This window comes from Bufo gargarizans, chromosome 2 (genome assembly GCF_014858855.1).
Source record: "Bufo gargarizans isolate SCDJY-AF-19 chromosome 2, ASM1485885v1, whole genome shotgun sequence".
NCBI classification, from domain to species: Eukaryota; Metazoa; Chordata; class Amphibia; order Anura; family Bufonidae; genus Bufo; species Bufo gargarizans.
The window spans coordinates 21834994-21907082 of record NC_058081.1 but is presented as its reverse complement, the minus strand read 5'-3'; positions in this window follow the sequence as shown (position 1 = coordinate 21907082).

Below are 72089 nucleotides of genomic sequence, written 5' to 3'. Positions count from 1 at the left end.
CCCTGACTCTGCCGCTGGCCCTTTAACTCCTTTATGACCCTTATGCAGAGCGGCATAATACGGAAGCGCGCTGAGCAAGGACACCGCTCCCCTGACCCAGCCGCCTGTGCCTGCGTGGGCGGAACATGCTGGGGGAGAGCGGCATCCCCACCGGGCAACCCCCCAAAGCCAGGGACCAGGCCGAACGTGAAACTAGACTGGAGCGGGGACGCTACACCCCGATTACCTGGCAGGCTGGCGGCGGAGCTGGCGATAGAGGCACGTGACCGCGATAACCCGGAAGTGACGACACTGAAGGAGGGAGCGTGAAGCCGCAGTGATGCGTGAAGCTCGGGCGCCTGGCTGGACGGAAGCGAGAGGTATATATGGCCAGACGCCCCTCCCACAAATACAGGCTGGTACCAGCCTTACCTATTTGTATTTCACCCCTCAATAAAATAGCAAGCACAGCCAAGCCCCTGATGTAGGATATAGCAAAAAAATAACCACACTATTGAGGGTTAAATGCACTTGGTGGCAGCTTGTGCTGGCGCACCACAAGACACAAAATGGTCGCCGATCACCCCAGAAAAAAGTGACTAAACGCTCTGGGCAGCCTAAAAACAGTGAGCAATTGAATAGCAGTTCAATGATCCACAGCTGCAGATCGATCACTGAATGAAGTCTTTTGGAGGAGTTAATCACTGCCTAATCTCGCCCTAACAGCAGCAGCTGCAACCTCTCCCTATACTGATCAGAGCAGAGTGACGGGCGGCGCTATGTGACTCCAGCTTAAATAGAGGCTGGGTCACATGCTGCACTGGCCAATCACAGCCACGCCAATAGTAGGCATGGCTGTGACGGCCTCTTGGGGCAAGTAGTATGACGCTTGTTGATTGGCTGCTTTGCAGCCTTTCAAAAAGCGCCAAGAAAGCGACGAACACCGAACCCGGACTTTTACGTAAATGTTCGGGTCCGTGTCACGGACACCCCAAAATTCGGTACTATACAGTTCGGGTTCGCTCATCCCTATCTAGGAACCATTTTTGAGCAGCAATAGCTGACTGATGTGGTATATTCGTATATAATGCAGTAATATCTGCTGTTACCCAGGTAAAATTCCTATGCCAATCAAAAGAAAAGAAATTTTCTAATACTGTGCCAGTATCCCTCAAATGTCCTGGTATTAACAGCACAAGTGGCTGTGGCAGGGAATCTGCCCACTCCGATAAGTTTTCGGAGTAAGAGCCGATGCCTGCCACAATCGGACGTAATGGAGGAGGAAAACCTGGTTTATGGATTTTAGGAAGCGCATGGAATACAAGTGTAATTGCATGCTCTACATATATGAATTCAGTTTCCTTTTTCGATAAGATGCCCAGGGACTGGCCTTTTTCCAAAATTTCACAAAGCATTTTCAAGGGAGGAGAGGGTTGCAATCCAATGCAAGATAGGTACTGTGATCATTCAGCATATCCAAAATCTGGTTTTTATATAACTCTATCTAGGATCACTACCGCTCCTCCCTTGTCAGCTCTGCGTATTACAGCATCCTGCATATTTTGTAACCCCTCAAACGCTTTATATTCATCTTTTGTGAGATTATTTTTAAACATTTTTTCATCTGTGTTGGTTTTTAAAGCGCAGAGGTCCCTCTGAACCAGGTCCTGGAATCTGTCCAGGACCTCGGATCGGGATTGTATGGGATAGAAACTCTTCTTAGGTTTTATATGTAACGGATCTATTACATACAAAATCCCTGTCCGAGTCTCTGCATGCCTCCTGGAGTGAGGAGATCTGTGCTAAATCAGCAAAAGCAAAGCAAGGATATAAATTTTCTGCCATATTATGAGGTGTATTACATTCGTATGATTCTGATACATCACTTGCCTCAGTATTAGTATCCTCATTAATGGATGATAAATGTTTTTTTTTAGTCATTTTCCTGGCATGTCTATTCACATCTATGATCGTGTGGTATAGATCAAAATTCCGGGACTGGGAGAAGGAAAAACCCTTCCTCAAAACCCTCTCCTGTATAGGGGAGCTAGGCTTTGAGGAGAGGTTAATCACCTGTATGTCCTCGGCTATTTCCTGCGACTCGGATACCGCCTGCTTTTTGCGATGTTTTCTCCCCGCCCTGCGTTTTTTGCTTGATTTCTATGACTAGTGCCGCCTGGTGTTAGTCCTTCCAATTGAATGGTAGCACCTTCCGCATTGTCTGAATTAGATTGAACAGAGTCCATGTCCGTGGAGCTAAACGACACACCTGTGTTCCGCTTAGCTCTAGATTTGGAGCGTTTAATTTTTTTAAGTATGGAGCGGGGAGTTCCTGTTCTGCTGTTTGACCAGGTCTATTAACTATGTAACTCCATAATCAGGCCCCTGGGTTTGAGGGTCTGTAATCGGTGGATCCATTGGAGCACTTTGTTTGAGAATTAATTCCCTATACCTGCCTTTTCTTAAAGGTGGAACATGATCAAGGATTCTAAATTTGAGATCCTTTTTCTTTGTGTCCAAATTCAACAAAATGTTTAGTACCCGGTAAATCTTTTCTCTATGGACGAAAAGTCTATTTATCTCGTCTTAAAGTCCCTGGTGGGTCTTCCAACATACAGTAGATCACAAGGGCTTTAAAGGAGAGAAACCACAAATGTACTGTCACAGGTTGGTGTGTCCCCAAAGTGGGGTGAGTAAAGCTATCGCCCTTGAGCATGTACGAACAATTGACACATCTCAGACAGTGATAACATCCCAATCTTTTAGAGCCAAAATATGTCTGAACCTTCTTCACAAGTATATCAGCATTAACAAGTTTATCACGTAAATTAGGGGGACATCGATATGACATAAGTGGAGGGACAATAAGTTCCTGGTTAGAACGGGCCAGTGTTTCCTAATGTTACTAATATGATAACTGTTCCCAAAAGGTGGAAATAAAAGGAATACGTGAAAAGAGTCTTATTCCTTGTAGTAACAGAACTTTGCTGTTTTAATGTCTATCTAGAAATTTAGAGGGTTAACTTTTGTTAAAATTTGTGTGCCCTTTGCTGGTATGTAAAGGGTCGTTGTGTAGGGTCCAGTACTATGCGTTTTAATTCTCAAAAATTGACTATGGTAAAGCATTAATTGTTGATCTCTGATGACCACTCTCGTACCGCAATAGATTATTGCAATCAGTCGGTTTGATGTATAAATCGGTACCTCTTTTCTTCCACCACATGTACTGTGGTATCAAGGAATTGAACCTGCTCTGTTGAAAATGTTAGAGGAAATGTAATATCGGGGTCAATCTGGTTCAAATACTTGTGAAAATCATGTAAAGCGTATTCACTCCCTGTCCAAATCAAGACAATATCATCAATGTTATCGCCACCACCCCAACACCTGGTTGAAGTGGTGGGATACATAGACATGCTCCTTGTCCATGGCTGCCATGAATATATTTGCATACGTGGGTGCCACATTAGAACCCATGGCGGTCCCATGCAACTGCTAAAAAAAAATGGTCCATAAACGCAAAATGTTTATAACGCAAAACTAGATTAAGCAAATTAACAATGACATTTTCACTATCCAAGCATTTCTGAACTGCAGCAATACACCTATTGTGATCAATTGAGGTATATAAACTAGTAACATCAAGAGACTACTATATAGTCTTGGCCAAAAGTTTTGAGTGACACAAAAATATATTAGTTTTCACAAAGTTTGCTGCTAAACTGCTTTTAGATCTTTGTTTCAGTTGTTTCTGTGATGTAGTGAAATATAATTACACGCACTTCATACGTTTCAAAGGCTTTTATCGACAATTACAGGACATTTATGCAAAGAGTCAGTATTTGCAGTGTTGGCCCTTCTTTTTCAGGACCTCTGCAATTCGACTGGGCATGCTCTCGATCAACTTCTGGGCCAATTCCTGACTGATAGCAACCCATTCTTTCATCATCACTTCCTGGAGTTTGTCAGAATTAGTGGGTTTTTGTTTGTCCACCCGCCTCTTGAGGATTGCCCACAAGTTCTCAATGGGATTAAGATCTGGGGAGTTTCCAGGCCATGGACCCAAAATGTCAACGTTTTGGTCCCTGAGCCACTTGGTTATCACTTTTGCCTTATCCATTGTGATCCATTGTGCTGGAAAATGCATTGTTCTTCATCAAACTGTTGTTGGAAGAAGTTGCTGTTGGAGGGTGTTTTGGTACCATTCTTTTTTCATGGCTGTGTTTTTGGCCAAAATTGTGAGTGAGCCCACTCCCTTGGAGGAGACGCAAACCCCACACATGAATGGTCTCAGGATGCTTTACTGTTGGCATGACACAGGACTGATGGTAGCGCTCACCTTTTCTTCTCCGGACAAGCCTTTTTCCTGATGCCCCAAACAATCGGAAAGAGGTTTCATCAGAGAATGACTTTGCCCCAGTCCTCAGCAGTCCATTCACCATATTTTCTGCAGAAGATCAATCTGTCCCTGATGTTTTTTTTTTGAGAGAAGTGGCTTCTTTGCTGACCTTCTTGACACCAGGCCATCTTCCAAAAGTCTTCGCCTCACTGTGCGTGCAGATGCGCTCACACCTGCCTGCTGCCATTCCTGAGCAAGCTCTGCACTGGTGGCACTCCGTTCCCGCAGCTGAATCCTCTTTAGGAGACGATCCTGGCGCTTTCTGGACTTTCTTGGATGCCCTGAAGCCTTCTTAACAAGAATTGAATCTCTTTCCTTGAAGTTCTTGATGATCCTATAAATTGTTGATTGAGGTGCAATCTTAGTAGCTACAATATCCTTGCCTGTGAAGCCATTTTTATGCAACGCAATGATGGCTGCATGCGTTTCTTTGCAGGTCACCATGGTTAACAATGGAAGAACAATGATTTCAAGCATCACCCTCCTTTCAACAGGTCAAGTCTGCCATTTTAACCCAATCAGCCTGACATAATCTCCAGCCTTGTGCTCGTCAACATTCTCACCTGAGTTAACAAGACTATTACTGAAATGATCTCAGCAGGTCCTTTAATGACAGCAATGAAATGCAGTGGAAATTTTTTTGGGGGGATTAAGTTAATTTTCATGGCAAAGAAGGACTATGCAATTCATTTGATCACTCTTCATAACATTCTGGAGTATATGCAAATTGCTATTATAAAAACTTAAGCAGCAACTTTTCCAATTTTTATGTAATTCTCAAAACTTTTGGCCACGACTGTAGTTTCCTAGCGCTCTCATTTTCAGTGCTCAGCCCTGAAAGTCCAGAAAGTCTCTGTTTGGACATAGTACTCCAGTCGTTTTCTATTAATTTCAGCTTTGAAAAGGATCTTTCAGCACTTGCTACTGTCACAGGTAGCGTTAAGAATAGTAGCAAGGCTACACACACATCTGGAGGTGTGCTCTGTTGTTGACTAACAGGAGAAGAGCAAGGTCACTGACAGAGGATGCCTCAAGGATCTCTTCTTTTAATGCAGATCGAAAACTCAGGAGCTGGCCAGGAAAAGTGCTTGTTAAATCTTCCTGGTAGATTTTTATTTTTTTTAAGATTTGATGCAGCATTAGAGAGCTCCTCATCAGATGCAGATGAAAGCATTGTAGGCTGAATAATGTTGAAACTGTGAAGAACCTGATCTATTCCCTAAACCTGTTTAGACATCTAAACATGGGCAAAAAACTGTCACTTTAAAAATGTTTTTCTGCATTGTTTAATCGCTTGTCTACTGGCAATTCATCAAAATGACACTTGACTTTGGGGATTCATTTCTTTTGAAATTCAGGTGAAATGCCTCACTGTTGTCTAAGTGATGCTGCAGTTTGTTTTGCTTCCTGAAACTGATTCTGGAATTGGACCAGAGAGTCTGCAGCATTTTTGATTTAAAGTGGATGTTTTAGACAAGTCCATGTTTTTTGCTTGCAGAACTTTCGAAACTGCGTTAACATTTTCCAGAATTTTTGTCTGGACAACTACCAAATATGAAATCGTATGACTCATATTTATTTTACAGTGCTGCCTCTTCTCTTTTTTTTGTTTGAAGTAAGAATGATTTTTGACAGTGCTTGCGTCACATTCCGAAAATGGAAATGTAAGGCAAGCAGGGATTCATGGCGTGATGACCAGCGAGTAGGGCACAGCTTCTTCAATGTCACGCTGGATTCAGTTATGAATGAGCTAAGTACATCCCACCGTCTAATACTGTCTGGAAAAAATGTATGTGTGATCTGCACAACATCAAAGAAATTTGCAATTTCTTTGTTTGCCATTGCAACTTGTAATACAAGATTAAGGTTGTGTGCTGCACAGTGCACATAAAGAGCATTTGTACTCCTGAGTATGTCACTCATTGTTGCTGCTCCATCGTACCCCTGGCCACGACACTTGTGTAACGTTAAACCTTTGCTCTCTATGCAGGCTATGATATCATTTTCTATGCCTGCGGCACTCTGATCTTTCACAGCATAAAATCCCCCAAAAACGTCATGAATTTTTACACTGGTTGCTCTGGAGTTCTCATCTCTAGCAACAAACATACCGGAAAACCTGGCTTAGTTGATCAACTTTTGCGATGTCTTGTCCATGATGACAGAGTAGAATTGTACCTGCTGAATTTCTGACACTATTTCCTTTTGTACTTGTTGCAAAATAATTAGTATTATCTCATTTTGGATTTGGGAGCTGAGATATTTTATTAGCAAAATGGAGAAAACAAAACAAAAATGGCGGCACTCACCACTGCTGAAGTGAAATCCTTTATATAAAAGCGATAGGCAGGCGCATATCTGCAAAGTGCACTGAAATGAAAGCGGCGACTGACGTTTCGTGCGAGTTTGCGATTTGTCTGACCTCACTACGCTGGTGTGCGTCAGTGCCTTTTTTAACACTGCGTCTAGTTGCCAAGACGACACTGACGCTATAAGTTAAACACTCATTACTAAAATTGCTACTTTCAAACATGGAGCATACGTTAAAGCTGAGCAATGGCAGTGTAGCTGAATCAAATAAATACTCCAAGTCATTCTTATCATGAAGTCCAAGGGGACCGAGTGAGGCTGCTTTTTTCATGATCCATCTAGCCTCTCTCTTCAGGAGGGCCTGGTGTCTATCACCCCCGTAGGGAATGCTGGGCTCCAGTTCTATACCCGAGAAGGTTGGGCAGCGCGGATTGCCTCCATGTGAATCGCGGATGTGCTCAATGAGCCTAGTGCAGCCTGTCCTCAAGGAGTTAAGATGTTCCCTAAATCTTTCAAAGAGAGGGCGTATCGCCTTTCCGATATAAAAAGCTTCACATTTACACTTGATTAAATAGACGACATAAGTGCTTCTACAGGTCATAAATTGTGTAGCGGTATGTAAGACCCCCCCTCCAAACGTCAAGTGCTTCAGCTGGCTATTGAAACCACAAAAGGAGCAGAATCCACACTTGAAGTTGCCAATAGGCTTACTGTTGGTTAACCAATTGCTGGCTTTGCCCGTATTCTGCTTCTAACTAGCTTATCTTTAATGGTGTGGCATCTTCTAAAAGCTATTATGGGTCTGCTCTCGGTGAGGTTCGATAGACCAGTCTCATTCTTCAATATGTCCCAATTTTCATTGATAATGTGTTTAATTCTGCCGCAGGACTATATTTAAATGTAAACACAAACTTGCTTTCATTTTTATGTGTATTGCGATTTCCTCTGTTTAGAAGCTCCTCCTGTGAAAATGACCCTGCTTTTATCCTGGCATTATCTATCTACTTCTCAACATAACCTTGACATAGCAAGCTATTTTTAAGTTCCTGAGATTGTCTAGTGTAATCTTCTTGCGCGCTATTGGTTCATCTGAAGCGGACAAATTGACCATATGGGACGACTTCTTAACGTTTTTCAAACAAAACAATAGCTGATCTCTAGACCTCATTTAAGAGTCTCGACAGAGCAATCCAAAGTGCAAAGCTCCCTGGGAAACAGTGATATGCAAAATAACCGTGGAGCCCCAGTTATGGGTCTTCAACACAGTGAAAGCCAGATATCCCTCAAAGGAAGGAAAACCGAGCAAAGCGTTGTCCCCATTACAGGGATCACCAGATCCACCATATTAAGTGGCCCCTATGTCAAGATCCCACTCTTGTACAAGCTTTAAGGATGTGACAGGGGAAGACCTAAGCCAGTTATCCATCCACAGACAGCTGTTTCTGGGTGTTGCCCCTCATCAGTATGGAAGCTATTAAAATGTAAGAAAATTGGTGGCTGACTGTTTGCGATAGCAAGCTGTATGTAAATTACCCCCTTGAACGGATACCAAAACATCTAGAAATTCCAGGGAAGTATTCCCGAAATTTAAAGAGAACTTCATATTCGTACTGTTGCGATCTAGGTAAGTCACAAAGTCCCTACATTGGTTTTCTGTACCAGACCAAATGATGAAAATGTAATCTACGTATCTAAGAAAGAGCTGAATGTATTGTGCAAATCGATTGAGGATAAATGTGTTCTCCCTGGACAAACACCGCTAGAAATAAATTGGCATACATGCATGATACAGGGGTACCCATCGCCGTACCTACTTTCTGCCTGTACCATTGCTCGCCAAACTTGAAGGTGTTATTATTGAGGATAAACATAAGTGGCTCCCTGACAAATTCTGTATATAAAGCAAATATAAGGCTGGCACTCAAATGTGTGGGATCAATCAGGAAATTGATTTATTCACGTATCAAATTCAGACATAAAATTAAGACCATTTAATAATTATAATAAAAGGTGATAAAACCTGTGGAAATATAACACAATGTATATATGACAATATATAAGAGAATAAAACCGCAAATCAATTGACACTGGGGACGACAATCTGTAGGTGATTGTCAGTATCTCTTGAAGGTGCGTCCTAGTGTAGAATAATGTCCTTCCTAATAGGATCCTCTGATTAAATAAACACTTGTCCAGCAGTGGCCTATGGCCAGATAAGAATAATCCAAAAAGGAAAGTGTGTAGATTTACCCGATACGTGAGTATCGCAGGGTGAGTCACAAAGTGGATACACAGCTGCAAATCGAGGGGTTACAGCGGGGCCAAATCTTTCTTACCCTCCAGTCTGGATCCGATCGCTGAAAAGTCTGTCCCTCTCGCTGGTATTCACCACGCCGTATCAGCTTCTGTGTACGCTGTTTGGCGTCCTCGCTCGAGACAATAGTCACGTGATGCTAGTCTCGCGGGATTTGCCTGTCCGGTCGGTTTCTTCTCGGAATGATTGTAAGTCAGATTTCTATGGAGCGCTCCAATATCTGAAAGACTTTCTCAATGTCTTTGGATCCTTCTTTATGGGGGTGAACTCGCCAGACGCGTTTCGGGGACGTCTCTCCCCTTCCTCAGTGGCTCAATTCAAATTCTGTATATATTCAGAGTCCCTTCCGCCACTCAAAACCTTTGATGGCTCGGAGGAAATCACTGGTGTCCCCCAGGCATGTGGGAGCACTGGGAAGTAGGGGTCTAAGCAGCCAGTCCAGATATTTGAAGAGGGGCTCAGTGGCTGACCCAATGCCCGCCACAATCGGGCGGCCGGATGGTGTGAGGGATTTATGTACTTTAGGACCAAAGTACCAGGTGGGTTTCCTGGGATATTGGGGTATAAGCTTATCTAACATGGCTTCAGAAATAAAATCAGCCACGACGTACCTATGCAGGAATATTTTCAGTTCAGACAATATAGCAGCTAAGGGGTCCTGACCTAACTTTTCATATACAATGCTGTCCCCCAATTGTGTATTTTCTTCCAGCATGTGGTATGTTCGGGTTAGTAACACTACGTTGCCCTCCTTGTCTTCCGGCTTGAGAACATCACCATTCTGCCAATCCACTTTAAGGCAGCTCTCTCATCAAAAGGAAGATTGTCTCGCGCTTGAGGGTATACAAGGGCTTTAATGTCCCTTAGGACCCATTTATGGAAGTTGTCTATGCCACCACCGGCGGGCAAAGGGGGACAAAAAGTAGATCTAATACCCCCTCGGAATCTATCACCTCAAGTATAACTACCTGTCTCACCTAGAAGGTCAGTATTAGTGAGTAGCTCCAAACAAGAAACTTCTGTGTAATCGAACTGGTTATCTAAACTAAACCTCATAGTATTAGTTACCGCTGGTATTTCCCCTGGTTTAGTAGCAGCAGGCATAGCGGTGTATCTTTATACATTTCGTGAAGGTGCATTTTGTGAATAGCCTTGTACAGGTCTATCTCAAAATCAACCGTATTGAACCGTTCAACAAGACTGTATCCCAGCCCTTTGTTAAGGACTGAGATACAGTCCGGCGACAGCTCAAGGTCTGTAAGATTAATTACTGCATCAGGTGTGAAGATCGCATAGTCCTGAAACAAAGAAGAATTTGTGTCCAAGTGACTTGTCTCCTCCTGCTGGTGGATTTCCTTATGTATTTGGTTTCTTTTTTTGTTCCTCCCTCTTGTTCTCCTTCTTATAAAGGGTCTACTCTGGTGGTATCATTGCCATGACTTCCTTCTGAAACGCTAGAATCGGAATCTGTGGTCCGATAATCATTTCTGGTCTTGCGTTGGGGACGACTTTTCTTTTGTTTTTACGCTTGTTCCATTAAAAATATTCCCATTGTCATAATCGCACTTATCTCTGAGGAATTTTTCTGTCTTCCTTTCTTTTATTTCCGCTTGTATGAGGATCAATTTGCTATTTAATCTCTCTTATCAAAGTTGGAGAACTGCGCCTCTGTCAGCCTTGCTTTTAACTCATCTTTAGCTTTTTGCAACTCTTCACTCACAGCTGTGTATTCCGTCTCGTTTCTTTTGAGAATCAACTGGAGGATTTGCATCGAAAAACCGGTGTGTAACTCTTTCCATTCCTTTGCGAATGTTGCGTCTTCCTTCCGCATTAACTTTTTGTAGATTCTAAGCCCTCTAGGAACTCTCTGGCTCTCTTCATATGACTTGAGTGAGTTAATAGTCCAAAAGAGGCGGACCTCCTTGTCTGCCAATGATGCAACTTTGTATTCCAGAATTTTGATACTCATGGACTGCAATTCGTCTTGATGGTTAGTCCATACAAAATGCCCTAGCTCCTTCTCTGCCTGAATTCAGACAGGGTGCGCCTTCCTCGGTCGCCATAGTAGCACTATGAAATCCCACAAAAGTGCAACAAAACACAAGTATAGCGTGCTCTGCCCGGTCAATAAGTCCAAAGTTTATATAACGAAAAATAGAAAAGAGCTGGGCGGCACTGCTGTGGATAGCTTGGGAGTGCACGGGATCCAAGGCGACCCTGTCAGTGTAATCAGTCAGTGTGCGTGGTGCTCTGCCCTATAGTGAAAAGTCCCATGATATGAGCAAAATGGAGAAGAAAAAGCAAAAAGGGCGGCGGCATTTACCACTGCTAACGTAAAATCCTTTATTCTTCATATAAAAGCAATAGGCAGGTGCATATCTGCAAAGTGCACGGACATGAAAGCTGCGACTGCTGTTTCGTGCGAGTTTGCGCTTCGTCTGGCTTCTGACCTCACTGTGCTAGTGTGCGTCAGTGCCTTTTTAAGAATGCGTCTAGTTGTCAAGACGACACTGACGCTATAAGTTAAACACCCATTACTAAAATTGCTACTTGCAGACATACAGAGCATACATTAAAGCTGAGCAATGGCAGTGTAGCTGAATCCAATAAATACACTCAAGTCATTATTATCATGAAGTCCAAGGGGACAGAGTGCGGCTGTTTTCATGATCCATCTAGCCTCTCTCCTCAGGAGGGCCCAGTGTCTATCACCCCCGCAGGGCATGCTAGGCTCCAGTTCTATACCCGAGAAGGTTGCCTTGCATCCCGTACACTCCCACACTATACACAGCAGTGTCACCCTGCTCTTTTCTATTTTTCGTTATGAGATATTTTATTGTTCTTTGTGGCATTTGAATTAGTTCTTTTAGAATGGGATCGTACTCTGCTAAAAGTTTAACTATGCACAGAAAATTCCCCCTATTAAGCTCACCTAACTGCTCTCGAAGCCCACGGAATGGTAGATTAGCCATTGACATGGTTAACGTCACGTTTACAATTCTTTGTAGAACTTGCGTCCAAAAGTTGTTGTTTTTTGGCTGAATTATTTGCCTTTCGTGTTCCTCGTCAACAGTGCCTTTTTTTTCTCTCCACTGGTCATATACCATACAGGCTTCAATGTGGGAATTGGAGATCTCAAGAGATGTTTTTTCACTTGGCCCATGCTGATTCAAAACCCTGCTTTTTCCAATCGCCAAACAACCAGCGTGGCTCACAATACACAGCATTGAGCTTCGGGGAATAACATAACCATGTGACAGGTAGTTTAAGTCCTGTTTGGATAATCCTGTTATATTTGACAGAAAAACATCTTCGGTCATTGTCGTTATCTCTAGGAAAAGGACCAGAAGGTCTGCAAGGGCCATGTGAAATAATGAATCTCTTGACTTTAGGGTCAGAAATGGTCACAGGATAATTAGCCCCATCAGGGACCTACTTCTCAAAAACAGCTTAATCTAAAATGTTGTTGGCAGAAGAACTTGCAGCTTCACTGGTAACAGTATGAACTGGCTGATCTTCGGTAGGGTCTTGTACTAAGGTGATATCCCTAGCACATTCCATGTCTTCACCTTCAATTCAATAAAGCTTTATTGGCACGTCCAAGTAAAATATTTCGCATTGCCAAACCAAAAGAAATGATGGGTATTTTGGAGGGGAGTTTGATGTGGGAATTAAAGGGGGTGGATGTTGGGTTAAAGGGGCAATATGGGGGTATAATAGTCCATGGTGTCTCATCTTCCTCTCAGTTGGTGACAGGTAGAGACATATTGGGCAGCAATCTCCACAGTGGACTCCTCTTCCCCCAGTAGGATGTGGAGTTTCCTCTGCTAATCTATGGAGGTGAAATCCGGGATGTGAGCGGAGTCTCTCTAGAAGTAAGTAGTCCTCACAGATGAGTATTTGCTGCAGTGTAGCAGGAAGTGTGCCTCATCCTCCAGGGCCCCCTGCACACAGTGCTGGCAGTCTGCTCTCCCACAGCTTGCATGTCTGCCTATGCCGCCCTGTCTCAATCTCCAGGCTGTGGGCGCTCAGTCTGTACAGGCTCAGAGTCTGTCTGTGTTTGGGGTTGGGTATCATTTCCAGGTAGGGCGCCATGGTGTAGTCCCTTTGCAGTGATTTGTATACGGCAAGCTTCTGGGAGGTATTTATTTCGCTTCTCCCATTTCTCGATGTATCGCTCTTTGCAGCGCTCTATGACCCCCTTTATTTGTGCTTTGTTCAGGGCATGTTGGGGGTTTTGGCTGGGCAGAGAGCTGACACTCAGTTGGAGGGTGCAGGGTTTGCTCTGGGCCCTGTGGCTCAGCCAGGCTTGGTGGTGGTAAGAGCCGGGGCTGCTGTCCTGTAAGTGCGCCGAGAATGATATTGCCCTCTTCTGCACAGTGAGCCATAGTGAAATCTGCCAGGCACGCCATGTTGGAGGTGCTGCGATGGACTTGGAAGAGGTATTTGCAGAACTCTAGATGGAAGGTCTCTGTTTGGCTGGAATCCCACTTTGACTGGTCTGGGTAGGTGGCCGGGCCCCATACCTCACTGCCATAGAGCAGGATAGGGGTGATGACACCATCAAATATTTTCAGCCAGACACTCACTGGAGGTTTGAGGTGGTACAGTTGCCTTCTGATGGCATAGAAGGTTCTGCAGGCTTTTCTTTTCAGTGTTTCTATTGCTGCTTTGAAGCTCCCTGATTGGTTAAGCTCCAGCACCAGGTAGGTGTAGCTGTTGCTTTTCTCCAGTGTGGAGTCATTTAATGTGAACGAAGGAATGGGGGCTTTATTCTGGTCCTTCCTCTGGAACACCATGACTTTGGTCGTCTTAGGATTAATGAGTAGTGATTAGTGGGAGGTGCCATATTCGATTTCGCGATATTTCGCGAATATTCGATTGAATATTCGTGTTATATTCGTCGAAATCGAATATTTGTAATTATTCCAATTATTGCGAATAATATGCAATTTAATTTTTATTTTTTTATTTTGATAGTATAAGGCAACGTTCCGATGATTAATTGACTATGGTTAGGCTAATATGTGTATTTTACGAATATTCTTAATATTGCTCTAACTTAGTCTTTTAGAATATTCGTAATAGTCTAAAAGACGAAGTTAGAGCAATATTACGAATTTTCGTAAATACACATATAGATTGTAATTTAGATAATATAGTGCTATAATCCTTTTTCTTTTTTTTTTTTTTTGCCTCTTCTGAACTTAAGTTTTGTAAAATATGTACACTATTAAAAAAATTACTATAGCAGTATATTAGCTAAATTACAATCTATGTGTTTATTTAACGAATATTCTTAATATTGCTCAACTTCGTCTTTTAGACTATTCGTTATATTGCTCTAACTTCGTCTTTTAGAATATTACGAATATTCTAAAAGATGAAGTTAGAGCAATATTAAGAATATACGTAAAAAGTTGAAATCGCAATGCGATTAATAGAACTCGCAGTAATCGCATGGCGATTTCAACTTAGCACTGCTATATTCCATATTCGTTAATTCTAGCCTAATATGGAATATAGCAGTGCTAAGTTGATATTCACAATTTGATTAATTCAAGTTATAATAATCGAATTGCGATTTCAACTTGGACCTGGTTTACTATGGTTGGCTTGGTAGAATTAGCGAATATGACGAATGTATTCGTCATATTCCACAAAACGAAGATAACGAAGTGTTCTCCATCTTCGTTTTAGCTTCATATTCATCAACTTCGCTAATTCTAGCAATCCTATAGGAAAGTTTACTATAGACAGCTAAGTTTTATTCGCTATGCGATTATAATACTTTGCTTTTTGTATTATAAATAGAATAATTATAATAATTATCAGGTATTATAATTCTTTATTTAAAAAAAATTATAATACCTGATAATTATTATAATTATTCTATTTATAATACAAAAAGCAAAGTAATATAATCGCATAGCGAATTAAACTTAGCTGTCTCTATAGTAAACTTTCCTATATGATTGCTAGAATTAGCGAAGTTGATGAATAGGTAGCTAAAACGAAGATGGAGAATACTTCGTTATCTTCTTTTTCTGGAATATGACGAATACATTCGTCATATTCGCTAATTCTACCAAGCCAACCATAGTAAACCAGGTCCAAGTTGAAATCGCAATTTGATTTATTATAACTTGAATTAATCGAATTGCGATTTCAACGTAATTCTCAAATCCGACAGTACATTCTAGTATGGAGACGTTCCTATGGTGATGGGGACGCTCCATGAGCACGGAAGTCGGCAGAAGCGGCAACGGGCACTGACTGGAGCAGCCAGGAATCCTAAGAACAGGTAAGAACAACTTTAGGGAAGTGGGAAAGAAAAAAATATAACAATAAAAAAAATAAAAAAAGATTTCGCGAATATATAGAACTATATTCTAAATATTCGCGAAGTTACGATATTCGAGAAAAAAATTAGCAATTCGAATATTCGCGCTCAGCACTATTAATGGGTAGTGCCCATTTGGTGCTGAATTTTTGCATGCCTCTCTGTTGGGGACAGAAGCAGGAGGTCATCGGTGTACAGCAGGAACTTCAACTTGTGGTTATGCAGGGGGATGCCTGGTGCTGGGGAGGCCTCCCAGAGTGTCACGGACGGTGTACAGGGAACAAGGCAAAGCAACAAGCATAAATGACTCGCTGGATCCAAAAGCTAAGGAACAAAAGGGAGACCCCTGCAGAAGACCTGGCACTTTCCCTCGCTGCTCAGCCTATGCAAAGATCCGAATGGTGGAAGTTTGCATATCCACGTACCTTGACTATATAATCCCTGAGCACCCTACAATAGTGAGGGGACACGACCACCGGCTCCCTACACAAGATACGGAGGGAGTAAGGGTCACCTGGGATCCAGCAAACAGAAAATAACAGATAAATGTTCAAACACTTAGCTTTGTAGCAGACAGGAGAACAAGACCAGCATGCACACACACTCCAGGAAGAAGTATAAGCCGCCCAGAAAAGCATTCTGGGGAGGAATTTAAAGGGAAGCAATTAGTCCAACACATGACAGCTGAGAGAGGCTAACGAGATGAGCAACTGAACAGCACAACAAGAGAACTCAAGGAGGAGGTTCTGAAAGGCCTCTGTCAGAGCTTCTCAGCTGTCTGGTTGTGACACAGAGCTGCAGTCAGTTCATTGATTTAGATATTAAAGGGATTCTGTCATCAGAAATGAGCCCTATAAGCTAAACATATGGCGATGTCCCTTTAAAACACTGAATCCTAAAGAGAGTTTATCTAATGCCCCTGTGGCTCTATATTCATAAAAAAAAAGCGATTTATATCACCTGTCAATCACTTCAAAATGTGTCCAAGGGGACGTATCGTGGTGAAAGGTGCCCGGCTGCATCCATCTCGATCTCGTTTAGGTGCCCAACGCCGCCTTCTGAGCCCTCCCTTTCATGCGATCCGCCTAACTCACGTCATCACTGCTTCTCTAACCACCGCTCGCTTCATCAAGATCCCGCGCTTCATAAAGATCCAGTGTGTAGATATGGTCAGTGGTGCGGTGGTTTGGCATGAACCCGGCTTGGCTTTTGCTGAGGACCTCATGCTGTGAGAGGAAGGTGAGTATTATTTTATTGTTGATGCTGTTGAACAGTTTCCCCAGAGTGCTGCTGATGCAGATCCCTCTGTAATTGGCTGGATCATATTGGTCCCCATTCTTGTAGATGGGTGTTATGAGGCCTTGGTTCCAGTCTTGGGGGGGGGGGGGGGGGGGGAGAGATAGAGGAGGAAGAAGAAGAAAGTGTCCCGCACTGAGGATGAGGGTGAATAATTTTGCCAGCGCTATGTGTATGCCTGGGGGGTACTGCTGGCCTTTTTGCCTTTCAGCTAGGCGTTTCTTTCCTGTATTTCTTGCATGGCGATTGAGTCCAGAAGGTTCTAGAAGTTCTTGATGGCATCCATGTCCTTCAGTTTTGTGGTTATCTGTTGCTGTTCCGGGGTTTGGTCTTCAGGGATGTGTTTGTAGAGGTTCCTGAAGTAGCTGAACCAGATGCTGCCATGCAGTCATTGAATGAGGTCTTGAGTTTGTTTACGTCCGGCTCGGAGTAATTTTTATTTATTTTTTTGCTTTTTGTAGTATGACAACTTTGTGTGTTGACTTGTGCACTCCTACCAGGTATAAATTTGTCATTTGAATCCTAAGAGTTGCTGGTGACTTGGGACCCTTCTTGGTCAGAGGAGAAGCTAACATTGCTTGTGGAATTAAATTTAGCATGGGGCTTTTTCTTATAGGGGTTTTTTTATTCCCATGGACCTTGAGAATTGATTTAGGAGTGTGGTTTGCATTCTCTTGTTTGCCCCATTCGTACATTTGATTATTGGTATAAGCATATACATCCCTGAGAAACTTATTTTGTTTGGTATTCATTATAGATTCTTCCAGTTCTTTAACAGTAGTTGCCATTTTTTTCTTCCATAGCTTTATAATTAGGTAAGGAGATATTTTTTCAGTGAGTTCATACTACTTTCTTGTAAAATTCTTTTTGTATTTGTGTTAATTTCTCAGTTTCGTGTTCTATAAGTGACATGCGACTCACGGAGCAATTTGAGAGAATGTCATTCGATTTTTCCACACAATTTTCTGAAAAAACTGTTGTGGGGATTTTTTTTTCATCCGTAGACCCCGAGCGATCATAGATTTTTCCACATATTTTTAAAGTGTTGTATGATCCCACCAGAGTCTCATCTCATGCAGCATAAGCTTTAAAGGGCTTCTGTCACCCCACTAAACCGTTTTTTTTTTTTTTTTTTTTGTTTACTAATAATCCCTATACTGGGAGCTCCCTATACATAAGTTAAATAATCATTTTGGTTCAGTAGAATTTGATAAAAAGCTATTTTTAAAATATGTAAATTACCTTGCCACCAGCAAGTAGGGCGGCTGCGCCTGCGCACATTGAAGATAGGCACGGCCGCGGCGCAGGCGCCGGATTTTGATTACAAACAGGCAGGGCCAGCAGAGAACGATTCCGTTCCCTGGCCCTGTCAATCACAATGCGGAGGGGGCGGCATTAGGATCGGAGGATGCGGCTGCTACCAGCAAGTAGCCGCCCTACTTGCTGGTAGCAAGGTAATTTACATATTTTAAAAATAGCTTTTTATCAAATTCTACTGAACCAAAATGATTATTTAACTAAGCTCGCAGTATAGGGATTATTAGTAAACAAAAAAAAAAACAGTTTAGTGGGCTGACAGAAGCCCTTTAAGTTCCTGCATCTCAGATTTTAAGTCCATTTGATCAAACACATGTTGGTCCTGGGTTGAATACACACGGTCTGCTTTTGACCTGCGGTCCACGGCCACTGAGAGCCATTGTATCGGGCTATCAGGAGGGAGGGATTCCACTACACACAGAGTTGTATACTGCCTGCTTGGCATTAAATCATTACTGCGACAGACACTGAGGAGACTCTGAAATGTCTAAACCAGTCCGGAGGTGATATCCACGTTTGGAGTTGTTGATTTATGGCTGCTCAATAAAGACAGACTGCGCAAGATTATCCAGTGCTGGAGTGCTTTACTTTTTGCATTTACTACAGGAGTCGACCTTGACTGACTTTGTGCACGAAGTTCAACTGGGTGAGCTGGATTCATCTCTTCTCTGGGGTCTGTCTAGTACCAGGTCCTTAAGTTCTTTAGCAAGATGGCTTACTCCTTGTTTATCAAGGTGTTCGTCATCGTACAGCTGACTGAGTGTAATTTCTGGGTGTTGTGCACGTTTTATGTTTGGTATTTGTGTAATATTGCCGACCAGCTTGGTGTTGATCTGTTGGGTTATACGGGGCATATGTCTTTCCTTGGGAGCAGGGCAGACGTGATTATTTTTGTGCTGGGGAATTTTTCTTGGATAGCCTTTGCTAGTTGTAACGGTTTGTTGGCAGTGCCCTCTTGCTTCATATCACTTATGCCGGTGTGTAGGATGAGCTGCTTGGGGTTGGTGAAGTACAGATTATTAATCACCTCCACGGCTTGTGTAATGGTTGAGCAGCAGATTTTTGTGACCTGTCTCTCTGTGTTGCGGTACTTTCCATTGGAGTCTATAATAAGGACTATGTCCGGACTGGGTGATTTATTACAGCCATTTGTTCTCGGTTTAGGGGTGGTTTCTGGGGTGTTGGTCGATTTTTGTTTGGGGTTCCTGTGACTCTGGCTGTCACTGATTTCTGGTAAGTTCATTTTGGGGTGTGCTTTGTGTGTTATGGCATGTGCCTGCACAGGACTAGTGATGGCGCCTCCATTTTGTGGGGCCTCCTCCAGCTTTTGGGGTCGATTGAATCTTTTCAGGTGGGTTACCTCCTCTCTGAGCTGGGCATTCTCTTGTTTGAGTGTGAAGGGATATCTGGATGTCACGCAAGGCTGCACTGTGCTCAGACTTCAGCCTGGCCATCTCTTCTCTTAGCTGGTCGCGGCCATTTATTACTTTTTCAAAGGTGGTGGACGTGCCTAGGGTTTAATATAGATGGCGCACAATAGGGTAGTATGTTCACACTGGTTAACCAATAGAGCAAGTGAAAGGCTCACCTTGTATGGTTACGCTAGAATAGGTGTAACACTATTGAGGACTTAAATAAATATATAAACCAGCACTCACCATCCAAAACACATCTAAAACCAAAGGACTTGGGTAGGTAAAAATCGTATTTATTTGAACAAATGACTAAATATATTGCTAGTCAAATAGAATCACAATATAATTGCTAAAATCAAAACGAAAAATAAAAAATGGTAAAATTGTACAATCAACACCCACTTAAAACTTGATTTTGCTAAAATGTATAAAACAGCCAGAAATTCGAGCTAATAGATACGCGATGACATTCGTGGACACATGAGAGGTTCAAATCCGATCTTTACTTTTTATGGTATAGTAGTTCAAAAAACGAGTGCGAATGATCTTGGTACCAAATATATTCATCATAGGAAATAGAAGCACTAAATATTCGATCTGTCCATCCATATGATCACATATAGGAAAACGACAATCCTTTAAATAATCGTATATAGGGAAAAGCAATCCTTTAAGTTCTAAGTTGTCACGACCACCCCCGTTTAAATCAGACTTCTGACCGCCAGGACGCCCCAGCATGGAGAAAAGCCAAACCGAGGGTGGACCGTGACAGTGGGGAGATTCAGAATTACCCAAACAGTCAATCCTGGACCCCCCCTTATTTTCTGCTGCCACCACATTCGTGAGTGAACGACTCTATAATTGTAGGTCTAAGGGTTCGGACCACTCACAGATCAGCCCCACTATCACACTACAAGCTAACACCAATCGAATCATAAAACAGTTATGTCTCTAATATCAGTCGATAAGACTGGTAGGTCTCTTCAGGGCGTATGAGTACTTTGTTGCAGTGGGGCTTAGAGCAATAAGAGACAATTTAAAAGATATGAAAATATCTTTTACTATAAGTAACACAGAAGTGAAACAAACAATGCATACAAAAATTTACAGAAAAGATTACAATAGCGAGCTGGGAAGCGTGTGGAAAACAAACAGGGATAAAAAGAGAAATACTATCTTGGATTTTGCCTATGCAAAATCCAGGCACAAACTTGCGTTCCAACAGACAGCCTATCGGCGATGTGACCACAGGGCAAAAAGCTCCCCTCTCCCATTGTGCACGGACTTTTATGCCCCATTCTGTGGAAGGGAAAGGGGGGTTGGCCCAGCCAATCGCTGGCCAAGGGCTGCACAGTGGGTGTTCCTGAAGGAGGGTTTGGGAGGGCTTGTTCGCCCCTCCCTGCTGCTGGCCAGGCCAGTTTTCCCTAATTTTGCAAAAATGGCCCATAACTTTGCCGGCGTAATATGAAAAACCGGGCACTTGTGCTGGGTCCCCCATGAATTTATGGACGATTCTATGGGTGACACCCCACCTCTCTCCCCTCCAGGTGACTAGTAACCCGTTTCCCAGTCTGGGAAGACCCCAGAGCTGTCAAGTTTGGACTCTCCTGATTCCTCTGGGTGAGAGGTGCATTTTGAGGGTACCTACATTTTTGGGTCATAATTCCATATAGCCCCAATATGCTTTTTTTTGGGGTTCTCAGAGCACGGTTCACATGTCTATCCTATGCGCTCCCCCCTCCCAGCTATCTCTGCTTCAGATGTGTAAATTGAGCAGGCTGCAAGGAAGGGCCAACTAGCATGTGTTTAATTTTCATGGTTCCAAGGTGGGCAGGAGACGCATGGGCTGGGGTTTGTCCTTTAGAAGCTGTCCGAGGTATGAAGTGATCGCAGCAGGGGGTGATTAGAGTCTGTGGTCTCCAAATGGCTACAGGAATGACCATATAGGGACGTCCTGTTCCCAGATTAGACGTGGTTCATTTTTCTAAACTGGCAGTCATTTTTAATAAGATCTGGACGGCGACGTGACATCGCGTCACACCTCCCCCCTTAGATGGCAGCAAGGGCGGGATCAATCGATCCTGCCCATCGCGGCCACGTACACCTCCTCTAAGGTGAGTGGTTCACCTCCTTGCCGAGACAGCCCATCCGCGTTCGCGTGCAAGGAGCCTTTCCGATGTTGTATGGTGAAATCGAATTGCTGGAGAGCTAGACTTCAACGCAGCAGTTTGCCATTCTCCCCAGAGACACGATTCCACCAGTGCAAGGGATTGTGATCTGTGATCAGTGTGAACTTCCGGCCGTACAGGTATGGCTGGAGTTTCCCCAAGGCCCAAACTATGGCTAGGCACTCTTTCTCGATGGTGGCGTAGGCCACCTCCCGGGGTAGTAACTTCCTGCTCAGGTATAGGACAGGATGCTCCTCCCCGGCCTGATCTACTTGGCTCAGAACGGCACCTAGGCCAAAGTCTGAGGCGTCGGTCTGGACCACGAAACTGCGCTTGAAGTCGGGGGCCTGCAATACAGGGGCACTACTTAGGGCATTTTTCAGACCCTGGAAGGCCTGCTCAGTCTGGTGTCCAAGCCACCAACTTCGGCAATTTCTTTTTGGCAAGGTCAGTCAGAGGTTTGGCGAGGGAGCTGTAACCCTGGAAAACTTCCGGTAATAACCTGCCGTGCCCAGAAAAGATTGCATCTGCTTCTTGGTTTGGGGGGTGGGCCAGTGGGTGATGGCTTCTATCTTACCCGTGTCAGGACTCAACTTCCCGTATCCCACCCTATGTCCCAGGTACTGGACTTCTGTCATTCCCAGCTGACACTTGCTTGGTTTAACAGTGAGCCCAGCCCTCCGCAGGCTATCCAGCACACATGACAGGTGCACTAGGTGCTCCTTCCAGGTGTTGCTGAATACCGCTATGCCGTCTAAATAGGCAACAGCAAACTCCTCCTGTCCCTCCAGGAGTCCGTTCACCAGCCTCTGAAATGTGGCAGGCGCGTTCTTCATCCCAAATGGCATCACGGTGGATTCATACAGGCCAAACGGGGTGATGAAGGCCGCACGTTCCCGAGCCTCCGGCGTCAGGGGAATCTGCCAGTACCCTCGGCTAAGATCCAGAATTGTCAGACTGGCCAGCACCAGCTATCTAGCAAGTCATCGATCCTGGGCATGGGGTACGAGTCAGACTGTGATGGCATTGAGTTTCCTGCAGTCCACACAGAATCGGGTAGTCTTATCTTTCTTAGGGACCAGAACCACTGGTGAGGCCCAGGCACTGCAGGATTTCTGGATAACTCCCAATCCCAGCATCTCCTCAATTTCCCTTTTCATGTCAGTTCTTACCTGGTCCGAGACCCGATAAGACCACTGTTTGATTGGGGGATGTGTGCCTGTGTCCACGTGGTGGGTCGTGAGGTGGGTCTTCCCTGGCCTGCCAGAGAAGGTGCTGGCGTATTCAGCCAGTACCTCCCAGAGCTGGCTGCTCTGAGTAGGTGAAATATCATGATTGATACTCCACCCAGCCCCGGCCTCCATAGTGTCCTCAAGCAGGTCCCTTAGAGGGTCCACCTCCTCTCCCTCAGGCATGCTACATACTGCCAGGACATGTGCTGGCCGCTCATGGTGTCTTTTTAGCATGTTTACATGGAAGGTTCTGTGTCCCCTCTCCCTCATGTCAACCACATAGTGGATCCTGTCCTTACACTGAACTATGGGGTAGGGGCCCTCCCATGCAGCCTGAAGTTTGTTTTGTCTCAGGGGAAGCAGCACGTACACCTGGTCCCCCTCCTGGTAGGTCCTTACCCTGGCATGGCGATCGTATCAGTGTTTTTGGGTACTTTGCGCCTGTGCCATGTTCTCTGCCACCTGTTTGACCAGGGACTCCATCTTGGCCCTGAATAGCACATAGTCAACCATGGATTGGTCAAGGCTGACACTTGGGCCTTCCCAGGACTCACTAATGAGGTCCAGGGGGCCTCTTACACATCTCCCGTACAGGAGTTCAAAAGGAGAGAAACCAGTGGACTCCTGTGGCACTTCCCTGTAGGCAAAAAGCAGGTGGGGCAGATATCGTTCCCAGTCCCTACCCTGGGACTCCACAAATGTGCGCAGCATTTGCTTCAGGGTCCCGTTGAATCGCTCACACAGGCCATTGGTCTGCAGATGGTATGGACTGGACACAATATGCTCCACCTGTATTTTTCTACAAAGGCCTTGGTCGGTCAGCATTTCGGCTGGGAAGCTGACTCGTGCGAATATCCCCAGCAGGGCATCTGCAACTTTGTCTGCCCGGGTGGAGGACAATGCTACAGCCTCGGGGTATCGAGTGGCATAATCAACCACTGTCAGTATAAATCATTTGCCCGTATTGCTCGGGATAGCAAGGGGACCAATGATGTCCACAGCCACTCTCCGGAAAGGTTCCTCAATTATGGGCAAAGGATTTAGCGGGGCACGGGACACATGGCCCGTCTTGCTGACACGCTGACAGGTGTCACAAGACCGACAGTACCGCGCTACGTCTCAGCCTTTACCAGGCCAATAGAAGTTGTACAACAAACGGGACCTGGTCCTTTTAACCCCCAGGTGACCAGCCAAAGGGATCTCGTGCGCCACATGCAGCAATTGTCCTCGGTATTGGGTAGGGACAATCATCCGCCTGTAGGCCGGATCACTTACACCCCCACCCGGGAGTACTGCTTCCTGGTACAACCTACCATTCTCCCAGAAGCCCCTGTGCGTAGCCCACTCCGCAGGGTGGCTCTCGGCGGCACTTCTGAGTTGTACCAGGCTGGGGTCGCTCCGCAATGCATGCTCAAAAGCGGTTCCCCAGGAGTCAGACAACTCTCCTGTCGCAAACGTGGACAGAGGTCTGGGGCCTGCAGCTGCGAGGTCCGTGGGGTCAGAACAGGCCGGAGCTATGGCTCCTACCTGCTCCGACCCGGACAGCTGTCGTTTTCGAAGCGCTGCGGGTGACCGCCAGAACAGACCCATCATTACACATGACATTTGCATTAGTTTCACCAACAACATTACCCACAGATATATTGCAAGTATTACCACATTCAGTGTCCTGGTTCCCTGAGTCAATACATACTTTCCCAATTACCTATGGGCCCTCTGCCATAAATGTCTCCGAATCTCCCTCCTCCAGAGATTCCCTCCCACACAAGTCAGCCTCCCCCGCCCGTACATTTCCCCAGGATACCTGACGCCCACTCACATTTCAGGTAGGTACCCTGGAATGTCCCAGAAGTCCAGAGGAGTCCTGTGTGGTACCAGGCAGCACATGGCATGCCTGCATCCTGCCCAGATCCATTCCGAGCAGGACATTCGTGGGTATGTCGGCCATGACACCCACCTCCCTCATTCCACTCCCGACACCCCAGTCCAAATAAACACGAGCCAGGGGTACCTTGGTGAGCAGCCCTCCAACGCCAGTGAGCGAGAGGGTTCTTCCTGGAATGAGGTCCTTTTCGTTCACCATCTCTAGACGAACTAAGGTTACATGGGCTCCCGAGTCCAACAGTCCAGTGGTGCATCGGTTACCCACGGTAACGACTTGCATATTGTCCGCTGGGCGCTGGATCTCCTTCTCAACGAGGAAAACTCCGGACGGCTTGCGGACAGGTGTGCTGGTTGGGTTGCTGGTGGGCCTGCCAGTTGATGATTGTGGACTTCCCTTTTGCTCTGGGCACTCGCGGCTGAGGTGACTCGGCTTGTGACACCGATAGCAGGTCCGGATCTCCGCTGAGGCTGGCTTGGCTCCGTCAGGTCGCTGGGCAGGCCTCTGGAAGGGTCGCTGGAAAGGCCGTGAGGAGGAAACAGGGGAAGGGTTTCCTCCCAGATGTGACAAAGCGTCCTTGGAGGCCCGAGTGCTGGGCATAGCGAGGAATTCATCAGCTAACTCTGCCGCCTCCCACGCACTCTTTGGCTTGTGCTCACAGACCTACTTTTGCACATCAGGGGGGCAATTGGCGACAAACTGTTCCCGGACCATCAGATCAGCCAGGGACTGCTTGGTGTCCTGGGTGAGGGCATCAGACCACTGTTTGAAGATGGTCTGCAAGTTACCAAGATAGTCCATAAATGTGTCCTCGGGCCCTCTCCTCAGGGACCGGAATTTCAAACGGTAAGTCTCTGGGGTAAGAATGTACTTGGCTAGGATAGCATTTTTGATGGCCTTGTAACTGGCCCGCTCTGCAAAGGGTAGTCCAACAAGGGTCTCTATGGCTTTTCCCTTCAGCGCAGACATAAGGTGTCCCGCCCACTGTGGCTCTGGCACTTGGTACTGATGGCATGAGGTCTCAAAAGCATGCAGGAAGATGTCAATGTCACAGTTCTCTGACTCCATCACAGGCAGTTTTGGCTTGACCACCAGGGATGGTCCTGTGGAAGCAGTAGCCCGGTCCGGCCTTTGAAGCTGTAATTGGGCCATTGCCAGTTCATGACGTTGGTCAGCCTCACGTTCCGCCCGACGCGCCTCCAGCAGCCGAAAATACAAGTCCGGGTTAGTGTGGAGTAGCTGGTCCATAACACTTAGGGATGGCATAGAAACAGAGCTATGCTCAGCTGGAGAACTGCAAGGCTCAGCAGGATGTCCGTTTCCCAGTTCGTCAGCCTCAGCCTGGGAGGGGTTATCCAACTCAGTGGCATCTGAGTTTCCTCCATTCAATAACTCCTGGGCCTTAAGCATACCTCGGGTTTGAGGGCCCTGTGGTGCACTCATTGTTGCCAAATAAAAGAAAGGAAAGAAAAACAAAGAGAGGGGTTGGGGTACACTTCCAGCTGCTATATATGTATAAACAAAAAATGCACTGTCTTTTTCTTAAAAAAACTGATCGTTTTTTTCAGTTTGAGGCTAATCGCTTAACCCACACACTGACGCTCTAAGCAAGCTGCTATCCCACTTAGCTGCCACCAATTCTGTCACGACCACCCCCGTTTAAATCAGACTTCTGACCGCCAGAACACCCCAGCGGAGAGAGAAGCCCAACCGAGGGTGGACCGAGACAGGGGGAGATTCAGAATTACCCAAACAGTCAATCCTGGACCCCCCCTTATTTTCTGCTGCCACCACATTCGTGAGTGAACGACTCTATAATTGTAGGTATAGGGGTTCGGACCACTAACAGATCAGCCTCACTATCACGCTACAAGCTAACACCAATCGAATCATAAAACAGTTATGTTTCTAATATCAGTCTACTATAAGACAGGTAGGTCTCTTCAGGGCGTATGAGTACTTTGTTGCAGTGGGGCTTAGAGCAATAAGAGACAATTTAAAAGATATGAAAATATCTTTTACCATAAGTAACACAGAAGTGAAACAAACAATGCATACAAAAATTTACAGAAAAGATTACAATAGCGAGCTGGGAAGCATGTGGAAAACAAACAGGGATAAAAAGAGAAATACCATCTTGGATTTCGCCTATGCAAAATCCAGGCACAAACTTGCATTCCAACGGACAGCCTATCGGCGATGTGACCACAGGGCAAAAAGCTCACATCTCCCATTGTGCACGGACTTTTATGCCCCATTTTGTGGGAGGGAAAGGGGGGTTGGCCCAGCCAATCGCTGGCCAAGGGCTGCACGGTGGGTGTTCCTGAAGGAGGGTTTGGGAGGGCTTGTTTGCCCCTCCTTGCTGCTGGCCAGGCCAGTTTTCCCTAATTTTACAAAAATGGCCCATAACTTTGCCGGCGTAATATGAAAAACCGGGCACTTGTGCTGGGTCCCCCATGAATTTATGGACGATTCTATGGGTGACACCCCACCTCTCTCCCCTTCAGTTGACTAGTAGACCATTTCCCAGTCTGGGAAGACCCCAGAGCTGTCAAGTTTGGACTCTCCTGGTTCCTCTGTGTGAGAGGTGCATTTTGAGGGTACCTACATTTTTGTGTTATCATTCCATATAGCCCCAATATGCTTTTTGGGGTTCTCAGAGCACGGTTCACATGTCTCTCCTATGCGCTCCCCCCTCCCAGCTATCTCTGCTTCAGATGTGTAAATTGAGCAGGCTGCAAGGAAGGGCCAACTAGCATGTGTTTAATTTTCATGGTTCCAAGGTGGGCAGGAGACGCATGGGCTGGGGTTTGTCCTTAGAAGCTGTCCGAAGTGTGAAGTGATCTCAGCAGGGGGTGATTAGAGTCTGTGGTCTCCAAAGGGCTACAGGAACGACCATATATGGACGTCCTGTTCCCAGATTAGACGTGGTTCATTTCTCTAAACTGGCAGTCATTTTTTAATAAGATCCGGACGGCGACGTGACATCGCATCACATAAGTGTCTTAGTTTACTTGCAAGTATTGATGAATAACTCTACTCACTTTATGGTTGCTTCAGCGTCTCCACCAGAGGCGTCCCTCGTGGTGTATAAAGACTAACGCACCATCGTATTGCTGTATATTCTATGTATCTCGATTGTTTGCGCAGCGGCCGTGTGCAATGAGCAGGACACTGGTACAATGCAGTGGGTCAGGATATATGTACAGTATATAAGTCTATAGTTTGTTCGTGACGCCAATTGCAGCTTGCGCAGGTACTGTAGCAGGGCCCTTTAAGGTGTTATAACTCACGTACCAGGTGAGGAATGCCAGAGGGGGATAATGTCTCTGTGTAGTGTCAACGGTATCTCCTACCTTGGTACGGCTGGACTCCTGGATCCTGGCTCACTTGCAATAAAATGAGTGTTGTTAATAGGAGTAATGGAACTTTGATAGCAGTAAATAAGATCCAAACAGGTAATATGATCCAACTTGTCTTTACTGAATGGCAGCTTTAAATCCATACAAGTTACAGCAATAGTCTTGGGTCCCAGCAGGTATAGGCAATGTATGGCAGGAATCAGTATCTCTTCTGCTTCTATGCTATGTGCCTGGAGAATCTGGCAGGTATTTATATCTTCTGCTCTGTCTGTCTTCTGCTTATAAGGGCCTGACTAGCTGAGGAGGAATTTGGCTTCTCCTGGACTCTGGATATGTACTCACAGCTTGGCTCACAGGGGATGCTTCTTCCTGGAGGCTGGAAGTGGCTGCTTTTCTTGTCAACCAGCTGAGGCTGATGGCTCAGGCTGGGAAGGGTGATCTTTGCCTCAGCCGAGGCTCAATCCTGTCTTGGGATCCCTGTTTCTGGGAGCTCCTACTAACAAAGCCTTCCCCTAGCCGGGGTGGCTGGTACACTAACTAGAACTTTCTTTCCTCCCCATGAGGCAGGAAGTGGGAACATTCCACACCTCCTCAAAGACGGGGGGGGTGGGGGAGCTAGATTGGAATGAACTATTCTAGGCTAGAGATACTAACTGGCTATGGACTGCTGAACAGTCCTGTAACCTCTTCCTCAGTGGCCAATTGAGGACTTGGTAGGCGAGATCCGGTTCTTGGGAGTGCAGCCGCAGGGTATTGGGTTCCTCAGAAAAGATGTCCAGTCTCTCCGGAGGATCGTTTAAGGAGAATAAGAGTTCCTGCTTTGGCGCTTCAAAACCACTTGAGCCATATATTTTTTTTTTTATATAAGAAAATTCTTCTTTATTAAATAAAAGGTGCATGCAACAACGCATTTGGGGAATCTTAGGTCCCCTTCATCAGGTTGAGTACAGCTGTGTCACTATAGTGTGGAAATTTAAATACTTCTAAAAACCGCCAAAAATCGCAAAAAAAACACACCCCTAGGCGGGAACCAAAGTTGGGGCCCGCACCCAGGATTGAGTAGATGCGACTTTAAATGTATACGCTTATAAAAACATAAAGCCATTAAATGAATAGAAGAGCACAATAAAGAAGCCTCAGTGGTGGGGATCTTTTATTAAGAATGTTCTAATGTGCCGATTTAACAATTAGTAGAAATCGGGCTGAAAACCCGACAGATGCTGATGGTTTGCGGTAGGAAGGAGGGTCACATGATCTGGGAGTCAACGTTCACGTGCCCAGTTTCCATGGGTACCAGAGGTGCTGCAGGAGAAGCAGCCAATAGAAACTAATATTTCGGAGGGCACGTGACAATCTCTGGTCACGTGCTCCCCAAAAGGGGCAGAGAGAGGTGTCCTGCAGCTGATAGAGATGAGTGCTGAAGAGACTAGGTGCCGCTTGAAATCGCGTCACTTGGAGGGGAGGGGGATGGTGGCAGGGGGCAAGCTGTAGCTCCGGTATGTGATTGAATGAAATATATATATATATATATATATATATATATATATATATATATATATATATATATATATATATATATATATATATATATATATATATATATATATATATATATATATATATATATATATATATATATATATAATGAAGGATGATATAATGTGGAATGAGGGGGAAGAAATGGCATGAATACGTAATATGCTATATGGAAATACAGAGAAAATAAATAAGGGGGGATATGTAAGGATGGAGGGGGGGGGGGGGAGGAACGCTTATAAATCTGAATGAACCTACGCTAGATATGAGTGGGGCCAGTGGGATAGGGGGATATATTAGTGTGTTGATTGATGAGCTTGTTGAGGAAGAAATGAAGTGATGGTAAAGAAGGATAAGGGAAAATTATTTATAAATATAAAATATATATATATATATATATAGATAGAGAGATAGAGATAGAGATAGAGATAGAGATAGAGATAGAGATAGATAGATAGATAGATAGATAGATAGATAGATAGATAGATAGATAGATAGATAGATAGATAGATAGATAGATAGATAGATAGATAGATAGATAGATATAGATATATAGTAAAAGATAAAGAAGAAAAATAATTGCTAAATACAGAATGGACATGAAATGTACTGTATATAAAAATAGTATAAAATTCAGGAGTATGGTAAAAGGACTATTAAAATCTACTAATGAGTCGAATAAAAAAGCCTGGGGAGTGTAAAAAGTGGAGGGTGAGGGGTAGGGACGGGGGGAGGGAATGTGGATGAGGGGGGAGGGGGGTTCAGATAGGAATGGTGATGTGGAATTGAAACTAAAGTGTTAGCTTATAAATTGGTAGTTTGTAAATCCAGTACATTTCTCTCCTTCTTATGAACTGTATATTATCTCTTTGGTGTGCTGGTATCTGTTCAATGGGAGTAATTTTAAAGCTCTGTTTGTATAACTTGTCTTGGAATTTAAACACCTTGTGTTTAAGGATGAAGTTAATTCCTCTTATGATAAAATCCTTTTGTGCTGTAGGTACTGTCACGTCTTCCATCAGGAATTTGTGAGTGCATTTCATCCCTAGATCATATGGGATATTCGAATATAGGGCAGACACATCAAGAGTTACCCAAAGGTAATCCTTGTCCCACGAGATGTCCTTTAGTTGTCTGATGAGGATAGTAGAGTCTCTCAAATATGATTTTAGATTCGTAACCTATTTCTGTAGTATAACATCAATATAATTTAAGAGATTTCTAGTAAGAAAAGAAACCCCAGCAATGATAGGTCTCCCTGGTGGTTCTTTGAGGTTCTTGTGGATTTTGGGTAGGTGGTAGAATGTAGGCAAGATGGAATCTTTTACCATGAAATACTTATTTATTTATTTTTTTTTCCTAACCATGTGTCTGCAGACTTAAGATTAATGAACTCCTCTTAATCATGTGAGGATGGATCATTATTTAATGGAGTATAGTATTCTTTGTCGGAGAGGATTCTGCAATATAGTCTTTCCTATTTTGAATACCCACTCCTCCTCCTTTGTCCGCATTCCTGATTATGATATCTTTATTGGCCTGAAGAATCTTCAGGGCATTCTTTTTCATAGGGTTTTAGATTTTTGTTTGTTCAGGCGTCCCTAGTTATGTCTGAAGTCCTCCAATACTGCCGCATAAAGTGTCGATAAAATTGCCTTTGATATAAAGGATAAAAGTTGGAAGGTGGTTTTAGACCAGAAGGGGTGGGGGTAGGATAGGAAGGGGTGTGGGTATCATCAGATATGGCCCATGGTGCCAAAGGTGCTGTTATTGATGCTTTCTTGGTATTATTCATTTTTTTTCCACTATTTTGAAGTGTCTTTTTGTAGTCCGTTTCCTGATAAAAACATTTTAAGTCCAGAAAAAGATCAAATTCATTGATATTAGAAGTTGGACAAAAGGATAAACCTTTCTTGAGTTTTGCTAGTTCGCTGTCCGTGAGTGTATGGTTGGAAAGGTTGAAAATTCAGAATTCCTGTTCGGACTTAGGGGGGACTTGATTTATTGTTTTCTTTTTGCTAATCCCTCCTCTACAGCCTCTTCTGCATTTTTCTTTTTGTGGGCCTTCTGCCCAACGGATGGAAGAAGTTTGTGATGGTGGTGGTTTTTAGACTCCTTTTAATATGGTGTGTGACAATCACCCGCCAATCCCATCGTACTATGCCACAGTTGCCATACAGGTCTCGTCCATTAGAGACCTCTGGAGGCAAATCCACTGAGCACAGTAGACGTTTAAGATTGGTTGGTGTGCCCATACAGTCATCGATTCCTAGACATGACCTGAGCAGTGCGCTTGGCTATTTTCAGTTTTGGTGTTTCGCTATAGAGAGGAGTGTGGCCCCCACAGGTGGGACCCGCACCTAACTGACTGGTGGCATTTTGTAGCAACACGCCACCAATGTCTAAGACTACACAACCCCTTTAATACTTAATTTAAAAAAAAAAATATTTCCTCCTTTGCCTCCATGATCAGGAACTTTTAAATTTACATAGTCCTTTATTTCAATACGCACTTCTGGTAATGCTCCGGATCCCCCGTGTGGCGATCAGAGGAGTCGGAGCTTGTGTATGAAGCCCCTGTCATAGTAAATGGCAGGAGGCTACTCCACAGGGTTTTCTTACGGAGCCCCTGTCTGTAGCCGGGCTCGATAGGAAACTAGTAAAATCATTATAGACTCCAATGCTAGTTAACTACAAAAAGCTTGTAGGGGTCTGAAAATGGCAAAAAAAATTGTATTTGTTTTCAGTATTAAAACGCAAGAAAAACTGACCTGGAGAATCAAGTGGGAAAAAAACCTTGTAAAACTGTGGCAAAGTATTTATTTATTTTTTCCCAATTCCACCACCTTTGGATTTTTTTTCTATTATCCACTACACTTTATTACAACTTGTCCTGCTAAAAACAAGCCCTCATAGAGCTATGTGAAAATAAAAATAAAAAAAATGTTGAGCACAAAACGAAAATGCAAAAGGAAAAATATTTTTCTTTGCATCACCATTTTCTGACAGCCATAACTTCATATTTCTGTCTACAGAGCTTTGAGACCTTTTTTGTGGGTAAACTGTAGATTTTATTGGTACCATTTTTGGGGTGCGTGCAATTTTTTTGATCAATGTTAGGGCCCATGCACACAACTGTATGCCCTCCGAGACATAGTCCGTGAGCGAGCCATAAATCCCAGAGCGGCATTGATCCTGTTATGTGCGTGTTGTGCTGCGCGCAAGACTACTGTCCCATAATCATACGTTTTAGTAGTCTATGGAGCTGTGAAGACTTTTTTTTGTTTTTTTTGTTTTATCTTTATATAAAACATTGGGAAGGGGGGTGATACTGTTCCGCCATGTACTAATGCTTGTTATGGCACATATAAGTGCACACCCTCTGCGTATATAAGAGTAACAAAAAAGGAAGTAGTAGATGGCAGAACAGCAAGCAGGGGGGCGCAGACGGGCCAGGGGGGAACAGACCAGGAGTGCGCAGACAGAGGCCAAGGGGGCAGGGACAAGGGTCAGGGAGGCTCAGACGGGCTCGGGGGCACAGATAAGTGCCAAGGCTTAGAGAATAGCCTGGGGGCCACAGGCTAGGACGGGCACAGACTAGGTCCACAGGGGCACACAATGGTCAGCCACTGCTCTCCTGAAAGCCAACCAGGGAGACACAAACAGGGGCCAGGCAGGGCTGCACTGACAAGGGCAAGGGGGCACACAGGCAGCGGGCACAGACATACCTGAAAAGCCCAGTGAGTCGGTCACTGACGGGCGCTGCTGTGCCACTGCTATGTTGTTCCTCTTGCCTGCCGTGCTGTTTCTCCCGCCTGCCGCTCCCTCCTCAGGTCAGGACAACTCGGTGGGCATGCCTAACTAGAACAGTGCGCTGCAGAGTGCAGACTTATACCAGCTTGATTCCTGGGTCTGGAAGCAAGATGCCAACGGGGGGGGAGGGATTCGGAAGGATGATGATGGACAGGAAGACCGGCCCTCAATGGCGCTTAATGCTTACCCACAGGAAAGTTTAGCTTCTCTTTAATTGTGTGGTGGGACCTCATCCTTGCGTTATTTGTCCTGTTTCTACAACAGGGCAATTAGTGTAGAACTAGCAAGGACCGGAGGTAGTAAATATTAAAACATAGCGTTTATTAGATATAAGGATAAGGGAAAACAATGATGACGTAAAGTGCTGAGTGTGTGCACACCAACAGACGTGCAACAAACCTTACCCATAAAAAACAAATAACATTGCCATAGGCCACCAGACCAACATAGTCATAACCACACAGACAAAAGACACGATTTCCCAATCAGGTAAGTATACCACTTTGCAACAAGAAACAATCTTGGATGCTGTCTTGTTGTTCCAGTGATAAATCTTGCAGTGTGGACAGGGTCCTAGTCAAACTCGCTGTCCCTAGAACGTCCTGTCGGGCCTAGAAATCCCTATAGCCCAACCCAGTGTGGCCCGTCCAGAACCTCACCCTAAAGTATTAGAGGCCCTGGACATCTCTGCCTAAGGATGAAAGTGTACTCCAGACCCATAGAGCAGGTAGAATCCCTATGCGTTTCGTCAATCACTAAAGCCCCAGGCTCATCAGGGGATTAGGGGCTAGAGGGGGTGACCACCTATAACTGATGTATCCTAAAGGTGCCCCCCACTGTTAATAGGGTAAATCAGGGAAAATACCTGATGTAAAAAAAACAAACAAGGCTAAATAGATTTAAAAATACAAACTCAATGAAAATATGAACTCAAGCATATGGCTATATGAGAAAAACCCTAATGGTCGCTCAAACGATCTTCTAGCAGCAGAGAAGACTGCGTATGGCCGTCTTCAGCATGTGTAGTGTGAGCCAGCGCGTCTCACTGCTCTGCCCATAAGAGCGCACAAAAGGCGTGAACCCCTCCTCCGTGCCGGGAATCCCTGTGACGTCATCAGAACATCACTTGCAGCCGGGGAGGACACCTAAGGGGTCGCAGCTTAGACGATGCGCTGAGAGCGATGTGTAACTAGCAGCTCAGTCAGCGCATCGCTACAAAAATACAGTTACTCCTATTGGAGTGTGATTGTCTATACATTAGGGCAAAGTAAGGACTTAATTGACTGGTCTACCCTAACTTGCAGGCACAAAATGATGATGTTAAGGCTTTGTATATGATGTCTGATACGGAGGTGAAAGAAAAAAATAATGTATTAACATAGAGCATAGACATAGGTCAGTATTCACACAGTCGGTGGAGAAAACCAAACAATCACTGTACAAAGGCCCAGTGGGCCAAATCAGAACCTAAAATGTCCTTGCATTATGTTGCCAATCAGTGATAATCCGATGTGATAAATCATCACCTGATTTCCTATTACAAAGTACCGGAATTAAAAAACAGGAATAACGTAGACTCTGTCCTACAAAGATTACCAAGGACAAAACAAGAGCCAATGATCATGGCCCTCAAATAAAGCAGCCAAAATTAAGTTGTTCATTAAGTCCATTTTGGATACAGGGTTTTCAATTTATGGATCAACCAGGTCTCCCTCTGCAGGATACGTTTGTCCCAATCGCCTCCTCTGGGAGACCTGGTGACTAGTTCGATTCTTTAAAATTTTAGCACGTTCACCAGACTGATGGCATTCATTAACGTGCCTTGCAACCGAGGTATCCCTTTTATTTCGTACGTTATTAAGATGTTCTCCAATGCGACAACGAAACACTCCTTGTTTTGCCTACGTATTGTGTTCCACAATCACAGGTGATCAAGTAGATGACTCCCGTAGTATGGCAGTTTATAAAACCATTAATGTAATGGTTGTATCCACCATCTTTATCGACAAAGGATATACCGGTCTGTACATATTTACAGAAACTGCAGTTGCCACATCTGTAGCATCCCTTTACTGGGTTCTCAAGCCAAGTTCTTGGGCTTCATATGCTAGTGAAGTGGCTATGCATCAGGCAATCCCTCAGGTTTCTGCCGCTCCTATAGGTGATGGATGGATAGGAGTTCAAGGCATCCCCTAGATCTGGATCCATTAACAGTCTCCCAATGTCTGGAGATGGTGCTACAGATCTGAGTGGAGGCAGTATCGAAAGACCTATCACTCTGATAATATCTGTGGTTTCTCTCTTTGGGCGGTTGGTTCGGTGTAATAACTCAGTACGATCCTGACCCCGAGTCCTTTGAAATGCTGTACGTAGGACCCCATCCGGGTATCCGTGTTCCTGAAATCTCCTCCGTAAATCACCTGCCTGATTTTAATGAATTCGCTTTCTTCCGAGCAATTATGTCTAAGGCGCAAATATTGCCCAGTGGGAATACCCCATTTAAGTGGTCCTGGGTTGTTATTTTCCCATCTCAACAGGGAATTGGTTGATGTTGGCTTATGGTAAATACTGGTCTCTATCTGTCTCGTTGTTCCTTTCTGGATGCAAATGTCTAAAAAAGATAAACAATCCTTCTTGATTACTGATGTGAATCTCAGGTTTATCGTGTTTAAATTTAAACAATCCACAAATGCCCTAAATTCCCTGTCTGTACGGCTCCAGATGACAAAAATGTCATGAACGAAGCATCACTATAACACCACATTGGTAAGACCTGTGGTCCCCAAAAACAATGGTCTCCTCCCACCAGCCCAGGAGCAAATTGGCATACGATGGCGCACAAGAACTGCCCATCACCGTGCCCCTGAGCTGGTGGAAGAAGTGACCATTAAAAAGAAAACAATTCCTTGTCATTACAAACTGTAACAGTTAAACAATGAAGTCGTTATGACTCAAGAATTGTTGGCCCCTGGCTCTCAGGAAATGTCTCACTGCTGAGATGCCCGCCTCCATGAGGTATTGATGAGTAAAGGGCCTCAACATCCACTGATGCCAGGAGCCAACTTTCTTCAATAACTATACCCAATAGCTTAATCAATAAGTCACCGGTGTCCCTGATGTAAGAGGGAAGACTTTCAACAAAAGGTCTCAAAACTTGGTCGATGTAAATCCCACAATTTTGTGGGAGATTGACCACCCCTGACACAATGGGGTGACCTTTAAGGGGTGTGGTCCCCTTGTGTACCTTTGGTAGGCAATAGAATGTTGCCATTACCGGGTATGAGGGATACAGAAAATCATGTTGGTCTTGACTAATTAGGTGATTAGATCTGGCTCTTAGTAGAATATAACACAATTCTGATCGATATTGTATAGTTGGATCTGAAAATACTCTCTCATAGCTATCTTTATCCTTTAGGATGTAAAGACACATTGTACAATACTGAGGTATCATCACTATCCCATTTCCCCCTTTGTCTGAGAGTTTGATAGTAATGGATGTGTCCCTCTCTAAGTTGCGGATATCCCTACGTTCCTCCTGACTACAGTTGTGTCTATACAGGAAAGGTTCGATCTTAGTCAGGTCCACGATAGTATGTTTCAAGAACACATGAATAAGAGATTTGTCCTTGTGGCGGCATTTTGCAACTTTTATTTCTTAAATCTGTGAAAGGGCCTGCCCCACTAATAAAAGGCGGTTCTGACTCAAGATTGTAGAGGGTTTTAACGTCCTTAAGAATCTCCACTGGTATGTCAAGTTCACAGCTTTCTTTTTTTCTGTTGGATTTTAAAATATGTATGCCACCTTAATTTGCGTGCAAACAAATGGAGGTCCCTTTATCCAGCTGAAAACCTCAGTTAGGGCTCTTTCACACCTGCGTTCTTTTCTTCCGGCATAGAGTTCCGTCGTCGGGGCTCTATGCCGGAAGAATCCTGATCAGTTTTATCCTAATGCATTCTGAATGGAGAGAAATCCGTTCAGGATGCATCAGGATGTCTTCAGTTCAGGACCGGAACGTTTTTTGGCCAGAGAAAATACCGCAGCATGCTGCGCTTTTTGCTCCGGCCAAAAATCCTGAACACTTGCCGCAAGGCCGGATCCGGAATTAATGCCCATTGAAAGGCATTGATCCGGTCTTAAGCTAAACATCGTTTCGGCGCATTGCCGGATCCGACGTTTAGCTTTTTCTGAATGGTTACCATGGCTGCCGGGACGCTAAAGTCCTGACAGCCATGGTAAAGTGTAGTGGGGAGCGGGGGAGCAGCATACTTGCCGTCCGTGCGGCTCCCGGGGCGCTTCAGAGTGACGTCAGGGCGCCCCAAGCGCATGGATCACGTGATCGCATGGCACGTCATCCATGCACATGGGGCGCTCTGACGTCATTCTGGAGCGCCCCGGGAGCCGTGCGGACTGTAAGTATACCGCTCCCCACTACTTCTATGGCAACCAGGACTTTAATAGCGTCCTGGCTGCCATAGTAACACTGAAAGCATTTTGAAGACGGATCCGTCTTCAAATGCTTTCAGTTCACTTGCGTTTTTCCGGATCCGGCGTGTAATTCTGGCAAGTGGAGTACACGCCGGATCCGGACAACGCATGTGTGAAAGAGGCCTTAGAAGTAGGGACAAATGACAAACCACGGCCAAGTATTGTGACTTCGGCAGTGGTAAGGGGCCTAGAGGATAATTTGATCACCTGATTGTTTGTTACAGGTGTTACTGTGTCGATGGCCCTTATGTATTTCGATTGTGGAGGGGATAGTGAGGTCCCTGTTCCAAAAAACCTTGTTGGACAGGTTGACTGCGTGTAGCATGTCCTCTTCCTCAGGATCAATACCCACTCCATCTCTGTTTTTAGCTTTCCCTTGACGTTCCCTTTTACTGTCTGAGGCTTCAGTCTCCTTAGAAGACAAATCTGAACCCCCGTCTTTCTTAGGGTCCGAATTATCAAGGAACAGATGAGCTCTGTTATCCTTGAAATCCTGGAGGTCCCTGGCAAACTGACGATGTTTGCGCTCTTTCAGATGGAATCTGTACCGTTCAGTGGTGTTTTGCAACTGTTTCCTTGCTAGCGAATTCTTGCTCATTAGAGAATTTCTTAGTTATCTCGATTTTGTTCTTGCAATTTCTTGTCTATTTGTTCAAGGGTAGCTTTCTCCTCCTCCAGCAAAAGCTGCATGAACCGTAGGGAGCTAATCATGGCCTCTGTAAAGGGGAATATTAATTACCAATATTTATGCAAATATTAATATGCATAAATAGGAGTCGTCTAGTGATGACTTCGCCTATTTATACCTTTATAATAACACGCTACTTTCACTTTGCCTTACGCTAATCACTAAGCTAGCTGCAAGCGCTTAACTGAGCTAGCTACCGCTAATAACAACACGTTACACAGTAGGTACAAATAACTAACACTACAGCACTAACACTACAGCCACACATACATTAGCAGCCCACCCAACCTGGACTAAAAACTATCCCTATGAACGAGGGGTTTTAAGTGGCGCTGCAAGGGTAAAAGCAGGCCAAAGACACAGGATTCCATGGGTTAACCCAGTATAAGGAGCAGAGATGCGCCTATAGGGTTAGGGTATGGTGTTGGTGGTCCAGGGGTAAAGGGAAGGGGTACAGCAGGCAGGGGAATAGTGGGGGTTAATGGTAGGATCAGGGAGAATATGGGCAGGTAGTGGGTAGAGGTAGGGATGAGTGGTAAGGGTTGATCGCTGGTGGGATAGTGGTATGGGGAATAGGATGAAATAAGGGTTAATCGTTGGTGGGATAGTGATATTCAGCCCTCCAGGGAATTAACGGCTCATCGTCCAGGAGATGATTCCTGCTTCTTATGCTCGTTTCCAGGGGTCTTCTGTAGAGGGGGGGCAGCTCGGCTCTTCTGCCTTAGTGCAGGGGCCGCCGGATATTTATGTCCGGCGGCCCATTTATGTCGGGGCCACGCTGCTTCCTGACAGGTGGGAGAATCCTTTGATCTCCCGCCCGTAAAACTTCCCATTCCGGACAGCGCGATAGTAATCGCGCTGCCGGAATGTGCATAATAGGAGGGGAGGTTTCTCCCCTCTTCCTATTATGCATAATTATCTCCAGCGGCGCTGTTTAAATTCTTTGCCGAAGCCAAGAGGAATCTTCTGGAGTCTCACAGGAACATCGGGGCGAATGTCGAGTCTTCTTTCCAGAGTAATTGGGGTTCTTCCTTGCTGCTCTGCGATGTCCAGACCTAGAACAGGACTAAGGGTACAGTACGCTCCGGGGAGGAGTACTCCTCGCTCGGTACAATTAAGTCCATAAATTGTATATGATCCGTTACTCCCTTGGTACCAATACCCCTGTCCCAATTGTTTTAAAGAGGACAACGGTATTGGGTTGGCCTTCATCTCACAGGTCCCCTCGGAGCACAATCAAGAGACCGGGACAAATGGGGATATCAACCCAAGACGTAGCACTCCCTCCAAAAACCACACAAATGCAAGTAATAAATTTGTCAAACATTATCCTAGATTCGGAACATGAAAAACTCATACAGAAAGGACTCTCATACACACCAGCACCATATTTTGATTGCTTCACGTGGGTTAAAGATATAAATCTTTTTGCAAGAAAACTAGCGTTGCATAAAGAGTTTAAAAATAAAGAGAAGGATCCCCATGAAATATTGAGACGAGAGTAAGAAGCAATCAAAATATTAGAAGAATTACAGCAAGAAAATTTAGGACAGATCCAAGTACCACAACCTCCATTTTCCACTATGACCCCCCAGTCCAAATTTACACCACCATTCACCAAATATAACAACATACAGACATTTGTAGAGCTAGTGACTATTGAACTGCAGAAAATCAAAGCAAAGAAGTCACAAATAGGCAGCAACCTAACTAAAAAAGAAAAGATAGCACTACAGGAACTAATAGAAAATAAAAATTTAGAAATCAAACCATCTGACAAAGGGGGCAACATAGTAATAATGGAAAAACAAGAGTATAAAAGAATGGCCATGGATCTCTTAAAAGATAAAGATACGTATCTAAAATTACCGAGTAACCCTACAATAAAATTTGTGCAGCAACTCAAAGTTATTCTACAACAAGCAAAAGAAAAAAATTTAATAACAAAGGAGGAGTTCAAAATCATGTACAAACCGAATCCAGTACTTGCGACATTTTATGCTATCCCCAAGATACATAAGAATCGACATCCAGTTCCGGGGCGACCCATCGTATCTGGAAACGAAAGCCTGTGTGAGGGAATAAGTGGATATGTCGATGAGGTGATATCCCCATTTGTCCCCAGTCTGACATCACATTTAAAAGACACAAAAGACGTTCTGACAAAGCTAGAAAATATACACGTTGAAAAAGGAACATCACTGGCCAGCTTAGACGTAGAGGCTCTAGATACTAGCATCCAGCACTCTGAGGGTCTGAGAGCAGTGAAACACTACTTGGATACAAGAGGTATCCAATACAAGGATCATAACAGTTTGTCTTATCAATATTAGAATTTTTACTCACTCACAATTATTTCATTTTTGATGGTGATTTTTATTTACAGACAACCGGCACCGCGATGGGCACTAAATGTGCGCCAAATTTCGCAAATCTTTTTTTAGGGTGGTGGGAGGAACAAATAGTTTTTTCAGAAGCACACAGTCAATTCACTCAATACATCACGTACTGGGGTCGTTACATTGACGACGTGATAATACTTTGGGAAGGCACGCAAGAGGAATTTCACAAATTCGTTGAAATTCTTAATGTTAACACCATAGGTTTAAAATTCACAGGAGAAATCAATAAGAACAAACTAAATTTCCTTGATATAGCTCTCAGCCTCTCAGAGGATGGAACTATAATAACAGAAATTTACAGAAAGCCCACGTCAAGCAATAGCCTCCTCCACTGGTCAAGCTACCACCCGACCTCCCTGAAAAAAGGGATCCCAGTAGGCCAGTATATCGGAGCAAGAAGAAATTGCTCCACTTAAGATTGGCTTTGAACGTGAAAGCCAGACATTATATAAATAATTTTTGGAACGTGGATATCCCAAAAAAGTGCTACATAAAGCCTATCGAAAGGCCAAAGAAGTGGATCGTAGCGATTTACTACAAGTTCGCAGAAAGGAAGGCAGTGAAAAAATAGTGCGCTGTATAGGCACTTATGATATTAAACATCAAGAAGTAAGTAACATTCTGAAGAAATATTGGAATGTTTTAAGAATGGATGAGGATATACAGAAAGTGATTACACCATACCCTTCCATTACATATAGACGAGGACTAAACCTCAGAGAACAGCTTGTGCATAGTCATTTCCAGTGGAACTATCAACACACAGAAAAGACCACATGGCTAACCACAAAAGGATCTTACCCTTGTGGTGATTGCCAATTTTGCAGCAAAATGTTAGCTTGTAAAGAATTTGAAAATCCGGTCGATCAGAAAAAGTACAAAATGTCCCAGTATATAAATTGCAAGACAACAGGGGTCGTCTACGCCATACAATGCAGTTGCCCCAAAATATACGTGGGAAAAACAGTGCAACAACTCCGAAGAAGGGTCTCAAAACATTTTAGCGATATTAACCTTAAAACGGATACTACATTATCCAGACATATACAAGCTGAACATAGCGGCAAAAGCGACAGCTTAAAAATATGGGGGATAACTAAAATAAAATCTGGCCCGAGACAGGGCGATATAGACAAAAAATTACAGCAGGAAGAAACTCGCTGGATATACAGATTAAAAAGCCTCACACCCCAAGGTCTAAACGAAGGCTTCACCTATGCATCATTCCTGTAAAAATATGTTAAAATAACTAAGAGACAAGGAACACAAAAATGTATAAATATATGAGAAATATGTTATCTAACTGTTACTAATAAATCATGGAGGAGTGGCTATAAAATTAAATTAAGTAATAATGAATATAACAACAAATATAGTAAAATAATCATAAAATAAACAATACATAAAAAATATAAAAAATTAAATTAACACCTTACCTTTCACCTCATTTGGAATCGTAGACTGATCTGACAGATAAACCAAAAAAATAAATAATAAATAAATAAATAAACGTTAAACAAAATCACCAATAATGTCTTTACAAAATATCAGAAATACAAATTAATTGTCAAAATCTAAAAAAAAAAAAAAAAAAAAGAATCAAATATAACTACACAAGTAAAAATCACTATAGTTTACATCAATAAAGCAAGTGATCAGTTATGAACAAAGATTAATAAAAAAAGTCTAATGGTAAACACATTATGGGAAGTATATAAGCACAACAACACTTGCTTCACCCACACAAATACACCCCCATTTTTATATATTTATAATAAATCAAAAGATCTAAAAATACATATACTTTATATAAATTTATTAGGTTCAGCACTAAATAAAATTACAAATAACTGTAGTAAACTAATAAATAAGAATATAAAATCCATAATTATAAGAGATAAGTAGAATTTATCATTATGAATCAAAATACATAAAAATCAATATCCACAATTCATAGAGACATACAGAATTCCTATCCATGCCTAAAAGAAACAACAAAGTGGTAGGTTTAGAACAAAACCGAATAATATAATAAAATAGTGAGTATAGTGATAGGACAACATTTAGAAATCAGTAGATATAAATACACAGAGGGTAAGTACAATATAAATAATCAATCTAAAAATAGCCAAATCATAGGCTACAAGAACTGAAACTAGTCAGATCAGAAAGGGAACAAGCTCCACGATCTAAGTCTAAAGACATGCGCATAATCGGCCGCAGAATACAAACAAGTTCGGTCATAAATTGAAAACAGCTTCACAATCTAAGTCTAAAGACATGCGCGAAACTTGACGATGACGACATATCGCGGGAACAGATGCACGTCAGCATCAACCTAATCAAAACAGCCATACAGATCTCAGGTATCATGAATGCGAATTCTAACAAGAACCATGATTGGTAGAGCTCACCATACGTCACCAAATGGGAGGTAATAAATAACACAGCTACATACGAACTCCGTGAAGACTGCCCGATCCCCTGAAGACGCCATGGATATGGCGAAACATGTCGGGGGGGGGGGGGGGGGCAGTAATTAAATTTTAGACTCTAGGGCATCCAGCAATAATTTCAAAGTGTCTGACTAATAAGGTGACAGCCTAGAAAGGCACACCGCTGGCACAAGTACTATAGGCTAGCAGAGCAAGCTGCAAACGGCGTGATCACAGACAGTACAGGGGTCAGGCTGTCATTAATAGCCAGCCACTAAGGCAGCAAAATATTAGCAATAGCGCCACTAGCAGATAGTAGTGTGATTAGCAGCAGCACTATAAGATAAGTTACGGCACCCAGACTCTCTGTGAGACCAACAAGTCAAATGCAGTGAATGTTGCAATATACGGCCTAAGACAAACAATAGCAAACAGTTGATTCATTAAGTAACCAACTGCTTGAGCAAATAAACATCAGTCTCCACTGCCCACACTTCACAGAGAAAGGATACATATTAAGTATCCACAGAACTAACAGCATGAACAACTAATGGTTAACCATATAATAGTGACTGCCACCCATTCACTACCACTGCATCAATAGTGCCAAACAAGAATTAAAAATAAAATAAGCACACATATGGATGTCCAGAGATAGTTTTAATATAGTAGGTTAGATAAAAACTGTTTATCATTTATTATTAATAAACTAAATAAAAGCAAAATTTTAAACCAATAAAAATATAAATGCACCTGTCAAGAGCAGGCAACCAGTAGTCTATGACTAAATGTATATACAATAAAAGTGCCTCTACACGTGCAGGGTATATATGAATGTAATATATATATCCAACACTGGTGTCTAAGCACCCGATCCTGACTACCCTGACGGAGGATGGCATCCTCTCTCAACCAACATCCCTCAGTGTCAAACAAAGAAGGATGGCCTTCTTCATAGGTTAGAATGCTCGAGGGGAGCTGGGGATGAAGTACCGTTCGGTTGTTCATCACTGTTCCTAGATTGATGGCACTGTATCCCTGTCTGAGGCGACCGGACACAGGTGCCAAGGACGAAGCGGTACAGGTTAAATTTCGACATCCATGCCACTGAACCACCCACCAGTTTGTATGATTGATGGCAAAAGGAGAGATTAGTGGACTTATTCGCTGACGGAGGTTGAATGGGAAGTGGCCGCTGTGTAACGCTGAGACAATATGTTTAACGTTGTCCGAGAGTTCGCTTTGGACCTGCGTACACGCCAGAGCAAGCTGAGCCCGATCCTGCTCCTCCAAGAGACCCACAACTAACCTCCTAAACTTCTCACGTCTAGCAGAAGATAGAGTGGCATCTATGTGCGAATGCTGTAAACCCTCTGACGGGGTTTACATCAAGATGGGTCTTGAATCCTTCCCTGGCGTGTCGCGCAACCTCCCCAAGCTTACTTCTCAGGACTTCCATATCCATGGTGTTCAGGGCGCCCACTCCCAAAGCACCTTCGCCAAGTCCCATAGCCACTAGATCTCTCCTCCCCCTGTTCTTCCTATGTCGGGAGTCGTCTTTTCTTACCTCTTGTCCCGCCTCTATCCAACCTCTTACCATGTCTATTTGGTTCCTAACAAACTCCTCACAACGGTGATCCCAATGGTCAACTCGGAAGTCATCTACGGAAATTCTCCAGGTAAACAGGATGAATTTGGCATCCGTATTGATCTTCCAGGGGGATGACAGTTGAGGAGCTACAGGATCAGCCAATTGATGGATAGGAGCGGTGCAAGTGTCCGAATGCGGTTTTACCGGTTGTAGATCTTCTGTATTGTAGGGGACCCTCACCACTGTTGCACAGATCTGCCCCCTTCCTTTGAATGGATACCACTGATCGTTTTCTCCAGCCTGTAACACTAGCTTTCATACAGGTTTGGTTCGGGACAGATAGACCCACTGAGTAAAGTTCCAGCATCCTTCGTCTACTGCCTCACAAAAAGGCCACTTAAATGAACCATCTATATTGGTGTCAAAGTTAATATCCCTGCCCCTGGGGTCTTTCCAATCGGAAGACACATACCTACCCCGGTATTCTTCTGTCATAAAGGTACCATCCATCCATACATCCACCGTAGGGGTATCTACCCCGTTGCACACCAAATCCCACCTCCAGGGATTAGTGTCCAACATCACCATCTGGGTTTCTTGCTCCCAGTGGGCATAGGTGACAAAATAGTATCCTGTCACTTCAGGAACACCGTTGTCTCATGATCGTAATCATGAAAGACCGCATGGATGGAGATCCCTTTAACTGAACATACCTAAGGGTCCTTGGCATCGGTCCATACCTTTAAAACTGTGGCTCGATATAGACCTTCCAGTTTTACCGGACCACTCTGATCGTTCCAAATGGCCTGACCAGAGTCACTGCTGTTTAACTTTAACATCATTATACTGGTTCGTAAGTGATCAGTGGACACATGTCCCTGAACATAACTGGATTCCCTGGTGATAATCTGGGAATCCCTCAACATGCAATAAGCCTTCTGGGTGCCTTTTTACTGGAATGGGCCTATCAAAATACGTCCTAACCCTTAATCTGTCCTGGCTATCCTTCCCCAGGAAGGTAGCCTTCAGGATGTACCAGCCGCTGTACTCTGCTCCAGTGACATCTTCAGGACTCGGCATTCCCTCCTTGGTACACAACACCATAGTAGTGTTGGCTCTCACTTGCTGGTAAGGGTGTAAGTGTGGGTCCCTAGACACCCATCTTAAGGATTTGATAGGTGTAGGGTCAGAGTCCTGAAAATGCCTGAATTCCTGGAGACAGAGTGTAAGTCATGTTGTATGGCAGACACATTCTCCACCGGGGTATGTTGAATTTCACCATTGGCAAAACCCTCTCTGGAAACCATACAGATACCACTGACCCAATGTAAAGGTGAAGTTCTCGTATGGTTTCCGGATTTTGCCACCCAAACATTCCACCATTAAAAGGCCGGGTCCATTAAGTGGTATGTTGGCCATACCAATGTTAGTCCCCAGGCCCTCCCCTGAAGAGGCCGATCCATCAACATGCTTACCACCAGTGTCACAAGCTGGAGACTTATCCCGTTCTGAGGATGCCTAACTCTTCCCTGGCCATGTGGTCCCATGGCGCATCTCACTCTTGTGTTCTGTAATTAGATGGAGTGTGATAAGTGTAATGGATTTGCCATCGACCCACCAAGCCCTCTCCCCCCCCCCCCACCCCCCCCCCTCCTTTCACCCAACTCGGAACGGTATGCGTTATTGAGTTGGGGAGGCCCGGGTGGCCTTGGCCGAGTCGATGTGAATCCAGAAGAGTTCCTGCAGTCTACGGGATTTTTTATTTTGTACCTTCAGCTTGGTGTCTCCCATTACTTCAAGGACCTTGTAGGGTCCTTCCTAGTTTGCGTCCCATGGGCCAGCCCGACGGAAGACTTTCACAATCACCATTTCTCCTACAGCGGGCATTGGCGTTTCCCCCTGTAGATACGGTTTGTGCAACCGTATCACTGCGTGAGGCAGTAACTCCTTCAGGTTCTGTTGAACCTCTTGGAGAAACAGGTCTCAAGCGATGGCGTTCTTCGTGGGCCCCGACACTTGGGGTTCATTAGGCAGACATGGGGCATCTTACGTCCGGTCATCAGTTCAAACTGGGAGATACTGGTACTGGAGGCCTCGTGGCTCGAATACCTATTAGCACGGCTGGAAGATTGGTTACCCAAGAGGAACCCTTCTCCAGTCCTAAACATCTTTGGAGAGTCGTCCAGTTCTGGTTGGCCACAGTCATGTTCGGTTCCAGTCAGGTTTAGCAACTGGGACTGAACATACTTGGCCTTGTAGTCCACCTGCAGATTCTGGCCACTGAGATCCATGATCCATCTCCCAAATCTCTGTTCGGAGACACCAGGGAGAGTATCGCGGAGCAAGAGGGCTAAAGGAGAATGTGGCTTCTGCAAGGTGAGGGGTCGGAAGCCTACAATATGCTCGGTAGGCTTGACGGCATAGTGTATAGCTGCCAGTTGCTTGGCACATTCATCGAACCCTCGTTCAATGGGCGAAAGTAGCCTGGAGAAATATCCCAATGGTCTGGTCTCATATTCTACTTTCTGTAGAAGGACCGCTGTGATAGACTCCATCCCTGCATGCGCCTGTATGGCCATTTCCCCATCTGGATATGGAGTGGCCAACACAGGCGCCGGGGAGAGATCCCTTTTCAAAGTTGAAAAGGCCTCCTCCTGCGCATCGGACCAACCTTTGATTGAGGGTTCTTCTCCTCGAAGGAGCTCATAGAGAGGTTTCGCTTTGGCAGAAAAATCCTCTATGAATTCCCTCGTGAAGTTGGCCACCCCCAGGAATTTCCTCAAATCCTGAAGAGTGCCGGGCCTGGGTAACTTCACCATGGCTTCCACACGGGCTGTCATGATTCCTTTGGTTCCAAAGGAAATTTGGACCCAAAGGAAGGTTACCTCCGCTTTGGCCAAATTTGCCTTATGGGGACTCGGCTTGAGTCCTGACTTTGCCAGGAGTCCCAGCAGCTCTCTTAACAGGACCAAATGTTTCTCCATGGTTTCTGTATGCAAGAGCAAGTCATCCACGTATTGTAGAAGGCATTCCGGCCGTGAGAACACTCAGTACGACCGCCAATGCCTGATGAAAATACGTGGGGCTGCTGTGTAACCCCTGGGGCAGTACAGCAAACATGTACTGTTTGGACCTGCATGACTCCATGAGTTCGATGGAGAAGAACCTGTTTGCAACATCTACGGTCGAGAATACACTGCTTTTGCCGCTTATTCTGGCCATGATGTCGGGAGTCTGGGCCACCACTGGAGTGGACATTGGGGTGTATTTATTGATGACCCGGAGTTCTATAGTAAGCCTCCATGCACTACTGTCCTTCTTGACTGGCCAGAGGGCATTGTTGCATTTTGAATTGCTCTCAATGACCACACCCCTAGTCTTCAATTCCTGGACTGTGTACATAATTGAATGGGTGGCCTCTGGTGGAAATCTGTATTGGCGTTGAGGTGGAGGGTCAGGACCCTGTATGTCCACCTGAACGCCAATCAGTCTGCTACAGTTGTTTTTGCTCTGGGCCCACAGCTCGGGGTGCTCGTACACAATAGGCTCCAGGTCTAGATTGTTTGAGACCTCAGGCCACTTGTGTTCGAGCATATCAGTAGAATTCTCTACTGCTTGCAAAGGTGGTCCCAGACACTGGCGTTGGATGACAAACACCTTGGCTTGTCTGGGACCCTTCCACACAATTGCCAGATCCAGGATCCACCCAATTTGCCAGATCCAGGATCCACTCCCTGAAGAGTCCAGTATGATGGGACATACTGGTGCCAATTCTTGAGGGACCCCTAACCCTCAGTCGATGTCCACCAGACTCCCAATAGGTACCTGTGAGGTACATACTGCCACTTTTGCACTCTCACCCTGAGTATTTGGTGTGGAATCTTTTGATTCCACACCCCCTGGGACATTCACAACAGCCAAGCGTTTTGGTGATTGGCCTGGTGAATGTCCCAGATTCTTATCAACGCGTTCCCCCACTGACTTGGCAAAATTGGGTTTCATTCTGAAACCATTATTATTGCCAGTCTTTTCCGGGTTTGTCCAGTTATTTTGTGGACAATTCCTTCTAATGTGCCCGTATTGTAAACATAGGAAACAACAAATGTTTCCGGACTTTTCCCATGGCGGGGCCGTGGGGCGAACGGTTGATGCAGACCTTGTGTGCTGTACCCGTTCATCTTGTGATCTAACATGTACAGGCACATGCTCCCTCACTTTAACTGACTTCTTATTGTGCAGTATATCCTGTCTATACTGTTCAATAGTCATGGCCGCATCCGTGAGGGATGGTTCCCTAGCTGCACTTAGCCGGATTGCCGTATAAAGGAATGGGAACTTTTCCACAAACATGCGCACCATGCCCTGTGAAATCCCAATACCATGATCCTTAGTAACCCTCCTGTACATAGCTTCAAGCCGACTACACAATGACAAAGGTTCATCATGGATAGTAGGCTTGAACTTTGACAGGACCTCTGGAGTGACGTCCCAATGACCCGTGGCCAGTCTCGTGAGTATGGAGAGGCGTTCCGCCTTATCATGAAACTGGCCATTCGTGGGTTGCATCCTCCCCGTAACCTCATACCTTTGGTTAAGGTGTGTCGGAAACCACAATTTTAACAGCTCCATATGATATTCCGGAGCCACTGAATATTTATTATCAGTGACCCTCGAAAATATCGCATGAAGTGAACGGATCTACATTGGGATCGTATTTTGGGATCTCCTTGCAGATCCATAACAGGAAGTTTATCCTTTCCATACTGGAATGGTTAGGATAAACCCCTTCCTGTTTTTCCGGACGTGTTGGTGGATTGGAAGAGGAATATGGCCATCCACTTTCCTCTTCCCATCCGTTGTCCTGTTCCTGGAAACTGCTGCTACTCCTGCTCTCCCCGGGTGTCAGGGTGAACCGGTCCACCTGTCCCCTAGTATCTACCACTGCAGATGTGTTATCCGCTGGAGACCTTTGGCGCTGTCTCCCTCTGTGCCGTTCCCAAAACGCAAACCTGTTTCATGGGCACCATACCGTTGGTACTAGGCCGCAGATGCCGTATTGTTCCTGTACTGATTATTCTCAGTATACAGCCAGAGCAGCTCTGTCCATGTCAGAGCAGAAACCCTCCTTGTCCGAGAGTCTCGACTCTCACGCAGATCTCTCTGCCCCTTTCGACTGTACACTGGGTTTCTTCTTGTAACTGAACCTCTAGTGTGTATATTCTAATGTTGTCAACACAACAATTGCAGTGGATGTTTGCCTTATCAGCAAGCTCCCCTGCCTTTCCTGTGTTTGCGAGTGTGTGTTCTGCCTTCCAAATGGTACCCTCAAAGGTGAAAACCAATTTAGCTAACATTTGGAGGCGTTTGTTTGTCTTGTTGAAGACACTCGTACTGATACAAATCCGGTCATGAGCGTATGCCTGGTCCAACAAAGCGGACCATAGCAGCTCAGCGGATTTGTATGTAGTGGGAACAATGGAATTAAAAGTGCTGTGTTTACTCCAGTGTTGCAGTGTGGAGAAGTTCATACTCCCTTTTTGCTGAGCGTCCATCTTCTCATTGGTGCCGTACTCCTTTGTCCTACGTAGCTGCTTGGAAGAAGTCCTTTTTCTACCGGATCGCTTCTTCCCGACCAGCCGGACTTGTACGCTGCTCCAATGAAGATGGATCGCCTCCAGTGACGTGTCTACTTCTTCCCTGCAACACTCGAGTGACGCGGTGACCGTGTAAAGCAAATGTAAAAATATTAATACACAGATGATAGATTCTCTGCTAGAGATTTTGATCTGCATTTGGTACTATAAGGAAGAATTGCGTTACCTGTCCGAATTATCAGGTTCTAGACGCTCAGACCGCTGACCGCGTCTCTCTTGCCTGACAATTCACAGTATAAGCGTTCTCTATCCTCAAGACCAAATACAGATTTCAAAATCTAAGCAGTGGGCCTGGCTCGCCAAAGTAAAGGGGAATATTAATTACCAATATTTATGCAAATATCAATAATTAATATTCATAAATTGGAGTCGTCTAGTGATGACTCCGCCTATTTATACCTTTATAATAATAACATGCTACTTTCACTTTGCCTTACGCTAATTACTAAGCTAGCTGCAAGCGCCTAACTGAGCTAGCTACCGCTAATAACATGTTACACAATAGGTACAAATAACACACAATATTTATTAACCTACAGTACACAACGTACGCAAAGCACTAACAATACAGTACGAACAATACAGCACTAAATATACAGTACTACACTACACTACACAATCCCAAGTTCCACCCACAAACTAACGTTACAGTACACACACATACATTAGCAGCCCACCCAACCTGGACTAAACTATCCCTATGAATGACGGGTTTTCAGTGGTGCTGCAAGGGTAAATGCAGGCCACAGACACAGGATTGCAGGGGTTAACCCAGTATAAGGAGCAGAGATGCTTCTATAGGGTTAGGGTATGGTGTTGGTGGTCCAGGGGTAAAGGGAAGGGGTACAGCAGGCAGGGGAATAGTGGGGGTTAATGGTGGTAGGATCAGGGAGAATATGGGCATAGTGGGTAGAGGTAGGGATGAGTGGTAAGGGGTAATCGTTGGTGGGATAGTGGTACTCAGCCATCCAGGGAATTAACGGCTCGTCGTCCAGGGTTGATTCCCGCTTCTTATGCTCGTTTCCAGGGGTCTTCTGTAGAGGGGGGGGGCGGCTCGGCTCTTCTGCCTTAGTGTAGTGATGTCCGGTTCATGAACGAATCGTTCATTTGAATCGATTCAGTTCAGTAAACCGGAGGAGTCGATTCAGTTGACTGATCCGATCCGTTTGAAACGGCTCAGCTCAGTCATCACACACAGAGTCACAGAGACAATGCATTGCAGAGCAGACTAGAGTAGAGACGCTCACCAGTCACCTCACGCTGGCAGCAGGGAGCCGGAGCCTGAGAGAGGGAGGGACGGGGAGGAGCGTAACATGATCCTAGAGTGGAAGCTGGCTTCTGCCAGCCCCACCCCTCCCCGCCCACCAACCAATCACCGACCAGAGCTGAGGGGGCAGGCAGCACACTGGCAGCTGAGCTCTCTGAATCGAGTCGTCTGAGTCGTCATACAAGTAAGTGCAGGGAGTCTAAGAATACAAAGGAATCGAATGAGTCACAAGTTAAATGAATCTAAAGATCCGACTTAGGCTACTTTCACACTAGCGTTCGGGCGGATCCGTTCTGAACGGATCCGCTCATAATAATGCAGACGGAGGCTCCGTTCAGAACGGATCCGTCTGCATTATATTGGCAAAAAAAAGCTAAGTGTGAAAATAGCCTGGGACGGATCCGTCCAGACTTTCAATGTAAAGTCAATGGGGGACGGATCCGCTTGAAGATTGAGCCACATTGTGGCATCTTCAAACGGATCCGTCCCCATTGACTTACATTGAAAGTCTGGACGGATCCGCACGCCTCCGAACGGCCAGGCGGACACCCGAACGCTGCAAGCAGCGTTCAGCTGTCCGCCTGTCCGTGCGGAGGCGAGCGGAGCGGAGGCTGAACGCCGCCAGACTGATGCAGTCTGAGCGGATCCGCCTCCATTCAGACTGCATCAGGGCTGGACGGCTGCGTTCGGGTCCACTCGTGAGCCCCTTCAAACGGAGCTCACGAACGGAAACCCGAACGCTAGTGTGAAAGTAGCCTTAGTTTGTGACTCATTCGATTCATTGAGTTAAAAGAGCCGTGAGTCAGAGGGTAGACTGTAGACAGAGCAGGTTACATTACACTGAGGCTGTCGGCTGCTTTTGTTGCAGCAGTGATAAGATTAAGGGATAGGAGAAGTGACAGATGACAGAGTTTAGATTACAGGTGAATTAAATTAACCCTTTAGAATCAAATTGGCTTCTCAGGAGATATAGGTTAAAGGCATCTCATTCAGTAGCTATATAACTAAGGGTGGGTTCACTTCACATCACCTTTATGGATTCCGTTATGGCTTTCCGTTATAAAAGGGTTATAACAGAAAATAACGTAATCCATAAAATGGAATGCAAAACGGAAACCTTTAAGAGGTATTCCGTTTTGCTTTCCGTCATCGTAAAAGTCTATGGAAATCATAACCGATCCGTCTGGGTCCTGTCGTGTCGACAGGACTTAGTTTTCCGTCTTGCATAACTGGACCCAGACGGATCCATTTTGATTTCCATAGACTTCTATTAGGACGGAAAGCAAATGGAATGCCTTTTAAAGCCTTCCATTTTGCTTTACGCCATAATACAAGTCTATTGGGCAGCAGAACAAATCCGTCTTTCCGTCTTATGCATTCCGTTATTTTCTGTTACAACCATAACCATGTTATAACGGAAAGCCATAACGGAATCCATAGGTTTCACATCATATCACAGCAAAATTGCGGAACGGATGCGGACCCATTCTGCGGACATGTGAATAGAGCCTTAATGAGAGAGATGTTTATTTTTATTTTTTTTATACATTTACAGTACACATTCTAACACATTTAACCCTCCATTTTAATTATATTATTTACCCCAGTCCTAAATTCACACCCCCTGGATGTTTTAGTTTTTTTCCTACAGTGGTGTAGATAACACACTTACACACAGGGTTTTAAAGAATAAACCATTTTTAATAGAACATTACAAACTTTTAAAGCACTGGAATAATAATATAAAACTGCACTTAAAGGAGTATTTCAATCTCAGACATTGGAGGCATATTGATACGATATGCCCCCATTTTCTGATTGGTGCGAATCCCACCTACAACGAGAATGGAGTGGGGAGCGCTATGGCTGGAGGACCCCGGATTTCCCAGAGTCCATCCACCAAGCGCTGTTCTCATAGAAGTTTTCTATGGGCCTGACGGAAATATCCGAGCCAGCTTTCCACTATTTTCGGCGGCCCCATAGAAATGAATGGAGGGCGGCTGCGCATGCGCAGTGCGCCTTCCTTTCTCTTTCCCACTCCATTCTGATTATAGGTGCAGGTCACAAAAGTAAATATAACTAAGTGCAAAAGAAGTTCAAACTATATGGAAATTTTTGATAATATACGCCTCACTACAGCTGTGTCTTTAAGTAATGTTTGCGTTAAGAAAAATGAGCTGTCTCACTTTATTTGGATTCAGCCTGCTTCTTCTTTCCGAAATTATCTGTCCAGCTTTTGAAAAAATTCTCTCTGCAGGCACAGAGGTAGCAACTATGCAAAGTCTCGTCTTCATAATAGTTGCCAGTCTTTGATAAATTGTGTGCCTTGTTTTCCACCAGGCCAAAGGGTCTTCTGTCCTTGGAATGAGGGACTCTGCAAGAAACCCTCACATTTCTGTCATTGCAAGTGAAGTAGGGTTAGCGACGGTAACTGCATCCGCAACTCTCTCATCAAAGTCCGCCCAGAAAGAAGATTGTTGCTCCGACTGAAGAGGAGCTGAGGGGTCTGTAGGGCCAGTAGTATGAGGTTCATCCACTTGTGTACTAGACCCAATTCTTGCAGCAGCCATAGTAACACTTTTGGAAGCTTCATCAGCTGCTACTGGGTCATGAAATGCCCTTTGCTTAAATCGCGGGTCCAGTAGGGTTGCCTCAGCCAGCTGTCGAAAGTGCTCTATCTGATGAAAGCGTTTTTGCATTTCGTCTGTAAGTGCTTTTATCATTTCCGTAACAGGACCACAATTGGAGAGGGCACCACGTAGTCTCTGGACGACTTTTTGCAGTCCCCTTGCCATCAAGATTACCTTTGATGCAGTGACATATCTGTTGTAATGAGAAAGAAAGGACAAAAATTAATAAATGCATGTAATCAGACCTGTTATGGGCCACGTGGTTTGAACTGTAACAGAATAATACACACCTTTCTGCGCTGATTTCCATCGTGACCTCTTCAAAGGGCTTCAGTACTTCACACACATCTTTTATAAAATCCCACTCCTGGAGAGCACCCGACTGGATAAGGAGGGTGATGAGGGACTGGTGGTCCCCTCCCCCCCTCTCCTTATGTTTCCCTTGTTAAGGGGGAGTATAGGCTTGGGTAGAGGTTAAGGAGGTTAGGAAAGGGTTAAGAGAAGTGGGAGGTGGAGTGAGGAATAGTGGGAGAGACGGTGGGAGGAGTAATAAGGGGTTATAAATAGGGGAGTTCAGGGAGGACGACTTCCTCTTGACAGGGTAAGCGAGTTGGTAAGTACTTACCGCTGCTTGACTCTTGAGATGGCCGCAGGTGACGATGCGCTGCGCGCTTCTCTCCTGGCGCGTTTTCAGGCGGAGGGGGAAGGATGGCTGCGATCTTTTTTGCGCAGCTTCGATCCTTCCTCTGCCTCCGTTCCTCCTGTGTCTGCCCCGTTCCGTCTGCCGGAGACGCCGCTTGGTGAGTGCCCCTCTGATGTGCCCCGGGGGCTGCGGCGCTCTGCTCGGAGTCGCCGCCCCCCGGCTAGGTTGCGGCAGGTGTCTCCCTCCCCTGTAGTGGCGGCGGGTTCCCGCGGCCTCTGTGTTCCTCCGGTGGGGTTGGGACCGGAAGTCGGCCGCATCTTGGCTCCTCCCCTTCCGGTTTCTGTCTCGGCGGGCGCGAGTGTCCCAGCGTGGCAGGCGAGTGGTGTGGCTATTATGGGCGCCCGGCAATCTAGTGATGGGGCTGCAGATGACTGCCCCATCACTCCTCCACCCTCACAAGCGGCCCCTTCTGCCCCTCTTTCCCTCCCTTTGGCGGCACTGGTTGCCTCACCTCCCCCCCCCCCCCGGTTGCTGGTGACATGTCTGGAGGTAGGTCTCCTACTATTGGGATTTCGCCTTTTGTGAGTGGGTCTTCTGCTTCGGACCCGGCCCCCCCTCCCCCCCTTTCACATATCCCTTTCATTCCTTTCGCAGCGGCTCCTGCGGTGGGGAGGGGCAGACGCAGGGAGAGATCTTTGTCCCCCACTTCCTCCAGAGAGGGCAGGAGGCGGGGGAGGCGCAGCCGCCGGAGGCGGCGTTCCAGTCGGCATTCCAGGTCCTCCCGGTACAGCAGGCGGTCCAGATCTTCCAGGTGGCGTTCCCCGTCCTCCTCAGAGGGATCCTCGGGCGTGTCGGAAGAGTCTGTTCGTACACCGCGTTCCGGGAGTGGACGACTGGCGGATGGTGAGGTGTCCAGGGTATCGAGCCTGGCTTCGGTGGCAGTACACAGGGAGGCTGTTCCTGTACCTGCGGTGGTTCCAGCGGTGATCCCGGTTCCTGGTGAGTACCAATATGTGGGGGCGTGGGGAGCGGGTGGGGGTGGGGCGTGTTTAGAATCTTTATTGAAGTCTTTGCTGGATAGGTTGCCTGTGGTTTCACCTGTTCCCCTGGCGGTTCCGGTGGATGGAGGGTCTGGGGCGCCAGTGGCGGCCCCGCAGCAGGTGGCGAAGGCCTCTGTGGTGTTAGCAGGGATCCATAAGGATTCGTGTTTTTGTGGGGTTAGCCCTTTGGGGGCTCATTTGGAGGAGTCGGTTAGGGAGAAGATCTGGTCTCACCAATATGTGGACATCTGGTCTTTGGTGTCGGTCGATCAGCATGGGGTGGATAAGGAGCGGCGTTTTGTGGATAAGCCCTATGATAAGCGGATGAAGGTTGCGCGGACGATGAATAATTGGTTGCAGGCGTTTGCGGTATTGGGGTGTGTTATGGGTCAGAAGCATCCGGAGCGTTGTGCGGAATTGTTTATTTACATGGATACCATTTATAGTGCGTATAAGGCGCATGGGGGTAGTGCTTGGTGGAAGTACGATGAGGAATTTCGTAGGCGTTTGGCGCTTCAGCCTGAGCTGGGGTGGGGGGTGAAGGCCACGGATGTCTGGCTCCGCTTGATGACGGCGCCTCGTCCGCCTTCCTTTCCTGGGGCGGCCACTGGCGCTGGGGCCTCGGCGGCCCAGGGTCCAGTGGCCGTTAGGCGCCCGGGTGCATGTTGGTTGTACAACGAGGGGCACTGCAAATACGCTGGATTGTGTCGGTACAAACACGAATGTTCTGCCTGCGGGGGCTCCCATCCCGCGGGTAGGTGTCCCAGATCCCAGGGTCGAGGGGGTAAGCCAGCGGGGGCCTTTGATCAGAAGGACTCCGGTCAGCGTGGAAAGGATGTCCCCTTGGTTAGACCGGTACCCCAATAGGAGGGCGGCGGAAGTTTTGCGGACGGGGTTTTCGGAGGGTTTTTTCATACCTTTTGTCCTTAATAGATCTCCGGTTCTTTCGGACAATCTTAGATCAGCGAGGGAGTTTCCGGAGGCCCTTAGGGAGAAGCTGCAGAAGGAGGTGGCAGCAGGCAGGATTATGGGGCCCTTTGTTCGCCCTCCCTTTTCGAATTTGAGGGTTTCCCCGTGGGGGGTTGTTCCCAAAAAAGAACCGGGCAAATTTCGCCTGATACATCACTTGTCCCACCCGAAGGGCGCATCTGTGAATGATGCTATCCTTCAGGAGGAGGCTTCAGTGTCGTATGTATCTTTTGATCGGGCGGTGGCGCTGGTACGGGATGCGGGGAGGGGGGCCCTGTTAGCTAAGTCGGATGTGGAGTCTGCGTTTAGGCTTTTGCCTATCCATCCGGATTGCTTTCATTTGCTTGGGGGTTGTTTTGAGGGTTTGTTCTATTACGATACCTGTTTGCCCATGGGATGCTCCATTTCGTGCCACTATTTCGAGATGTTTAGTACATTCTTGGAGTGGGTGGTGCGTGTTGAGTCCGGGTGTTCGTCGGTTATTCATTATCTCGATGATTTCTTGTTTGTAGCACCGGGGGGGGATGGAGCTTGTCAGGCTCTCTTATCTTCCTTTTTGTCCTTGATGGAGCGTTTTGGGGTTCCCATATCGGCTGAGAAGACGGAAGGTCCGGTGACGCGGTTGTCGTTTTTGGGTATCGAGATTGATTCCGTGGCGATGGTTTTTCGTTTGCCTCAGGACAAGTTAGTCGGGCTGAAGGCTTTGATTGATGGATTTCTGGTGGTCCGGAAGGTGACGCTTAGGCAGTTGCAGTCGCTACTTGGTTTGTTGTGTTTTGCGTGTCGGGTTATGCCTATGGGGCGGGTTTTCTCGCGGCGGTTGTCGTTGGCGTCGAGGGGGGTGGTTTCTCCTCGGCATCGCATACGGCTGACAGCGTCTCTCAAGGCGGATTTGAGGGTTTGGCGGGAGTTTTTGTGCTCTTACAACGGCCATACCTGTTATATTTCCCAAGAAATATCTAGTTGCGAGTTGGAGCTGTGGTCCGATGCGTCTGGTTCCTGTGGATTTGGCACGGTGTTGGGTGCGGAATGGTGCGCTTCCCCGTGGCCGGAGGAGTGGAGAGTTAGGGGTTTGGTGAGTAACCTGACGTTGTTGGAATTGTTCCCCATTGTGGTGGCGGTGGAGATTTGGGGGGGCAAGTTGGAGAATCGTCATGTGTGCTTTTGGTCGGATAACCTGGGGACGGTTCAGTGTATTAACAGGTTGTCGTCCTCGTCGTTGCCGGTCTTAGCATTACTTCGGCAGTTGGTACTACGATGCTTAGAACGTAACATTTACTTTAGGGCCCGCCACGTGCCAGGGGTGGATAACAGGATTGCTGATGCTCTCTCTCGGTTTCGTTGGCAGGTTTTTCGGGACCTTCATCCGGAGGCGGAGATGGATGGGCTGGCTTGCCCAGATTTCCTGTGGCGGCTGGTGCTCAACAGTTGATGACGCTGGTCAGCTCTTCGGTTACGCCGGCCACTTGGCAGGCGCATGGAATGGCTCGTCCGGTGGTCTGGTTGTTGGGGCATTCGTACATCTTTTGGGCGGCACAGAGGGCCGAATGCAGGCCGGGAGGTCGGAGCCTTGGTTTCAGGGAAGTGGAGGTTCATTGGAGGGGGCTTCGGGGGTTAAGATGGTCTCAAGTGTTGCCGGAGGTGGTGGAGATTGGGCGTAGATCGGTGGGGCCGGTGATCCTGGTCCTGCATGCAGGTGGAAATGACCTGTGTTCCCAGAGGATGTTGGAGTTAATGGCCTTGATGAGGTCTGACCTGGAACGTTTCCCTGCCTTTTTTCCGGAGCTAGTTGTAGTATGGTCGGAGGTGGTGCCGAGAGTGGTTTGGCATGGCGCCAGAGATGGGGAGGCTATGGAGCGGTGTAGGAGAACGTTGAATGCCCGAATGTCTCGCTTTGTACGCTCCAAGGGCGGGGTAGTGGTTCGTCATTGGCAGTTGGAGGGCGATAATAGTTCCTTGATGAGACCGGACGGGGTGCACCTCACGGAGATTGGTCTGGATATTTTTTTGTCCGGTTTGCAGGATGGCATCGAACAGGCTTTTAGTTTGCTGGGTGGTGGTCGGAGCCCCGTTTGAGACGGTCCTCCTCCGTGGCGGCATTTGGAAAGCAAGTCGTGGTGAAGAGTGACTGGCGTACGTACGCCCTGGGGATCCAGGGTGGTACACCGCATAGGAGGAATGATCTGTGGAGGAGGTGGTGTTTTGTTACCATTTTGTTGAAAGAAAAATTTGCTGTGGCCGATCATCACCCAGTAAAGGATTGGTTAAAAGAGATAAGGTGTCAGAGTTTTTATTGGGGTGGGGTAAATGGGGGGGATCCGGTGGTCTCCTCTCCTCCCCCTTTCCCCTCAGTCATCTCCATGCCCTATCCTTAGGTTAGTACCAGCAGTCTGGAGAGCACCCGACTGGATAAGGAGGGTGATGAGGGACTGGTGGTCCCCTCCCCCCCTCTCCTTATGTTTCCCTTGTTAAGGGGGAGTATAGGCTTGGGTAGAGGTTAAGGAGGTTAGGAAAGGGTTAAGAGAAGTGGGAGGTGGAGTGAGGAATAGTGGGAGAGACGGTGGGAGGAGTAATAAGGGGTTATAAATAGGGGAGTTCAGGGAGGACGACTTCCTCTTGACAGGGTAAGCGAGTTGCCCACCCTCCCGCCCCTTTTTTGGATGTAGGATTTGTTATACCAGGTTTATTTTTATACATTTATATATATAAAAAAAAAAAAAAAAAAAAAATTATTATTGTGCGGTTTGTTCACTGTTTCTCTCTTTTGAGGTTCGGTGGAAGCTTGAAGTCACAGCTGGAGGCGGCATTTGGAAAGCAAGTCGTGGTGAAGAGTGACTGGCGTACGTACGCCCTGGGGATCCAGGGTGGTACACCGCATAGGAGGAATGATCTGTGGAGGAGGTGGTGTTTTGTTACCATTTTGTTGAAAGAAAAATTTGCTGTGGCCGATCATCACCCAGTAAAGGATTGGTTAAAAGAGATAAGGTGTCAGAGTTTTTATTGGGGTGGGGTAAATGGGGGGGATCCGGTGGTCTCCTCTCCTCCCCCTTTCCCCTCAGTCATCTCCATGCCCTATCCTTAGGTTAGTACCAGCAGTCTCAAGTGTCAGGGTTGGCAGGCTGGGGTTGACCAAAGCCAGTGTAGTAATTGCTTCCTTCATCCCCAAAAATCTTTTCAGCATGTAGTATGTTGAATTCCATCTTGTTGCGACATCTTGCTTGAGCCGCAACTCCTCAAGGCTCATTTGCCTTTGTGTGGCCTTCAGCCTTTCCGTGGCAACAGTGCTTCTATTTACATATTCCACAATATTTTTTACCTTTGCCACCGTCTCCTGAATATGTTTCAAACTCTCCCTCACAATTAAGTTCAATGTGTGGGCAAAGCATGGCATATGCTTCCATCCTACTTTCCGGATAGCGGCTTTTATGTTGCTTGCATTGTCCGAAGTGCACACAACAACTTTGTTTGTGATGCCCCACTCGTCACAAATTTTGTTGAGTTCCGCTGCCAGATTGTCCGCTGTGTGCCTCTCTGTAAATGAGAAGCAGTCCAACAGACAGGACAAAAGCTTAAAATTGTCATCAATGTAATGACAAGTGACTGCCATAAAACTGGTTGTTGTGCGTGATGTCCAGCAGTCAGTTGTCAGACACACGGCAGAGGCATTGCTTACTCTCCCCATCATTTCAGCTTTAATATTGTCATATAGCTGAGGTAAGATAGTGGCTGATAGAGTCTTTCTGTTTGGCAAATTTTATGAAGGATCAAGGGTCTTCACAAAAATTTTAAATCCTTTGTCCTCTACAATTGCAAAAGGTTGAAAATCCAAGGCAATCATCCTAACTAATTGCTCATCCACTTTGCTCTGTCGGATGGGACCAATTGGTGCTCTCACATACCTCGTCATCTGACTTTGCTGAGACCTTTGTGCAGTTGTAGCAACAGATGCGGCGGTGGATGATTCTGTAGAAGTGGTGCAGACTGTGCCAGGGCCAGCTGAGGTAGACGGAGATGCTGATGTGGATTCACCGGAGACTGATGTAGATATTGCTCGATCCTCCTGCATAAGCGATAATGTTGGATGCTTGTTTTTCAGATGACGTCTGAAATTTGAAGTAGATCCTGCTTGTCCTGAAAAAGTATTTTTGCAGATCTTGCATTTTGCCTTCTGTGGACCAACTTCCTCAAAATGAATCCAAATATTGCTTCTCTTTCTTGTAGCCATCCTTATTCCTCACTCGTGACAGGCAGTAACAGGCTGGCTCTCTCTCTGACAAAATCCGTGTTATGAATGTCCAGTCCACTTGTCCAGACTCTTATAATCTGGTCTGCTGTAAACTGTTCATGTAGTTGACCCTTTTTCACCCATTAAATGTACACAAACCACCTTATCTGGCTGTGACGCAATCAGTTAGCGAACACAATGGATATTACCAGTAACGCAATCCAAAAAAACAATGTATTATGTCTATGATACAATTAGCAAATACAATGGTTTTAGTCATCAACTGCATGGATGGAATTATGTCTGGCCCCTTTATCCAATTATCTCCAGGACAGAGAGGAGAGATGTCACCGTTCATGTGGGGGACGAAGTGTGTTATATCTTTATCTTACTGTATATTGAGCCCGTGAGCATGAAGATGAGGGATGGCTACTACTGCTCGTCCCCATACAGAATCATGGTTTCTGGGCAGCAGATGACGGTGAAGACCATGCGATCTGTTGCTCAGAAGCCATGAGATTGTAAGGCTACTTTCACACTAGCGGCAGGACGGATCCGACAGGCTGTTCACCCTGTCAGATCCGTCCTGCCGTTATTTCGCCGGACCACCGTTCCGTCCCCATTGACTATAATGGGGACGGGGTGGAGCTCTGGCGCAGCACGGCAGTGCATGGTGAAAGGCCGCTGGACTAAAAGTACTGCATGTCCGACTTTTTAGCCTGGCGGCCTCTCACTGCGAACTGCCGTGCTGGAGCTCCACCCCCGTCCCCATTATAGTCAATGGGATCCGGGGACGGAGCGGCAGCAGGACGGATCTGACAGGGTGACGGATACTGATTGATGACTGTGGGGACTATTTTATTATCAGGCAGTGACTGTGTTACTGTAATATTGTGCGTGCATTCACATTTCACTTTACTTGGACCTGGTTCATTGTACTACTGTCAGACTGTTGTCACTGTGGGTAACAATGCATTGCACAACAGACAATTCACATTGCACACCACAGTGACACAGCTCCTGACTCCTGTCTGACTCGTGAGTCCTCCTGTCCAAGTGTCCAGCGTCAGCCTCAGCTTCCCTTAGTATAATAAATCACTCTTCCTAAGTTCCACACTCATTACTAATCAGATTCAGAGAGTTCAGAGTTCAGACTTCAGAGAGAGCTGAATAGAATCAGAAGAGCTGAAGACAGAGCCGACTCACTGCACTGACTGAGTCAGCATCAGCAGCGCAGCGCAGCAAGTCAGTGAATCGATTCGAGTGCTAGAGTCTTCGGTTCACTTGCGAGTCAGCTCAGCACTGCTGAGCTGACTCACCAAGTGAACCGAAGATCCGATTCATGAATCGGTTCATTCAAATGAACCGATTCAACTAGAAGATCCGAACTTCCCATCACTACCTTAGTGCAGGGGCCGCCGGATATTTATGTCCAGCGGCCCGCACTGCTGCACCGCCCACACTGTGGTGCACAGGCGCGCGACACCATCAGGGACACGTGGGCCGGCGCAGTGAGATGACGTCACTGCGCCAGCCCGCGCGTCCCTACACGAGCGCGTCGGGGCCATGCTGCTTCCTGACAGGCGGGAGAATCCTTTTAATCTCCCGCCTGTAACACTTCCCATTCCGGACAGCGCGATAGTAATCTCGCTGCCGGAATGCGCTTAATAGGAGGGGAGGTTTCTCCCCTCTTCCTATTATGCATAGTTATCTCCAGCAGGGCTGGAGATAATTGATTCAAAGCACTCTGATTCTATTGAATTGGAGTTCTTTGAAGCATACAGGATGATCGGACTCTTGTCCGGTCATTCTGATGCCATTAACTAGATGGCATCAGTGTGAATGCTTGGGGCACATTCACACAGATACCTCTGGTTTTAGGTGATAAGGAGACATCATATATAATATATATGGATGCTTGGGGCACATCCATACACATTTATACACCCATATGGACAGGATTTTGGGCTATGAGGGGACACATAGGGGAATATATATATACACATAAAGGAACATATAAGGGGGCACATATTCCCCACAGGGGCCGCAATGAGTCCCTGTGGACCACTAAGGGCACATCTGCGCACAACATCCTATAATGTGGCTATTAATGCATGCATATATATTATACATGCATGCCCGTGTTTGTGTGTGTGTGTGGATAGATAGATAGATATAGATCTATCTATATATCTATATCTCAATCCTTGCTCAACAGCCTCCCTTTCCCATTTGTGTAGACAATCGTGTGAATAATGTCCCAGGATCTTAGTCCTGCTGTGTGTTGGGGACCCGTATCTTTTATCTGTTGTCGTCATATGGGAACAGGTTTTGCCTCTTCTATTACAGGGATAGGTTCCTTTTTGTGTGGTACATGGCCATGAACTACTGATCAGAATATTCCTTAGATTTGTAGGTTCTCGGTAAGGCTACTTTCACACTAGCGTTTTTGCTGGATCTGGCAGGGTTCAGCAAAAATGCTTCTGTTACGGATATTACAACCATCTGCATTCGTTATGAGCTGATCCGGTTGTGTTATCTTTAACATTGCCAAGACTGATCAGTCATGAACACCATTGAAAGTCAGTGGGGGACAGATCCGTTTTCTATAGTGTCAGAGTTAAATGGATCCGTCCCCATTGACTTGCATTGTGGGTCATGACGGATCTGTTTTGCTCTGCATCCCATGACTGAAGGCAAACCGCAGCATGCTGGGGTTTGCTCTCCGGTATGAGAACGTTATGCATTTTGGAGCATTCCGTTCTGTTCAGTTACGTTTTGGCCCCATTGACAATGAATTGGAACAAAACAGAAGTGTTTTTTCAGTGTTTAGACCCTATGACGGATCTCAATAACGGAAAATAGAAACACTAGTGTGAAAGTAGCCTAAACTGGTAAGATTGGTTTTTATCCAGTCATCCTTATGTAAAACGCGTAATTAATTTTATTTATTTTTTTCAGTTTTACTCAGTACCTTTTAGTTATGGGTTGTAGGTAGTGTTGAGAGCAAATATATTCGAATAGCGAATTTTAATTGCGAATATCGGCACTTCGAGAATCCGCGAATATTTGGAATATAGTGCTATATGACAAATATTTGTCATTTCTTTCCATCTGAACACATGAACTAATAACACCATTGGCCCACAAGCAAGAAGCAGGGAGGAATCCTGTGTTCAGAGGAAAAAAATGACGAATATTCTAAAAACTAATATATATATATCACTATATTCTATAGTGCTGTATATTTGTTTTTGACCCACACCTGTATTGAGTGTGCAATATTCGCATATTACGCGATCATTACCTTGCTGATTTTCACGTAAAAAAAAAAAGAATGTAGAATATAACGAATATGCGAATTCGAATATGACCCCTGCCGCTCAGAAGTACATGCTGGTTCTCTTTGTTACCTTGTATTGGAGAAATTGACTTCTGGGGATCTTGGTGGTCCTTTTCAGATATTGTAAATGCTCATCCCTGTCTGATGGGCTGAAACAGATTTGGTTATACAGTATCTGATGGCCTGACTATAGATGATGGACTTCGATATGTTTGGGGTGGAAGCTGTCCCATTTGAGGTATTTAGGCCGATCAATAGGTTTTCGATACAGGGATGTCTGTATTGAGTTGTTTTGAAGTCTACTGTATGTTCTATTGGATAGGTGACAAAATGTGCACAGGATCTGGAGCACAGCTATCACTAGCATTGGTATATAGCCCAGAAGTGGTTTAAATGGAGCACGGAGTCTCTGGATCAGAACCTGATCATGACTCGGCGCTCCATTAGTCAAAGCACTAGCACACAGGTGTAGAGCAGCTTGGCAATCGGCCCACTGCTACTCTCCTCCAGCACACACCCACTGTGGAGAGAAGCAGAGCTTGCATCCTATGGTGAAGTGCTCTGTTGCTTCTCCAGGGGGCCTGGCTCACCAGTGAGTTTTTCCCGGCGCAGTCGTGCCAAAGCGGAAGATCTCACGGCTGGCGCCCAGACAGGTATGTTTGACACTGACACTGTGGTCACAAATAAAATGGGTCTCTGTCCTTGCGATTGTATGTGTGGTTGTAAGCCACATCACCTTATATATTTGTGGACAGTTGTTTTGTTTGTCCATATTGCAGACAGTGGAAACCCCAGACATATCTCCATCTCCACAGTTGAGGTACTTGCTGAATGCACAGGCAATGATCTAGAAGCCATATCCTTTGATATGTGGACCTCTTGCAGTTTGTGATTAACTACTTCCTGTTTCATTATTCTTATGGACCTGTGATTCTTTAGCAAATCCTGCCTGACCTTCTGTCCTCCATTGCTGCCTCAGTGATGTCTCCTTTGCCGCATTCAAGCTTATTGTGGTCTCAAGATCTGAAAACTTTTGCACAAACCTGCGTATCATGCCTTGTGGGACTCCTACACCATGATCCTTTTTCCTCCTACAAAGCGACAAGGTCTCATCATGGATGGTAGTCCTGAAGTTACATAGGACCTCTGGGATGACGTCCATATGCCCTTTTGTAATTTTCATGAGGATGGAAAGTCGGTCTTCCTTATTTTGAAATGGGCCATTCCTGGGGGCAATTTTCTCTATGACCTCACATCTTTGATAAAGATATGTAGGCAACCATAGCTTGAACAGTTCCATGCGATATTCCAGGAGGATTGAAAATGTCTTGCGATGTCCCTCAAATGTCACAGGAAGTGAAAGGATCTATGTCTGGATCATATGTAGGAGTCAGTTTATGTATCTTTATCAGCGATCATATCCTCCATGTTATGGAAACAGTGCAATTCTGCTGTATTACTGTGACACATCTGTGAGTGGTCTGTAAATTTCCCATGCCACTTCCTAATCTACCAACTGTCACCAGCAGCACTTGTGGTCGCCCTTGGTTCAGGCCTTGTGATATCTGTTGGAGATGTATCACCATGATCTGAGGCAGCCATAAGAGCAGTCTCGCTCTCATCTGTCCCCCTGCTTGCGCTCAAAACGCAAATTTGTTTTGAGTTCAAATATTGGTGACATGAGCTCAGTTTTGGTCTTCTGCATATTACTGATGTCTCATCCCTTCTTGTTGGCTCGCTCCTCTGGTCAGCAATTATCACGGGCTGCTTTTTCCTTATAAGCAGCGATGTCCACATGCAGCTGTATGAAAGCCTTCTCCACATCTGCAGAATACTTTCTTCACTGACTGAGATTGCAGTGCACTGTTTTTGTTTGGTTTTCTCTACTATTTGCTCATTTTCTAATTGCAATTGTTCCTCTAAAAGCTGCAAACCTATTTAACCCTTTCTGTGCAACCCTGCAAATGTTAAGTTTGAGACATTTTCCTCTGACTCTTCCTGTTGATCTATCTCCTCCAGCTTACCAATAGCCTTATCATGAGCACACACCAGCTTAGCGAGCATGTGCAACCACTTAGATGTTTGGTTTATAACACTACGCTTGGCCTTGTGCATGTTCTAACAGTAAGTCTTAGCTGATTCATGTATTGCCAGGTATTACAGGGTTAAACTTACTGTATCTACTTAACTTCTGAAAGGTCCCATGTCCTGCTTTGTCACTCATGGTTATCCCTGCGATCTGTTACTCCTGTACCTTCTGCTACTTAGGCCCAAGAAAGCCTCTTCTGCCAACCAGCAGGATTCTACTGGAGAAAAGGAAAAAACTAAAAGGACCAGAATCCTAGGATCGTCACTTTACCCCTTTTCATCCAGTGCCACACGTGTATGCCGTTGACAGACTTTAAAGGTGGTACAAATTTCAAGCATGATGGGTGCCATAGCCGCCAGGTGCCTGCTGGTTAGTTATAGCAGATTTAACTATTCACATGCCGGGCTCAAACATAATCACGGCATCTGGATGCACTAAAACCCAGAAGCTTTCAGGGTGAGCTCCGGCTCCCCTGGCGGAGATCGGGAGAGCCAGATGCATTGTGCTGGAGCTTTAGTCCTCCAGAAAGAACTGAAGCTGCTGAAAGTTACAGAATTTGTAATGCAGTCTAATACAAATACATTGGAGTGTAGAGAGAAGCATTCTGATTGTTAGGCTACACAGCGACAGTTGTCGTGTGATTTCTTCTCGCACCAATGTTGCGTAACATATTTTATAATGGTAGTCAATGGTGTCGCACTGCAACATGCAACATACTGCATCCAGGATGGATATTTGTGTGACAGTCGCAGTTTGGCACCATTAACTACCATTACAAAATACGTTGCAGGACATCGATATCGCGCAACACATGTTGCAGTGTAGTTGTACCCTATAGGTTGCGCGACTTATTGTAGCGTGACAAATGTCGCTGTGTAGCCCTAGCCTTAGTTCATTATAGGAACTATAAAGTGTAAAGTTTAAAAAAATTAAAAAATTAATTCAAATCGCCCACTTTCCCTATAATGGAAATAAACCTAAATGAAAAAAATGGGCTTTGCCATATGTGAAAATTCCCATACCGTTAAAATATTTATCCCATATGAAAAACCACGAAATGGTGACAAAATGGCCAATTTGCTTTTTTGCTTGAACCCAAAAGGGTATTAATGAAAAATAAGCCCACACTCTGCTCTATACACATACAGGTCCTTCTAAAAAAATTAGCATATTGTGATAAAGTTCATTATTTTCTGTAATGTACTGATAAACATTAGACTTTCATATATTTTAGATTCATTACACACAACTGAAGTAGTTCAAGCCTTTTATTGTTTTAATATTGATGATTTTGGCATACAGCTCATGAAAACCCCAAATTCCTATCTAAAAAAATTAGCATATCATGAAAAGGTTCTCTAAACGAGCTATTAACCTAATCATCTGAATCAACTAATTAACTCTAAACACCTGCAAAAGATTTCTGAGGCTTTTAAAAACTCCCAGCCTGGTTCATTACTCAAAACCGCAATCATGGGTAAGACTGCCGACCTGACTGCTGTCCAGAAGGCCATCATTGACACCCTCAAGCAAGAGGGTAAGACACAGAAAGACATTTCTGAACGAATAGGCTGTTCCCAGAGTGCTGTATCAAGGCCCCTCAGTGGGAAGTCTGTGGGAAGGAAAAAGTGTGGCAGAAAACGCTGCACAACGAGAAGAGGTGACCGGACCCTGAGGAAGATTGTGGAGAAGGACCGATTCCAGACCTTGGGGGAGCTGCGGAAGCAGTGGACTGAGTCTGGAGTAGAAACATCCAGAGCCACCGTGTACAGGCGTGTGCAGGAAATGGGCTACAGGTGCCGCATTCCCAAGGTCAAGCCACTTTTGAACCAGAAACAGCGGCAGAAGCGCCTGACCTGGGCTACAGAGAAGCAGCACTGGACTGTTGCATGTCATTCGGAAATCAAGGTGCCAGAGTCTGGAGGAAGACTGGGGAGAGGGAAATGCCAAAATGCCTGAAGTCCAGTGTCAAGTACCCACAGTCAGTGATGGTCTGGGGTGCCATGTCAGCTGCTGGTGTTGGTCCACTGTGTTTTATCAAGGGCAGAGTCAATGCAGCTAGCCATCAGGAGATTTTGGAGCACTTCATGCTTCCATCTGCTGAAAAGCTTTATGGAGATGAAGATTTCATTTTTCAGCACGACCTGGCACCTGCTCACAGTGCCAAAACCACTGGTAAATGGTTTACTGACCATGGTATTACTGTGCTCAATTGGCCTGCCAACTCTCCTGACCTGAACCCCATAGAGAATCTGTGGGATATTGGGAAGAGAAAGTTGAGAGACTCAAGACTCAACACTCTGGATGAGCTTAAGGCCGCTATCGAAGCATCCTGGGCCTCTATAACACCTCAGCAGTGCCACAGGCTGATTGCCTCCATGCCACGCCGCATTGAAGCAGTCATTTCTGCAAAAGGATTCCCGACCAAGTATTGAGTGCATAACTGAACATAATTATTTGAAGGTTGACTTTTTTTGTATTAAAAACACTTTTCTTTTATTCGTCGGATGAAATATGCAAATTTTTTTAGATAGGAAATTTGGGTTTTCATTAGCTGTATGCCAAAATCATCAATATTAAAACAATAAAAGGCTTGAACTACTTCAGTTGTGTGTAATGAATCTAAAATATATGAAAGTCTAATGTTTATCAGTACATTACAGAAAATAATGAACTTTATCACAATATGCAAATTTTTTGAGAAGGACCTGTACTGTAATTAGAAAGTCGTTCGGGGGTTACACGTGAGGCTATGGTGGGCCGATGAGGGTAGTAGTTGTCTGTACTCATGATTAACAGAACCTCCCTGGGCCGGCAGTGCAGTGGAGGGAAGGAGAGCACTAAATCCTCCGGGGCATGCTCTATTGCAGTGAACACCAGCCAGATGGAAGTTGAGGTGCCCTTGATGGTAATGGGTGTTTAGAGTGCTTCGGTGGCTGGGCCCCTGTGTTCGTGACGCCAGTACCGTGAGGCTAGGCCTACACTGCAACATATGTCGCGTGACATTTTGTCACACAACAATTTTTATAATGCTAGTCTATGGTGTCGCACTGTGACACCACCACACACAACAGCCTCCTTTCCTGCTGTGACCAGCCCCGCACCATGGGGCCCTGCCTGATGTCAACTACGTCGAGCTCACAAGAGACGGTTCGTCACTGGTTACCATTTAGGGAAAACCCATAAAACATTGCAGAATTGTGTTTTTTTTTTTTTTTTTTTTTTTTATTTCACCCCATTTGGAATATTTTTTTTTTTCCAGTTCCCCCCTATAGTGTATAATGCAACAGTAAATGATGGAATTAGTGCAATTTTGTCCAACAAAATAACAAGCGCTCATACGGCTATGTAAATGTAAAAAAAAAAAAGTTATGACCTCAGAAAGGCAGGGTAAAAACACAATGAGCTGAGTTTTTACCAAAAAGTTCTACTTTGGTTTCATCTGACCATATGACCTTCTCCCAGTCCTCTTCTGGATCATCCAAATGCTCTCTATTAAACTTCAGATGGGCCAGGACATGTATTGGCTTAATCAGAGGGACACGTCTGGCACTGCAGGATTTGGTCCCAGCTCTCTGCAGGTCATTCACTAGGTCCCCCCGTGTGGTTCTGGGATTTTTGATCACTGTTCTTGTGATCATTTTGACCCCATGGGGTGAGATCTTGCGTGGAGCCCCAGATCGAGGGAGATTCTCAGTGGTCTTGTCTTCCACTTTCTAATAATTGCTCCCACTGTAACCAGGTGCTGAAGGTGCACTCGGTCTCCCATCAGCCGCAGACCTGCTGCTTAGCTTCGGGAGCGAGGATCTGTGTTCGGCCTCGTTCCCAGGGCGGCTTTGCTAGCTGGGAGGCTCCCTGTGCCTAGGTCTGCCTTGAGCGCCGAGCTGATCACTCGGTGCTCGACTTGTCTGTCTGTGGTCATGTGACTCTGGCCACGTCACATGACCCTCACTACCCAGTATAAATACAGGCAACCTGCTGGCTACAGGTTGCCTGTGATTTTGGTCCCTTAGGCAGTGTATTATTATTTAGCCTACCTTTTTGGATTTGACCCTTGATCTGCTTCCTGACACCTCTTCTGCCTGCTCCCTGAACCTTGACGCTACCTCTCGGATTTTGACCTCTGCTTGCTTTTGGATTTTGTCTTTGCCTCTTCTCTTGTACTGACGTGACCTCCTAGACTGAACCCGGCTAGTTGACCCACCTCGCCCTTCCGTTTTTGGTGGTACCTTGCTTGTTCCACCTCTGTCCGCTCGAGTGCTAACTCTCATTGGCTGTCCGCTTCCCTGCTGTCTCTATCTCTCTGCTTGCACTGACTCGGGTCAGGGACTGTCGCCCAGTTGCGCCCCGTCACCTAGGGCGGGTGGTGCAAGTGGGAAGGGACAGGGGACCGGGTGGATTCTCAGGGGGTGCACCTCCGCTCTATCTTTATACCCGTGACGCTACCCTGTGACACCCACAGTTGATTTCTTCACACCAAGCTGCTTGCCTATTGCAGATTCAGTCTTCCCAGCCTGGTGAAGGTCTAAAATTTTGTTTCTGGTGTCCTTCGACAGCTCTTTGGTCTTGGCCATAGTGGAGTTTGGAGTGTGACTGTTTGAGGTTGTGAACAGGTGTCTTTTATACTGATAACAAGTCCAAACAGGTGCCATTAACAGAGGAGCCTCTTAAAGAAGATGATACAGGTCTGTGAGAGCCAGAAATCTTGCTTGTTTGTAGGTGACCAAATATTTATTTTACCGAGAAGCTTGGTTGAGGTCTCACCGTCCTCCACCCACGCTGGACTCAAGACTGGGCTTCCGCTTGAAGTGGGTAAACCTCTTCTAAATCCAAAGAGCAGGAACAGCTCTTACAAGAGCTAGTTATAGCCAGGGGAGTATATCAAATCTTCAGCGTATAGCAATCCCCAGTGTCGATCAGTTACCCAAACACCAGCCTCAACATGAAGGGTAAAACAGGAACTCTTTATTGAACACACAAGCATTGACTTGTATACACATTTGCAACTAGGGTACCACCCCCATGGACCTGGTTGGGAACTGAGGACATGACATAGCAGCCAATCCTTTACAGTTTAAACACAAAAACTAACCCTATTCCTCAAACAAAATGGCATTGTCTTTGACGCAATCAACAATGAACAACATGCAAACAGACATATTCACCCCCTCCACAATGAATGAATAGGAAGAGAGGAGACACATGTGATGGGATTATCTCCTAAGTGTATCATAGGGTGATCTACTCATCTAGGAGTC